Below are 72,089 nucleotides of genomic sequence, written 5' to 3'. Positions count from 1 at the left end.
ATGACAATCCAAAAACAACGGGAACCCCTACTGCTCAGGTTATTGTCTTTAATAAATGTCATTTCCCACTAAAAGAAATCCAAGCCTCTTGGGGAAATGGCTGATCGCAAGTCTAAGACAGGAACTGTACAGGATGAACCTGGGACCTCTTCAGTTCAGTCGCTCAGTCATGTCCAACTCTTTACGACCCCATGGACTGCAGCACACCAGGCCTCCCTGTCCATCACCAACTCTCAGAGTTTACTCAAACTCATGTCCATTGAGTCAGTGATGCCATCCAACCATCTCTTTCTCTGTCGTGCCCTTCTCCTTCAACCTTCAATCTTTCCCAGCATCAGGGTCTTTTCAAATGAGTCAGTTCTTCACATCAGGTGGCCAAAGTATTGGAGTTTGAGCTTCAGCATCAGTCCTTCCAATGAATATTCAGGACTAATTTCCTTTAAGATGGACTGGTTTGATCTCCTTGCAGTCTGAGGGACTCTCAACAGTCTTCTCCAACACCACAGTTCAAAAGCATCAATTGTTCAGCGCTCAGCTTTCTTTATATCCAACTCTTACATCCGTACATGACTACTGGAAAAACCATAGCCTTGACTAGATGGACCTTTGTTGGCAAAGTAATGTCTCTGCTTTTCAATATGCTGTCTAGGTTGGTCATAACTTTTCTTCCAAGGAGCAAGCATCTTTTAATTTCATGGCTGCGGTCGCCATCTGCAGTGATTTTGGAGCCTCAAAAAATAAAGTCTGACACTGTTTCCACTGTTTCCCCATCTATTTGCCATGAAGTGATGGGACCAAATGCCATGATCTTAGTTTTCTGAATGTTGAACCTTAAGCCAACTTTTTCACTCTCCTCTTTCACTTTCATCAAAAGACTCTAGTTCTTCGTTTTCTCCCATAAGGGTGGTGTCATCTGCATATCTGAGGTTATTGATATTTCTTCTGGGAATCTTGATTCCAGCTTGTGCTTCCTCTAGCCTAGCATTTCTCATGATGTACTCTGCATATAAGTTAAGCAAGCAAGGTGACAATATACAGCCTTGACGTACTCCTTTCCCAATTGGGAGCCAATCTGTTGTTCCATGCCCAGTTCTAACTGTTGCTTCCTGACCTGCATACAGATTTTTCAAGAGGGCAGGTCAGGTGGTCTGGTATTCCCATCTCTTTCAGAATTTTCCACAGTTTATTGTGATCCACACAGTCAAAGGCTTTGACATAGAAAGTAGAAATAGTGCAGAAATAAAGCAGAAATAGATGTTTTTCTGGAACTTTCTTGCTTTTTCCATGATCCAGTGGATGTTGGCAATTTGATCTCTGGTTCCTCTGCCTTTTCTAAAACCAGCTTGAACATCTGAAAGTTCACAGTTCACATACTGTTGAAGCCTGCCTTGGAGAATTTTGAGCATTACTTTACTAGCATGTGAGATGAGTGCAATTGTGCAGTAGTTTGAACATTCTGTGCATTGCCTTTCTTTGGAATTGGAATGAAAACTGATCTTTTCAGTCCTGTGGCCACTGCGGAGTTTTCCAAATTTGCTGGCATGTTGAGTGCAACACTTTCACAGCATCATCTTTTAGGAATTGAAATAGCTTAACTGGAATTCCATCACCTCCAGTAGCTTTGTTTGTAGTGATCCTTCCCAAAGCCCACTTGACTTCACACTCCAGGATTTCTGGCTCTATATGAGTGATCATACCATCGTGATTATATGGGACCTCTTACCAGTCTTAACAAAAGAGGTCATATCAGAAGAGTGCTCCCACTCTCCCACTCTTCATATCCAAGAGGCTCCCACTTGGCAAAGGTAGAATCAAAATGCGAAGATGATGCCTACGGACTGAAATGCATTAATATATAATTATTCATGAGCTCATAATGGTCACCTTTGGACCAGAATTGATCAATAAAGAGAATTAAACACTCTGCTTTTTCCTGTACAGACTATATTTCAATCATAAAATAGTCAATGAGGGAAGTTCTTTAGACCAGAGTTAATAAATATGGTACAAATAATAGAATTAGAAAAAAAAATCACCATTTTGCAGTGCCTAATAAAATAATGGATTTAAGCAACAATCATTAATGTCTGCTAAAACCATTAAGTGAAAGTTTAGTGGAGAATTTAATAATACGGTAGGACTGACATCATCTTGAACACACTGATCAAGCTTAACATCATTAAAAGTGGAAGAAGCACATCCTAATCTGATGTATTTGGAATTACACAGCACTACCTGTGATGTATGCTTGACCAGAAGAAACTGAACCTCATACTTAAGCCTGACTAGATCTAACTGCTGGTTTACAGAAAATACGAAGGATAGAAGAACATGTTAAATGACACCATGATAATAAAATCAGCAAAATCCAGAATATAGACAATTTTAGAGGCTAAATGATCCATTTTCTCCAGTAAATAAATGACAATGAAAGGAAGAGTTGGTGGACTGTTTGTGATTAAACGGAATTTAAGATACTTGTTGACTAAGTGTAATATGTGGACTTTGTTTAGATCCTGTTTCAGATGAACCAACTGTAAAAAAAGAAAAAAAAAACACTTTTCTTGGGCAATCAGTAAAAATTAAACATGGACTATACAGGACAATATTAAGGAATTGTTCCTAATAATCTTGGACTTAAAGATAGTATTGTAGTTATGTTGCTAATTTTTTTCCTTAAGCCCTTATCTGAGATGCCTACTAAAATATTTAGGGGTAACATGTCAAGAACTGACTTACTGGAAAAGACCCTGCTGTTGGGAAAGATTGAGGGTAAGAGGAGAAGTGGGGTTCAGAGGATGAGATGGTTCGATGGCATCACCAACTCAATGAACATGAGTTTCAGTAAACTCCGGGAAACAGTGAAGGACAGGGAAGCCTGGCATGCTGGAGGAGCCTGGCAGGCTACAGTTCATGGGGTCACAAGAGTTGGACATGATGTAGCAACTAAACCACCAATATATCAATGCCTACTTCAATTTTGGGGAGGAGTGGACCTGAAGTATTTAAAATTAAATCCCACACATAATGCCACTAGAGAAGGAAATGGCAACCCACTCCAGTATTCTTGCCTAGAGAATCCTGTGGACAGAGGAGCCTGGTGGGCTGCTGTCCATAGGGTCGCATAGAGTTGGACATGACTGAAGCGACTTAGCATGCATGTATGCATTGGAAAAGGAAACGGCAACCAACTCCAGTATTCTTGCCTGGAGAATCCCAGGGACGGAGGAGCCTGGTGGACTGCTATGGGGTCACACAGAGTCAGACACGACTGAAGCGACTTAGCAGCAGCAGCAGCATAATGCCATGTTCTTGTTGTTCAGTCACTCAGTCATGTCTGACTTTACGACTCCATGGAAGGGAAACCCATTGATAGATTAAATAATAAGAAGAAAATTAATATATAATTAAAATTAACATATAATTAATGTAAATATAATTATATATTGTTATACCAGAGGCTTCCCTGGCAGCTCAGTTAGTAAAGAATCTGCCTGCAGTGCATGAGACCCGGGTTCAGTCCCTGTGTCAGGAAGATCCCTTGGAGAAGGAATGTTCTATTTGTGGATCTCTAGGGGTAAAATGTTTCTGTTATAACTTAACCATAATGTCTTTTTTTTTTAATCCAGTTAAATTTTGTAAGTCATAATATTACTTCATAGAAGGAACATTGTTTAGGTATAGTGCTGTTAACAAGCTTACACATCAAAATACATGGACATTATATGCTCTCTTTTAGACCAAACCACCCTGGTAGAACAAGTAAAAAGAGTCAAAGAAATTGAAGCCATTGAAAGTGATTCTTTTGTTCAGCAAACATTCAGATCAAGTAAAGAAATCAAAAAGGTAAGTTTTCATCCAGGCATTATGAATAAGCCTTTACATTCCAACTAAAGAGAAGCTTTATTAATGGATTTTACTTAAATATAAGTTCTTCTAGTAGATGAAGTAGGGCAAGAGAGTATCAGCGTGTTACTGAGAGAAGAATCGGTGAGAATCAGTTTGTTTAAATTGTTAAAAAAAAAAAACCTGTAAAAATGTTTCTGATGGTATTTTTATTTTAAAATTCACCAAGAAGACAAAGTAAAATGTCAACATGACAGTTCTATAGCAGTAATGTGCATTTTGTGAACATACACCATTTTCTTTTCAAATGGATACACCTGCTTTTTGAATTGACATTGCTAGAGAAAAGTTAGAAAAGAACTTCAACAATAAAATTATTGCCCAAATAGTAACGTATATCTATCTACACTCTTTGTCTATATATGGGTATCACTTACTCAACTCTAATAAAAGGAGCTTTCATTGGCATTTTATTTCTGTTGAGTATTTGATTTATTCTTTCAATCATTATCAGGGTTATTTTTTGGAATTTGTGTTCTTTTAGGAAGAAAAGGCTGTCTACTGTGAAGTACATGTATTCTTTAATATCACACATATAATGAAGATGTAGTATAGTTACTACTTATTCAAAAATATTCTGCATCTGTAGATATATTAATGACTGTGTGTATGGCATTCTCCTGATGAATGTATTGGATTGGCCAAAAAGTTCATTCAGATTCTTTTGTAAGATGGTACGGGAAAACCCAAATGAACTTTTTGGCCAACCCAATATCATAATTCGTTCATTTTGTTTCCTCTGATAAGTAGATATTTAAACAGTTGTACATTTGGAGGTATTATATATATGTTTGTGAATATCCATTATTATCACCAGAGGATAAATTTTTCAAGATGGAGTTATTTGTTAAAGGTTAATATTGTTTATTTTTGTACCTATTTCCAAAGTCATTCTCCCAAAATACTGTATCAGTTCAAATTCCACCCCGAAGTACAGGGAGAAGTGTGCCTCTCACAGCCTGGTTAACACCTAACTTTTTAAGTCAGACTTTTTCATGTTTACTGACCTAATAGGTAAAAATTGACCTTTTGTTGTTCTGTTAGCATTTTATTTTATTGTTAGTGAGATGGATGGCTTTTCAGTTACCATATATATTTTAAAATGATTCATTCTGGAGACATGAATTGAGCATGTGCAAGATGCCAGGATGTACTAGACAACCTTGGTTAGTCCATGCCCCTGCCCTGTTATTTCGCTGATTTCGTGTGAACATTTTGTAGTTTGCCACCACAATCTCTGAAGAAAAAGGAGCTGTGAAATGCACATTCATAAATATAGCTGCCCATTTTATTTAATATCTTACTTGTACATGTTATGGGGTCATTCACTTCTCCTAGGAGAATTGTAATTTATTTTGAAGTTGACTTCAGTAGTATTTGTTTTCTAGAGTTCACCTTGACTTCCCAGTTCTCACCGGACACACTTAAGATAAACTAGCATTTTCTTTCTGTGGAACTATTTATTCCTCTATGGTTAACACACTGAGTTTTCTTCTAAATAACTTTTTCCCATTTTGTATTAATTATTAATATAATAAATTTATTTGCAGTTCTGTTCCTCTCTTCCAAGATAATAGCAGTTCTTCCAGTAACTAGTAAAATTGACAGTGATTGAGGAAATTGATCCAAACCCTGTTTAATACAGTGGAAAGAGCATGAACTTTGGACTCAAGATCTGACTTTGAACTTAACTTTTACACTTCCTACCATAATTTATGATCTAGAGCAAACCTCAACCTCTTTCTAAGCCTCTGTTTCCAAATTCATAACATTAAGCTAATAATATCTACTTTTTAGAGTAATTGAGAATTAAATATAATGATTATCAAATATCTAACATGTTTCTTAATCCATTAAATGTTTATTTTTAAATTATAGACTAGCATCTAAATTATTTAATATCTAAGTATGTTCTACACACCAAGTATGTATAGTGTATACAAAACTTGAAAAGTTCTACTGTAGGTATTCAATCCGTCTTAAGTATAAACTTTACTTCATTTATGTTTTTCTGATACGCCTCTTAGTTTCCCTGAGTCTCCTTGCTCACAAATCAGAGACCTTGCTGATAAACACAGAAATTCTTCAGAATTTCTTAAAAGACTTCTGAAATGTATAAATGTAATAATATCTATATATTTTAATTTCAGAATTAGTAATTTTTCTACCTTGTTATATTCCCAAGAAAAGTTTTAAAATATTATTTCCTATGGTTATTAATCTTAAGATAACTGATTAAATCCAAGAGAAAAACTGTTCTTCCCAAATTTATAACAAACCCTTTGTGTAGTTAAATGGGCTTCCTATGAAAGCAATATAAAGGAATTTCACCTATCTCTATCATCAGAGGGACCACCATTATTAATTATTTTAATAATCAGCTTTTATTTGCTTTAGTTTTTAGTGCTGAGTTGGAATTTACTCAGTTTCAATATGGCTTTTCTTATACTTCCAATTCAGATGCCACAGTTAAGGATTAAGAGGACAAGGATGGAACCCCTAGGGGGTCTCTTCATTTTGTAAGCAACCTTAAGAAATCTGTGTGAGGGAAACCCACCTTCTGTCTCAATTATCTTTTAAAAAGAATTTCCCCTTAACAATAATTCATAGAAAGATATAAAATTGGAACAGGCTAGCTCTTGGCTGGATAAGAATGACAGAGAAGCAGAAGCAGCCTCAAAATATTAATCCAGCACTGTGAGTTGAGCCACTTAGAAATATGTTTAGTTTAAATATTTTACCAATAATTTTATTTATTTCCTCTAAAATGCAAACCAGATTACAATAAATCTTGCATTTAGCAATTAGGAAGCAGTGGTCAAAAGCATGAGATGAGGGTCAGACGTGGAGCCACATTCTGATTCTGCCATTTGCTGACTATATCCTTCAACTATGTAATGGTTTCATTACACCTTGACTCTCTTCTCTTAAAATGGGGATAATACCTGTAGCAGAGGTTTTTATGAGGATGAACAAGATATTTACATAAAACAGTTAACCACATGCCTGGCATATATAAGTATTCAAGAAATGAAAGCTGTTGCCACGCCTCGTCTTCCTGCTACTAATCTACCTTCTCTCACTGAAGACCAAGTGTGCGACTTCCTTCAGAGCGATTTTAGACACAAAAATTTCCATTTTAGTTATGCCAGAGATTGTTTTATGTAATTTTTTATGTTCTCTAGACCTAAAATTCTCCTTGCTTGAGGCTTGGTGATCTACTGTATTACCAAGCAAAGAGTTTTAAAATTACTTTACACAGTAACTTACTGGTTTCGTGTATAGACATCAGCTTGAAACCTGTTTGTTTCGACACAGCCATTTGAAATGTTAAAGCACTAAGCAAATGGTATAAAACAATGTTGTATCCCAGCCCCACTTTTTCATATATATTTAAATAACAACTAAAATAATAATTACCATTATAATGGCTACCATTATACTAGACATTTAACTTTTATAATTTAACTAGTATCCTAGTAACATTTATAACTGAGGTTCAGCAAATTTTATAATCCATTGTTAAATCTAATAAATGATTGAAAGCAGCATCAAAACCAAATTTGTCCAACACCAGAACCCACTTTTTTCCTACTGATTAAATGTCTCTCATAATTGTAACTCAATGCATATTCCCTGTTAAGTTATAAAGAAAGCATGCCTTGAAGTGACCCTAACAGGGTAATATGCTAAAAAGCCTCAGAAGATGGCATTTACCTTGGTAAATGTACAGTAAGGCTAATAAAATATTAGCTATCCAACCCTGGGCTTGTATTAGTCGTCACATATCAAAATCATCAGAAGAGCAGTGATGGGCCAGCAAAGCATAAATTCGCACTGGACTGTAATAGAAAACAGTGGGCCAATTTATTAGTTTAGAAAGTGATATCCCTTCCATTTGCTAAAATGTCTGTGTCTGCAATATGAGGTAAAGATTCAGGATGTCCAAGAAGATGAATTATTTATCAGGAGATGACTTAGCAAAGGGAGGTAAATTATCTAGAGGACCATTTCATCCAGGTCATGGGGAGATCTTATGGGCTATCCTTTTCTTGAAAATTAAATTATGACCCAAGTTTCAACATCCTTTTCTCCTGGACAATTCTACACACGTTTGGTATAAAATTTGTATCTCTAAAGAAGGCTTTTGTATAACCTAATGACCCCTTCCATTGGTAGAGTCTTCAGCTGTATAAATTCTACTAATTTAACTAGGGAGATATTACCAGAAAAGTGGCTATCACCAGTGACATGCTAGATGGTGTGTCTCCTGCAACACAGTGATTTAACTAGTTTTAACTCTCTACCATCCTATTTCTCTAATGTGAGTAGATAGACAATCTGATAGTTCCTGATACATCATCAACTTGAGGAACCAAGATGCAACTTGTTTTCAGACTGCTCTCCCAGATAAACTTATTATCAGTTATTCAGTCCTAACCTTGTATTTGGCTGATATCCACCAGTATTCAAAAAGGGTACCTAACTAAGCAGCGTGGTCATTTGTTCTTTTACTTACAAAGTGCAGATTAAAACAAATTGTTCCAAACTGAACCACCAGGTGGCAGTGCTACTTGAAGCCAGATGTTTGATCGTGGGCTGGCCATATTGAGGGTTTTTTTAAAGTCAAATTTTCTCTAAAACAGCTTTCCTCACTTAAAGAAGCAATTAATCATTTTCCTCACGCATTTTTAAATTAGCCATTATTAGATAATAACTTTTATGTTCTGATCCTAACCATTGAGAACTTTGTTTTCTTTTTATACCTTATGTATATATAAGCATACTGTGTAGGTAAAAACAAAATCAGATTACCTGATTTTTATAATAGAATGTTATCTCTGCCACCTGAATATGTGCAGTCCGCATCTTTGGCAACTAGAATAACAACACTTCACAATTTTTCAAGGTTGTTCAATATGGACAGCCAGTCTCCTAGCTGAGCCCTGTCATAGCCCGGCCTGGTTACGCAGAACAGTATGCCCACTTCAGTATTTTTGCTTGGAGAATTCCATGGACAGAGGAGCCTGGCAGGCTGCAGCCTGTGGGATCGCACAGTCAGACATGACTGAAATGATTAGGCATGCACGTACGCATACTCTTTTATTCCCTGTATGGCAACATATAATTTTAAAAAATTGTGTCTTGGACCTCACTGGGCTAGGATACTTCCCCACTTCCCTCTCTGCGGAATATGGGGTTTTACTGTTACATGCCTTCAGTTTTATAAAAAGTCAGTGTCATATCCCTTAGGGCTATGAGTCTTCTGTGACCAGTGTTTTGGAGATGTAGTAATGTTAGAGGTCTGGGGTAAAATATATTGGCTGCAAAATAAAAGAAAAAAACTTCCAAATCAAATTTACCAAATATTTCTTTAAACAGCTCTGTTGTAACTTGTTGCAATTTGTCTTTATATATATATTTTGGTATTTTTTTGTTAGAGATCTGTCACCCCTTCAGCAAAATGTCATCTTCAGTTCGGACATGGAACATGTCTTCTTATTCTCCCTGGTGTACCCAGTGCTGAGCAATTAGTAGTGCTTAGTAAGTACTGGTTAAAGAGACTAATCTCCAACTCTGAGATAAATCATTCTAATAACTAATTCATGCGTATTTCATTTTCTAGATGTTTTCCCCAGTGACATCTGTTTTACACTTCATTCAGAGAAGTGGATGTTCAGAAGTAGGAAAGTCAACAAAACATGGAAATTGAAAAGCTATAGGTTTAGAACAATGGGTGTAGGAAAAAAAAGGCTAGTCAATCATCTAGAGTTTTTTAATTTTAACTTTTAATTCCAACTTCTCATCTAGTTTATCTCATCATTCATTTCATATTATCCCTGCAGCCTTGCTGTTAATTAGGCACTTCCCTGGCCTTTTAGCTCAGGGAAGGAGATGTTGAAATTAACCTGAGCAGCACTACACTCTTGGTTCTTTCCAAGCAGGCACAATGATTTATTAGTCTTTTGTCCCTGGTACCAAGCACAGTACCTGGCCTATAATATTTTATACAGTGGAATAGGATTCAACCACAAACAGGAATGAAATACTGATATACATGTTAAATGAAAGAAGCCAGTCACACACACACAAAAAAACACATATCGTATGATTCCTTTTATATAAAATGTACAGAATAGACAAATCCATAAAGACAGAAAGTAAATAAGTGGTTGCCTAGGGATGTCAGAGTTGGGGAGAAATGGGGAGCAGTGACTGCTAATGGGTATGTGTTTTTTTAGGAGGGTTATACAAATGTTCTAAAGTTGTTTGGAGTGATAGTTTCAGAACTCTGCTGATGTAATGAAAGCGATATGAATTGTGATATGGAATTATATTTCAGTAAGGCAGTTAAAAGACTCTGATGCTGGGAGGGATTGGGGGCAGGAGGAGAAGGGGACAACAGAGGATGAGATGGCTAGATAGCATCACCGACTCGATGGACAGGAGTTTGAGTGAACTCTGGGAGTTGATGATGGACAGGGAGGCCTGGCGTGCTGCAATTCATGGGATCACAAAGAGTCGTGCACAGCTGAACGACTGAACTGAGCTGAACTGAACTGAAGGCACTTATTTAAGAAATAGTAATAAAAATCTTTAGATTTGCTTTTTATACCTAAAGAGACCAGCTCAATGGAGATTTGTTGCCCACGTGTTTCGATTAATAGAATTTACATCTGTGTAATGTATATACTTTTTCAATAGTATAGACTCATAAGTACAAATTTCTTAAGAAAAATATGTTGATTGAAAGAATAACATTTTCACAATTTCTTTGTATTTGCTTGTTTGAGGAATAGTCTGTTATTCAGTATCCTAGGGCCATGTTGCGGTTAGTATCATCTCAAAGGAGGCCAGTTTAGCAATTATTATTCAAAATCTAAAGTGTTTTATGTTTCAGGCAGTGGAAGCTAGTGAAGTGAAGCATGCAGCAACCACATCAGGACCCGCATCAGTGGTGGCTGATCCACCGAGTAATGAAAAGGAAATAGACCCAAGCAACATCCCTACTGCTATCAAGTACCAAGATGACAATTCTCTGGCTCATCCAAATGTAAGACCCTTAAGCTTTAAGAATGTCAGTTTAAGTCTAGTTCACTGAAGTTAACTCAGACTGCTGTTCTTTTGGGCTGGTGACAAGAAGACCATTGAAGAAAATGGGTTCATATGTTCATATTTGCCAAACATAAGACAGCTCACCCCCAGCCCTTAGAGCTGTTACCAGTATTTGAATCTGGTTTGGGCCACCCTATGTTACCTGATTTCTAGAAGATTCTTTATGTGGTTAAGAAAATTAGACAAAAAAGAAGAGTTTTGTTTCATTTTTTCATCTGGCACTAAAAGATCTAATTCTGGCTCTGCTTATTGACTTATTGGCTTATTGACTGTGGGCATGTCTTTAATGTCATATTGTGCTGTCTTCTGTGAATTAGGGTCGTACCACTCTGTCTCTCAGAAAGTTTGTAGGAAATAAACTTTACAAAATGAAATGTAAAATTGCTAATGATTTTTATATTAGTCCTTTCAAACTTTCCAAGGGTTATTCCAAATAGATGATCTTCAGTTAAGAAGTCATCAAGAGTTAAGTAGTATCTAAATGTTGTGCTAAAGGATGTATTCTATAAAGATGATTTGTAAGATCAAATCCAAGTTATTTGGCAAACAGTGATATTTTTCTTCTTCTTTTTTTTTTTTCATTTCAGTTATTTATTGAGAAAGCTGATGCTGAGGAAAAATGGTTCAAGAGATTAATCGCTCTCCGACAAGAAAGGCTAATGGGCAGTCCTGTGGCCTAAAGTAATATTCATGTGGTTGAATTAACAGTAACATTGGAAATTTAGGTTTTTAAATCCTAGTATTAACTTTTTACTCTTAAAAATAATTTAGCTGATTATATAAAAAGGGTAATCTCATTTCATTCTTTTCTCATGTAGGATCTACTAGTTGATTTGAACTTAAACATTGTGAATATTGAAACTAGTATAAAGTTTAAGGATGCATGAAAATGTCATACTGTTAATAAAGCTAATCCTAGAAGTATTAGTATTAAAATAAATGGTATACAGTAGTGTTTCTGAGTACAGTTTGAAAAATACCAAGTTGCTGTTTTAAGACACAATTTTGATTAGTCGTGAATATAAAAGAATCAAACTATATGCTGTATAAGTGTGAGATTTCATCTTCCATGTATTTTAAAACTGTTTGGAATGTTTTATTTCACCTTACTGCAAAATTTTAAGCACAATAACAAGCACTGTAAACAATCTAAGCAGAATGAGCCGTGGTAATCTTAAAGGAATAATACATTTAGTGAAAAAGCTACTTGAAAATTAAATAAATTGATGGTTTGTTTGCTTTGAGATCAGCTTTTAATAGGTGCTTCTTTGGGACATGTTAGCAGTTCTCAGCTCCTTCTTTTGAAAATTACACATTCACACTAGACCTAACCAGTTGACCAAATATTCATGATGGAGAATCATTTCTGACAAAACTGGTAAGAGCTCTCACTTCAGCCTTACTTAACCAACTGCTGTATACTGCAGAAGAATCCAGCTAATTGTAAGTTTGATAAGGCTATCTGTCATTGTAGAATGCCTTTCTCTGGTGGCTGAATGAAAATCAGCTATGCATTCCATACTGAACATGCCAGAGATAAACGCTTTTAGGCCTGTCTTACAAACTAGTTTTCAACAGCTGACATGAATATTTCCCTTTTCTATTCTGCTCAATTTTGTATCTGTGAAGCTAAGAACAGAAGCTAAGCATGAAAAGCTCTTGGGCTCAGATTACCAATATATAGGACATTTTGATGCCATCTTTTTATATTTCTGAAACTGTTAAAATTGTAATCCCTGTTAAAAATGAAAACTCTAAATAACTTAAAATCAATTACAAAAGGGTTGGAAACAGACTAATGACAAAATACTTGCTTTCCATGCAAACATGTTTCCATTCTCTCAATATACACTAGTGGATATTTTTCCTTAGTTATAAGTAAAGTGCCCAGTATGAGCTCAGGTTTGCGTGATTTTTAACATATACAAAATTTTAGTGACTTTAAAAAGGGACCACAGTTACTGAATAATTTTATATTTCATTATTACATAACATAAATAGTAACAGAACTATCACCCTTTGGGGAAGTATTTTTTAGTGGTCTGGGAAAGAATACGGTTTGTCATTTGGGCCACTAATGATTCTCCAGAGAAGGTGGACTAGGCATTTTTTCTCAGAATGCCTGATATTCCTCATATATAAAATAGTGAAAATACTATGATCCACTTTAATTATACTTAACCTCAGAGTTCCTCTTTGGCAAGTAGTCTAAATACAGAGGTTTGAACTGCAGTAGATTTATATTTTCGGAGAAGGCAATGGCACCCCACTCCAGTACTCTTGCCTGGAATATACCATGGACAGAGGAGCCTGGTAGGCTGCAGTCCATGGGGTCACTAGAGTCGGACACGACTGAGCGACTTCACTTTCACTTTTCACTTTCACGCACTGGAGAAGGAAAATGGCAACCCACTCCAGTGTTCTTGCCTGGAGAATCCCAGGGATGGGGAAGCCTGGTGGGCTGCCATCTATGGGGTCGCACAGAGTCGGACATGACTGAAGCAACTTAGCAGCAGCAGCAGATTTATATTTTAAAACTAAATTTTTCATGAGATAGAGAATCGTTATTTTTTTAATTAACTAAACTTTAGTCCCTGCAGGAACTCAATGACTGCCAGGGTCCAGCCCCGGTGGATCCAGGGAATTCGAAGGCCTGTGGCAAATGACTATTCCCCTTCTTCCTGATTTCCAATGTGATTTATTTTAATGTATTATTAACTTTGTTTACCCAAATTCCTGTTGAAGACTACAGTGTTACCACATAAGTGAAATCAAATTTAATGAAAAAGACTTCATAGACCACTATCAAATATATCACCAAATTCAAGGTAGGCGATCCATGCAGGCCTTCTTTAATATCCTAATATAATGAATCTATAAAACAGAACAGTTCCTTTCATACCAGTTGATTACTGGCAACAGTTTCGACTTACATGAGATCTCAACGTACTTCTTGAAACGTTGACTTCATACAAAATGATGAGAACTATATATACAAGTTTTCATTTCTGAACAAGTGTGTTCTCAGGGAAAATGGAAGAAGAACATTTTTTTCTGTGGCCTTCTCTAGTCAGGAGAAGCAAATGCCCAAGGATATGAGAAGAAAGCACTTTGAGTCATTCACCTACTTCTCTTTAGCATCCCAGCAGGTGAAATGAGGATACTGATAGCAGAAATGCCTACTTTGATTTTTCAGTAAAGTAACACAAAAGAAAGCCCTTGATAGAAAAAGTGTACTATTTATGCCAAGGGAGCATTTTGTCATGGCGGCCCATCTTAATGAAATATGGAACAAATGGTTGCATGTGTAATTATTTGAGAAGCTACACTCCAGCTTCAGTGTACTCCTTGTGTCTGTGCTTGAACTGCCGTGGCCAGTAGACCCCAGCTTTGTCCCTGGATTTCCCTGATCTCCCTCTCTGCCAAGACCACAAGAAGCACCAGATGCTCTGCAGTTAGTAACCTACTATCTGCTTACTCAAGGAATCTCAGGTCTTCTTCAGTCAGACTTATCTACTTACTCATTAACATTTTTCTAACTACCTAGTTTTTGCTGGACAGAGTAAGGGTGATTGGGTATACATGGCGAATCCAATGGGGATCCTGCCTTCAGGAGGTTTAGTTATGAAGCCTAGACATATGTATGACATAAAAGATATAATACTTAGTGACAGGGAGAGGACATGGTTGCAAAGAAGAAAGTTGGAAAATTAAGGAAGTTAATGTAAGTTAGAAAATTAAGGAAGACTTCATGGGTGAGATCACAGCTAAATGGAGACTTGAAGTATGAAAAGCCCCTGGAGCCACAGGATCTCTCAGCTATCCATTTCCATCTTCCTGATAGCTGCTCAAGGAGGCTGGAAACTGTTGCACTTCCCACCCTGGGAAGAGTCCCTCATGTAAAAGACCCAAATGGCCGTTCCCTCTCCATCTTATTAAAAATCGTGGCAAAATCTTAGGTTCCTGGTTACCCTCTAGCCTTCTCTGATCATTGCTTCCTTTTGGTGGAGAATCAGAGGAGTAAGCCAATTTGGCCACTGTCTTCTGTCACCACCATGCTTGCGTGACACGTGCAATGGTAGCTGACGGAGACTTTGAGTGCTTCTGAGAATGAATCGTATCTGCCAGTAAGGCTTGCACAGCCATGGGGCCGCTGTGTGTTTCCTGACCCTGTTTGGTTTCCCAGCGTGTACTGTTATAGAAGACATTGTTTTGGAGAGAAATGATACAATCCATTTGCATATGGTTAAACCCCTTGCCAGACTTCCCTTTGGTTTGGATATCAAGTGAAAATCTTTAAGTGAGCAGCTAAGATAGTAACAAAAGCTAGAAATGAAACTAGACACTGGACATTTTTGGTCACTAAACTATGGATGAATTGATCTGGAATTCTTATACCCATGTTACTCCTTCCTTCCCCCCCTGCCTCGCCACCCCAAAATTCTTTGTGAGTGTGACAAAAGAGGTTTTGAACCATCTCTTGGCCATTACTCAATAGATACAGCTCTTGGATTATTTCAAAAATTTTAAATGCCATTCTTTAAATGTAACCCTACTTATTACTCTTTGGAACTTCCTTATGGAATAATGGAAAAGCAACTCATCTTGATAAGAAGACATCTGAGTCTTTACAGAAGAACAGAAATAAAAATGGAGGTAAGAAAGAACTCTGTGAATTGTCTACTCATCTTCACTTTTATCATAGAGATGGACGTTGATCAGCATTCTGTTTGGTGGAGTTTTTTTTCCAAATCAAAGAAAATGCTCTGTCATCTTGTATTTCCAACTTATTTTTGCTATCATTGATCCTATGATCAAGAATCTAGCCCTTGCCTGACACAAAGAAAGCTCTCAATAAATATTTTTTCAATGAAGGAAAAATGAATTTGCCATCTGAAATGAGCAGTCTGTTTAACAATATGCCTATTTATATTACTCAGACTATTTGGAGCCGAAAATAAATCGGTGTCCAGGTATATACCCAAAAGAATCGAAAGCAGAGTCTTGAAGAGGTATTTGTACACCCACAGTCATAGCAGCATTATTCATAATAGCCAAAATATGGAAGCAACCCAAGTTATCCAGGGATGGATGAAGTAAAATTGTAGTATATATGAATGTGTATATATACAATGGAATATTCCTCAACCTTAAAGGGGAAGAATAATATGTTGGCCTTTGAATGGACTAACTCCCGCTTGGGCCGGATGTAACAGTACACCTGGACAGTATTGCCTTATGGGTTTGGGGACAGCCCACACTTGTTTGCCCAGGCCCTGGGAAAGGAACTAAGGAAACTACACCTAAAAGAAGGGGCTATTCTACAGTATTTAGACATGTGAATATGTAGCCCCTCCATGGAGGCCTCAGATCAGAACACCATTGAAATTCCTAATTTCCTTGGGACCCAGGGTTATTGGGTCTCCCAGAAAAAGGCACAAAATCTCAAAGCAACAAGTTAAATACATGGGACACATTATAAATCCTGGAAGTAGACAATCATGTCCAGATAAAAAATGAGCTATATTAGGCCTGGGCACTCCAAAAACAAAAAGATATCTCTGTACCTTGGGCTTCCCAAGTGGCACTAGTGGTAAAGAACCCTCCTGCCAATGCAGGAGACATAGGCGACGTGGGTTCAATCCCTGGTTCAAGGAGATCCCCTGGAGGAGGACACAGCAACCCACTCTTGTCTGGAGAGTTCTTGTCTGGAGAATCCCATGGACAGAGGAGCCTGGCAGGCTACAGTGCATGGGGTTGTGAAGAGTCGGATATGACTGAAGTGACTTGGCACTTAGTGTAAGAGGAAGAAAATTGTGCAATCTGCTACAACATTGATGAACCTTGAACACATTATGCTAAGAGAAATAATCCAGTCACAAAAAGACAAATACTATGTGATTCTACTTATATGAGTAATTAAAGTCATAAAAGCAGAAAGTATAATGGTGGTTACCAGGGCCTAGTGGGGAAGGGAGATGGGGCTATTCTTTAATGGGAATAGTTCCAGTTTTATAACATGAAAAGGGTTACAGGCATAGATGGATGCACAGCAATGTGAATATGTTTAATAACACTGAACTGTACACTTAAAAATGGGTAAGAGAGTAATTGTGTGTACTTTTACAACGCCAAAAAAAAACTATTTAAAAAATTAAATTAAAAAAAACACAAGTTTTGTTGCCAAATGAGTTTGGTTTCTGTGATTTGTATCTCCGCATGTCTCTGAACTGACCAAAGCCTTTGGATACCGTGAGGAAATAGAGAGTACACAGGGCCTTCTCTGTTGCATTAGTGATGAGCAACAGTGGGACCAGAGTTTAAGCCAGGACACTAGTTTCACTTGCCCAGACTTTCTTTCTGGTCCAATTTTTAAATTATAGAAATAATATTTTAAGTGATACAGATGTGGTCATTTAGGGTCCACACATGGATGCTGTGACTGCTCTCCTCACAAACGACAGGTCCATTTCAAGAAGTAGACTCTACCAGCATAGTAAGACAACACTTTCAACTCAACAATGTACCATTTTATTTTTAGGTCTTGAATGGCAAAATGATCCTGCAGCAGTGCTAAGAGAGAATGATGAACTGAATTGACCCTTTCTTCTTCACATCTTGTAACATAGTACTCAGGCTTAAATCCCAATGTAAAAAAAACCTAGTATAGTACATGCTCCCTTCATAATCTTTTAAATAATTAACTGCCAAAATCCCACATCTTGAATAAAATCCATAGCTATAGTTTATCTACCTGTGCCTGTTCTATGAAAATATCATAAGCTTAAAATGGAACTGAAAACAATAATTGAGAAGTAAATAAATATTTTCGACATACCAGTACAATGGATTGAATGACTGTATTAAAGAACAGGTAGATTTTTTAACTGGATTATTTAGCCCCATTGTAGCTTTTTTCTTTCCTCTTTCTGCTGCAGCAAATCTAGATAACTCACTTATTAATAGTTTGAAAAAATACTTTTTTGATAATGCTGTATATTTGAATTGGTTGCAGTTACCACATGCAGTGGAAACGAGAAGTCATCCAAGGTTATAATCTTCAATAAATATACTTTCTCCATGTTCAAGGTAGATTATTAAAAAAAATTTTTTTAACTACCATAAAGCATAATTAGCAGCCCAGTGCCTGTGTTATATAATAGCTATTCCATCTAAAACACTTGAACTTTCAGGAAGTAAACCATTTTCGTATTAACATTTGTTCTCCCACAAGCACACTTGTGTTTCCGAGGTCATGTGGGCCGTTTTCAACAAAGGTGCTCAGAGACTTTTAACTCACCTTCTTTATGGTTAACTTAATAAGAGAAGGTGACAAATGATTGGTAAATAGGTTAGTATTTGACACAGTCTAGAAATTCCCAGAGACTCCGTTTCTGTTGGGGTTCTTAAAGTTCCACTTTCTAAGTATGTTTATCTTGCCATAATAGTGTAATATAATTCCCAAAAGACATTGTTCAGTTAATTTTTAAATCCCTTTGAAAGGCATTTACACAGACTTTCAGAGAATTTTGAAAGGGTTACAAAACTCTTTCAAAGAATTATCTTCTTATTTTTTGAGAAACCTATTTTAGAATTTATCACAATCCATGATAAAGATCTCTTTTTACTAACAAAGATAGCATAGATTTGAAATGTATTTTTACTTTGGGAAATTTAAAATATACTGTTTAAATGTCAATGGGAGATTTGAATATTGGATTCTTTTTTTTTTTTTAAGATTTCTTTAAATGTGGATCATTTTCAAAATCTATTGAATTTGATACAATGTTGCTTTTGTTTTCAGTTTTGGGTGGTGTTTTTTGTTTTCTTTTTTTTTTTTTTTAACCAGGAGCATGTGGGATCTCCTCTCCCCAACCTCTCCCTGGCCAGGTCAAACCCACACCTCCTGCACTGGAAGTCAAAGTCATAACCACTTGACTATCAGGGAAGTTCCTGAATGTTGGATTCTAATTCAGATGTGGAATTTGTAAATTAAATATGAACGGCCACCATTTTACTAAACTAATTCTCTTTCTGCTAAGTACTTCAAAATATTCTCAATATTCATTTATATATTTTTCTATAAATTATATAATTTATGCCAGCTAGCAAATGATCACATACAATTTATTAAATTTGACCATTTGCTAGTAAAAGAATACATAAAATGAGATTTATATCAAGAATTAAGCTTTTTGTTAAGTGATATCTTCCACACTTTTGTGATTTGGATTTTTTTCATTGAAAAATACCAACAAAACACAAAAGGAAAGTCATCCATATGGAACCAGTTTTTCTTGGTCAGCTGCATTGTCTCTCCCTACCTAGTGACCATTATTTTTTTTCTCTCTTTTTAAAAATTTTTAAATTTATTTTTAATTAGAGGATAATTGCTTTGCAATACTGTGTTGGTTTCTGCCATGTATCGACATGAATCAGCCATAGGTATATGTATGTCCCCACCCTCTTGAATGTTGCTCCCACCTCCCACCCCATCCCACCCCTCTAGGTTGTCACAGAACACCTGGTGACCACTAGACTGGGAGAAAAAGTCCTCCCAGCCTAGCCCTGTACTTGAACAAATGCATTTCTATTGAGATATTGACACATGGGCTCTCTTTTTGGACCAGGAAAACAGATTTGTCTGCAGTTAATTTTTTTCCATGATCATATGCTTTAGAGAACTTTCCAGAGCAGTCTACCTGTACCTCATTCTTTTTAACAGTTGCACAGCTTCCTAAAAGTGTAATTGTTGAGCCATAAACCAGTAAATAACAACAGTAAGTAAACTTTCAAATTGGACAATTTCATGCAAATCATCATCTCAATCTGTTCTTCGAATCATTTAAGAATTAAAAAGTCAGTTTATAATGAGGGGACATTGTATATAGCTTGTTCTCTCCATCGCTCATTCAGATTCATTCTTCACTCTCTTCTTTCTTTCTTTTTTTTTTTTTTTCTCTGCAGTGTCCCAGGAAGCTGTCCTTTCAGACTGAATCACCCAGTTTTCCTTGCCCTCTGGCTTCTGATTGGGTTCAAGCAATAGCAGGCTCTAACAGAAAATCACAGGAAGGAAGAGAGAATTGGGTCTCCGTACCCTGCTGTTTCTGCTGTAGCTGGTTTCCTAAGGCCACAACTCCTGCAGGCTAGCCCCTCTCTCAAGGGTACAGCTGTCACCCTGTTACAGGTACAGCTTCCTCCCTGCCCCTTGTGACCTGGAGACTGGTGTCAGTCCCTGATTGACTCCTTTAACCCTATTCACATCTCTGTATATAATGCCTTCATTAAACTCTTTAGAGTATGTCATTTGTTTCCTGCTGGGACCAAAGCTGGTAAAACTATTTGCAAGGGCAGTGGATCAATTAGGATTAATTAAGTACACCGTTTAGTTTTGCCTTCATACACAATGACAACAGTTAACAACAAACAGTAGCTTAAATAGAATAAAAAAAAAAAACACACATTTATTTCTCTCTCAAGGGAGAGACATTGAAAGGCGGGTATGGTGGCTTCATATGGCAAGAACCAGGCTCTTGTTCTAACATCCTCCTCTCTGTCAGTGGCTTCCACAGTGTGGTTCAGTGCAGCTCTAGCCATCATATTCACATCCCACTGCCTACATTCCAGGCAGTGTGAAAGATATACTTACTCCCTTTCTTTTAACAAGACTCAGAAGTGGAAAATAAAAGAAACTTGGAAGCTTATACCTCATCCACTAGAACTTGGTTAGCCGACAACTCCCCTGTCACAAGAGAGGTTAAGAGATCTCCTTTAACAATATAGAAAATCCTAAAGAAATCCAGCTACATAGCATATCTACACACTCAAATTTCTGCTTGTTCAGAAAATAGTTCCATCAAATGCTGCTGACTGGCATACTCTTTTTTTGTAATTGAAGGATAATTGCTTTACAATATTGTGTTGATTTCTGCCATACAACAACATGAATCCACCATAAGTATACATATGTCCCCTCCCTCTTGAACCTTCCTCCCTCCTTCCACCCTACCCCACCCCTCTAGGTTGTCACAGAGCACAGGATTGAGCTCCCTGCATCATACAGCAAATTCCCACTGGCTGTCTGTTTTATATAGGGTAATGTATATATTTCAATGCTGCTCTCTCACTTCATCCCACCCTCCCCTCCCCCTGCTGTGTCCACAAGTCTTCGTCTGAGTCTCTACTGCTGCCCTGCAAAAGACTCATCAGTCCCATTTTTCTAGGTTCCATCTATATGTGTTAATATATGATATGTGTGTTTCTCTTTCTGACTTAACTTCACTCTGGATAACATGCTCTAGGTGGATGAACCTAGGGCATACTCCTTTCTCCAGCTCTCCAAAAGCTACTCAACAAGCCATCTTTTCATGAAGATACATTAAGCTGTGACAGTGGCAGCTTTATGTGCAAACACACGAAGTGAGTAGCATCTCAACTCTGAGATTCCTAATCACCATTGCTCCTCAGCTCTCTATTCCAGACCAACACTAGTCATTGAAGAGTGGTTCTCTGAGCCCGAATGTATCCGATTTAGAGAGGTCTGGCATGAACGTTTCAGCCTATGTCAAAATGGTATGATTATCTTGAAGTGAAGCCTCAGGGAAAAAGAGGCACCAAATCATCAATTTAACCCTTGGTCATAATCACCTCCTTTCCCATTTAGGTAGTTTCCATGTCTATTCAACTTTTTCTCCTTTAAAGGACAAAAAAGAAATTTTCATTCATCTTAGGTTGTAAACACATGGAAAATGCTCAATTCAATTCTAATTCTGCAGTTATCAGCCAACCTTTTCTTAATGATTTCTATCTACCCCAGCAGGGTCTTCCTGTCAACAAATATTTTAATTTACTAAAAGTTGAATTAACCAGGTGTGTGATCTCAGGTGAGTGAAACAATAAATTTGGATTTTTTTCAGCTGTAGCTCCTGAAAAGCCAAGCAAAACCATCTAAGGTAAACGAGAAGCATAGTCTGGCTCTCTCGGTCTTAGAAGAAAAAGTTGAGAAGGGGACTGCCAGTGCTTCAGCTCTTCCCAGGTCAATGTATTAAGGCCATATATCAGCTAGAAATTAGGATCAGAAATCCCAACTAGGAATAGAGGTGCATTTACCTGGAGCATGCCCTTGCTTATATGTCTGGGAACCGAGTTAGCCAGCAGGAAGGGGCAGAGTGATAGATGAGAACCTTAACTCCAACACATCAGTGACAGGTAACAATATGTAATAGAATACTTTTTACCTACTGTGATGGCTTTAAAGCATGTCTTCAAATTCCTTGACACCTCTCATTGAGGGGTGGGGGTCTATAACCTCTTTCTTGAATCTGGGTCAATCTTAGTGACTTGCTTTTAACCAACAGAATGTATCAGAAGTGACACAGCATAACTTGCAAGACTAATTCACAAAAAGCTTATGCCTAATTCACTTGGGATACTCACCCCAGAGCCCTGAGCTGCCATACAAGATGACCAATGACTCAGGGGTGGCCATGTCCCAAGAAAACCCAGGCCATAGGGAGGGTCTACATTGTTGGTGTTCTGGTGTTCAGTTCCAGCTGAAGTTCCAGCCAACAACCAGCATGTGAATGTAGACTCCTCCAGCCACAGTCCCCTCCAGCTGAGGCTCTACAGACAAGCCATCTTCATTTCCCAGTCTATACTCCTTACCCACAGCATCTATGAGCATAATAAAATGTCACCCCATACCACAAGGTTTTAGGGTGGTTTGTTACACAGCTAGAGTAACCAGAACACCAACCCTATAGAGTCACTGAAAACTTGGTTAAACCATACACTGGACAAACACTAATGTTTATGTGGAGGTCTGCTGAAAGCTGGGTGATTGCTGCAATAGCAGAGAAGCTGTGTGTATGAACATGAGCTATAGAGTTAAACCTCCTGTCTCCTAAGCATTTATTCCATATCTAATAAGCAAATAATAATTCCTATTTTGCAGAGTCTGTATGTGGTTTAGAGTTGATGTGTTTACAACACTCGGCACAGTGCCTAGCAAAGAACTAGAATCAATTAAATAGTTAAAAAATAGCAGTGCCCTATTTTCTGATTTTATATTCCTTATCATTTCACTTAGATTGAATCTTTATGCTCTTGTGAGTGATCTGGTTTTATAATGTTGACTCATCATATACAGCTCAGTTGGACAGAAAAATCTGTAACAGTATTTGGGTTAAATGGTAAATATAATTAGAAAATGAGAGTGCTACATAAAACCAAATACTGGGTTATTTGTTCTAGCTAAATACTAGCACCTTTAGCTAGAAATAGCATGACCTACAAGCTGACTGCCATAACACTGAATAAGTGATAATCATCAAAATGACTGAGAATTAAGGAAGAAAATTAATTCCCAAAGGTAATCACTATAGATCTCATTAGCTCAAGAATAACCTACCTTAGGACTTTAATTAAAAATAATATTTATCTCAGATAAATGAGTGCTGGCAGGTTTCTGCAGGATCCATAATCTTGGTTATGCTAAATCTTCTTATATTAAGGCAGACATCATTAATCTCATTTGCAATGCCCTCCAGTCTGACAGCTCTTATAGCACTGGGGCTATTTCTTACAATATCCTTTTTATCTTCACAAAAGAGTTATAACTCATGCAGATACCTAGTGTAAAAAGGTCTAGGCAATTAGAGACATCACTCCGAGATCTACACTGGCATTTTATCATGTCAGAAGGCTTCTCATAATGAGTTTGTTCTTAAATGGAGGCCAATATCTCAACACTACCATCAAATTAATGGTGGTTATGTTATTATTTTATTTATTTATCCCTATCATTCTTTGTTCCAGAGAAGCATCAAGTATTTTATAATTCAAAGGATATGACCAGATAAAGAGAAATTGTAACAAGTCAGTGAAGAAACTAGGGCCAAGAAGAAAATGAAAGTAGAGACAGCAGGAAGTTAGAAGGAATGAGGTTAATATCGTAAACGCATGCTGTAAAGTTCTGCAGAATTACACACCTGCAAACTTGTCAGCTGATGTTGGCATATATTCCCAATCTCTGGCTCCTCCTGTGGCTCAGCGGTAAAAAATCCACCTACAATGTAAGAGCTGCAGAAGACAGGTTTAATCCCTGGGTTGGGAAGATCCCCTGGAGGAGGAAGTGGCAACCACTCCAGAATTCTTGTCTAGAGAATCCCATGGACAAGAGCCTGGTGGGCTACAGTCCATGGGGTCACAAACAGTTGGACACAACTAAAGTGACTTGGCATTCCCAGTCTTATATAGTGATTAATCCTGAGAATTTTTCTCTACCTATTCTGATTATTTTTGTACAAGGTACTAATAATGCATGCACTGGGTTGAAGAGCATCTCCCCAAAATTCATGTCCACCTGGAACCTGTGAGTATGACCTTATTTGGAATTAGGGTCCTTGCAGTTGTAATCAAGTCACACTGGATTAGGATGGGCCCCAAATCCAGTGCCTGGAATCCTTATAAGAAAAGGGGAATTTGGATTCAGAAACACACGGGGAGCAGGCCATGTGATGACTGAGGCAGAGAATAGAGAGATGGGGACAAGCCAAGGAGCAGCAAGAATTCTTCCCCAGAGCCTTCCAAGCCAGCATGGCCCTACTGACAGCTTGCCCGCTATCCTCCAGAACTGTGAGAGACTAAACGTCTGTTGTTTCAGCCACCTAGCTTGCAGTATTAGCTCTACGAAAGTAATACAACCCTTAAACACCTTTTTTCCCAAGAACCTAGAGTACATGCCCAGTATGAATATAAGGATTTGAAGGGGAGAAAATGAAGAAAACAAATTAAATTCCAAATATGTTGTCTGTTAAGCTTTTTGTTTAAAACCTATGGCTCTCCCATACATGCTGAACAGTGACAAAACAAGTAACAAATAAGCGAACAATGTTAAGAGGGAAAAAACTCTTGGAGGCATCCAGTCACATTTAGTTTAACAGCTTGTTTTTCTATGGGTAAATAGGCTTTTGATATTTTATTGCATATATTATGAGAGTCTGATTTTTCCAAAGCTCTACAGGGAGGACAGTCTTGAGCAAGACTGCTGTCCCACTGGCACAGAGGAGACTGGCTCTTCCCTTAACTCCCATTGAGGGAGGGATTTACTGAGAGCTGGAGTCAAAACCTACAAGTACTTCAGTTTGAAAAACTGGAATGTGAACTTTTTAGAGAACAGGCAAGATGATTTCAGATCTACTTTAAGACAGAACTAGAAAGGTAATGTAATACCTGAAACTGATAATCAACTTGTGCCAAGCTTATGCAAACCAGATGAAAACATTATGTTTATAATCTAAATACCTTGCAGAAATGAAGCTAGTGCTTCATAGTATCAATATTGTAAGATTTGTGGTGACTGGCGTCGACTTACAAAGGCCTTTGTCTGGGAGTCGGGGTGCTTCTCAGTTCTCACAGGACAGGCCTCGCTGTCAGTGTGGTTTTGAGCTACATTCAGAAGCCAGTGTACGCAGATGCTACCAGGCTCAAGTATCCTTTCCTGCCATGACAGCTCACTTTCACAGTAACTAGATCACAGGCTTGGGCCAGATTCAGCCCACAGGCTTGTTTTGTTTGCCTTCTAAGGTATCTTGTTTTTAATTAATTGCTCACTTTAAAAAATGGGAAGATTTCATATGAAATCCCATACTACCAGTGGACGTGAATTTCTGCAGGGCAATCTGGTCTGCTAGAGACAAATCCATTCAGTGCCCCACCATGCAGGACCCTCTAGGAGCCCATGGCCATACAGCACAGGTGCCCAGCAAGACTCGCCGGGTCCCACTTCCCGCTGTGTGACCTTGAGTACGTGATTTCTCTTCACTGACCCTTTCCTTCCTCTTATGTAAAATGGGTGTAATAATAGCACCTATCTCATTAGACTGTTTGAAAGACTAAGAGAGTTAAAACAGGTCAAGCACTTAAAGTGCCTGGTGCACAGTGGAAGCTCAGTACATGTTTGTTGTTATTCTCTCCACTGTCTTACCTGTTCCACTTTTCCCACTTTTCTTACTTACCTGGCCCTTATTGGTCTTGTGTTTCTGATGTGGGCTCTAGGTAAAGCCCCACCCTCAGTTGGATGTAGAGACAGCTAGTCTCCTATGTGCTAGACAGTGGGAGTTACAGCCAGTGCACTGAGTAAGAGCCCAGATTCTAAAGCCAGACAACCTGATGTCCAGTCCCACCTCTACTGCTTGTTAGCAATAGCTCTTGCACAAATTATAATATTTAACTCTCTAAAGCCTGTGTTTACTTAATTCTATAAAATAGTGACAGAACTGCTGTAAATTAATGTGCCTAGCACATAGTAGGTTTTAGCTTTTATTATTAAGAACACTCAGCAGACCACAGCATTCTGCCCACCAGCAAACCCAGGCCTGGCCCACCTCAGTTTCTTTCATCAGGGTCCAGGGGCTTCCAGGTCTGAGGGAGATACGAATTAGGAAGAAACCAGGTATAGCTTGGAGCTGCTGCTGCTGCTGCTGCTAACTCGCTTCAGTCGTGTCCGAATCTGTGCGACCCCATAGACGGCAGCCCACCAGGCTCCCCCGTCCCTGGAATTCTCCAGGCAAGAACACTGGAGTGGGTTGCCATTTCCTTCTCCAATGCATGTAAGTGAAAGTGAAGTCACTCAGTTGTGTCCGACTCTTAGTGACCCCATAGACTGTAGCCTACCAGACTCCTCCATCCGTGGGATTTTCCAGGCAAGAGTACTGGAGTGGGATGCCATTGCCTTCTCCAAGCTACTTATTATTAACTCCTTGTCACCCTTTTATCATGTTATCCCAAAATATTTATCCCAGGTAGCATTAAAACTTGCATGGCTCTGAGATTAAAAACACTTCCTCTAAGATGAAGCAAAATTTTTCCTACCATTTCAAATAGTAAAAGCATCTAAGCATATGACAAAGATGAAGGCATTCAAGTTTTTAAAGTTTTCCAAAATAATCCCCTCAAGCCCTGACAGTCTTCTCATATGATTGCTTTCACAGTGGGACATCCACCCACAGCTTGAATTCTCTCCAAATCTTATCAAAGGTTTAAAAATAACTTTTGAAATAATGCTTTAGACAGTCACATTAAAAAGTTCCTGAGAACAGATGACCTCAACAGTATTTCTTAAAGAATGCTACCTACTATTCAACTTGTTTTAGGCATCATGATTCTAAAATTTTTCATTTTTTTTAAAAAAAGCAGCAAAGTGCTTCTTCTATTCTAGACACAAAAGAAATAGACAGTTGCAAACATCAAAGAGTTGACTCAATAGAAAAATCCTCCTTATGAAATTATTGTCTGTAGAAAGTTTTCCAAATTTCAATGAAAATAAAGATTTTAAGAACTGAATGTTAAATTGATTTTTTAAATTAATCAAGTCCTGGGAATTCCCTGGAAGTCCAACAGTTAGGACTCGGCACTTTCACTGCTAGGGCCCAGGGTTCAATCCCTGGTTGAGTAACTAAGATCCCATTAGCTGTTCAGCCTAACCAGAAAATTTAAAAAATTAATCAAGTCATGTATAAGAAGGCCATGGCAGTGTTAGTCTTAAACATCAAAAAAAAAAAAAAAAAAAAGTTTTTCAGCAGTAGATGGGTAAATTACTTATGGTAAATTCCTACAATAAAATACTACAGAGCAATGAAAAAGAATAAACCACTGCTATATGCAACAATACAAGTGAATTTTTCAAACATGTTAAGCAAAAGAAGAAAATCTCAAGATGCTAGTTACCTTTGAGAGAGATGATCTGGGAGGGAACATGAAATTTCTAAAATGTTTTGTATCTTCAGCTGGGTGGTGTTTACATAGGGTTATTCAGGAGATCCAACCAGTCCATTCTAAAGGAGATCAGCCCAGGGATTTCTTTGGAAGGAATGATGCTAAAGCTGAAACTCCAGTACTTTGGCCACCTCATGCAAAGAGTTGACTCATTGGAAAAGACTCTAATGCTGGGAGGGACTGGGGGCAGGAGGAGAAGGGGATGACAGAGCATGAGATGGCTGGATGGCATTACTGACTCGATGGACGTGAGTCTGAGTGAACTCCGGGAGATGGTGATGGACAGGGAGGCCTGGCGTGCTGTGATTCATGGGGTCGCAAAGAGTTGGACATGACTGAGCGACAGAACTGAACTGATTCATATGTAAATCTTATTGAACTGTACATTTAAGCTTATTGGAGTTTACCATATTTATACCTCAACTAAAAAGTAAATTAAAAATAACTGTTAGTCTTTGTGGATTTTTGAAACTACATGTGGCTCCATTATAGACTCTCTGGAAGTTTGTCACAGAAAAAAAAGTTATTGTAATATATTTGTACTTTACATTGTCACTCAGATTCTTTGGAGTAATAACTTTTGTTTTATTCATTAAATAACATTTTTGTTACTGTTTGTTTTTCAGGAAAATTCAAAAATCTTTTGATATACTTAAACCAAACAACCTATATCAATGTTCAGACAGCCGTAGGAGCTTCACGTGTATGCCATTTCTCACCACCAAGTTCTTTTTTCATTATGTGAACTGCCTAGGGGTGTAGTGAGTAGAAAATGACCTTGAAGTGGTCTGATCTGGATCAGAATCCCTATTCTACCAGTCACCAGCTAGAGGACCTAGCAAATCACTCCATCTCCCTGAATCCATCTCTTCTGCAAAATGGAGATGGTGCCTCCCTTGCACCATTAGTGAGAGTACAGGTTGGGATAAATTTTGTAAAACTTTTGGTAGAAAATTTATAGATGGAAACTGTCACTAAATGGAAGTGAGCCCTTATCTATGTTTATATTTTAAAAATATAGATGTGCTTAAAAATGTAGACATGCTATATTTTTAAAATGGCACATGCTTCAAAATATCCAAGCCTCAAACATTTACATCTAAGAAATGTGGGAAAGGCCAAAACTTGCCCATATTTAGCAATAGTATAATCTTTGGTTCAGCCCTCAGTCTGAATGAACTCTGGGAGTTTGTGATGGACAGGGAGGCCTGGCGTTCTGCAATTCATGGGGTCGCAAAGAGTCGGACACGACTGAGTGACTGAACTGAACTGACCCTACAGTGAGCCCTCACTCCCTCCCCAGTGTTTTCTAGCACCTCCATCCTCTCTGTCCTTCTAGAGCAGAACTCTCCCTGACTGCCACCTGAATGTTAGGACCCCACCCAGGGACTAATGGGCTTCCCAGGTTATGCTATTGGTAAAGAACCTGCTTGCCATTGCAGAAGCAAGAGACATGGGTCAGGAAGGCCCCCTGGAGAAGGAAATGGCAACCCACTCCAGTATTCTTGCCTGGGGAATCCCATGGATGGAGGAGCCTGGCAGGCTACAGTCCATGGGGTCGCAAAGAGTTGGACATGACTGAAGGGACTTAGCATAGCATAGCAGGGACTAAAGCCTCTATTTCTGCTCTCAGGAGCCAACTACAGCAACTTTGGCAAAGGCATATCTCTTGTAACCAATACCCCAAAGGTGATATTTTCTCAATATTTTTCCAAGTAAAATACGACTCAGTTACAATTTGTGCATAATAAATAGCCAGCCATGAATATATGTCTCCACAGAGAAAACGAGATATAAAAGTAAACACAACTTGGAAAGTGTGCTGCTTGTTCTTGGTTTGGTGTGAACAAAACTCCTGGCTGTCACCTCAGTAGCAAGCACCGAAAAGGAGGATTTGACATGGAAAGTTTTTCTCCATGAAGTCAATTTGCTCTGTTACTTCACTGGAAGAAAAACTTGCTCTAGAGAGCATGTTTCTCAAAGGGAGAAGAATCCTATTGGCATTTAGGACAAGACAGTTCTTCCCTGTGCCAGACTGTGAAATGCTTAGTGTCCTGGTTCCATCCAGTGAGGGTATAAAGCTGCCTTCAGGGATGCAGCATGGTTGGCAACCAACTCCACTTTGGCATTGTCTTCCTGGGAGTGGGAAGGGTCACCCCTGGTAGATGGGAGCACAGAACATAGACTAAGGTCAGCTACAGAAAAATAAAATTACATTTCTTACTCATGAGTTTGTGAATGAGCTGGGTACATTAACTTCTTATGAGTAGAATTCAGGCTTGGGACTGGGGTGTCCATTACTAAGTGGGTGACTCCTGAGCGTGGCACTAGTCATATTGTACACATTGTAGACTTATAAATGATTGTCTCCTTAATGGAAGTATCTTGAGAGAGAGAGAGAGATGCCTGTTCCTAATTTGAACAATGGTGCCATATGGATCAGAGGTGGCCCCACCAGGGATTTTGAAGACCTTGGACCTATGCTTTTATTTTATAGGTCATGTAGCACTATGTATGATTTCCCCATTTCTCATAAAGGTATAATGCAAACCTGTATGAGGGCTGGTAAGACAGCTGGTTGAAAAGAGGATGTACTCTAAAAGGAAAATGAATCACACCTTTTAATAAAATTGGATTTGTGATACAAAATTTGAAAAAAAAAAAAAAAAGATCATGGGGTTAGGACAGATGTTCCCAGTTCAGTTCAGTCATTCAGTTGTGTCCAACTCTTTGCAATCCCATGGGCTGCAGCACGCCAGGCTTCCCTGTCCATCACCAACTCCGGGAGCTTGCTCAAACTCATGTCCGAGTCTGTGATGCCATCCAACCATCTCATCCTCTGTCATCCCCTTCTCCTCCTGCCTTCAATCTTACCCCAAATGATCTCAGTTCATGATCCCTTCCTGCCTCAGTAATATTTACAGTTTCCCCTAGATTTGAAAAACTACTCAGTAGTTGGTTCTGTTTATTACCAACAACTTAAGTATGTATGTCCTGAAAACTCAGTAGCCTTTTAAAAAATGAATAAATTGAAAAAAAAATAATTTTTTATGATTCTAAATAATCATACTGACCAATGTGTACCTGTTTAGCAAGCTCAACATTTCAAACATTGGGAACAGACTGAGATTTGCCAACAACATATCCTGTTTCATATTGATTTTCAGAAGGTACATCCTTATCATCATGCTGCTGCTGCTGCTGATAAGTCGCTTCAGTCGTGTCCGACTCTGTGCGACCCCATAGACGGCAGCCCACCAGGCTCCCCCGTCCCTGGGATTCTCCAGGCAAGAATACTGGAGTGGGTTGCCATTTCCTTCATGAAAGTGAAAAGTGAAAGTGAAGTTGCGCAGTCATGTCTGACTCTTGGTGACCCCATGGACTACAGCCCACCAGGCTCCTCCATCCATGGGATTTTCCAGGCAAGAGTACTGGAGTGGGGTGCCATCGCCTGGGAACATCTAAAAACCTAGCTTTCCAAAGCTATGGCATCCCCTAAAGGAATGTAGCACAATATTGAAAAAAAGTATGTGAAATATCTCAAGATAGTAGTTTCACAGTGTCCAACAGACATCGTTTCAAATTCTCTCACGTTATAATGTCCCAGAATCTCTGCACAGTTTAAAGCAAATGAAACCCTAGACGCATTGAAAGTAACTATAGTAAGGGGTTTATTATGGCCTAACACCCATCGTTCTGGAGAACTAGAATTAAGTCTGAAAGTACAGCACTCAAGAGCCTGTTCACTTCTTGGGCACTTGAGATAAAGTCTTCAAAAACATCTTGAAAATTCTGAGGTGCTGTAATAATAGTAACTGCAGAATTAGCTGGTGAAAGAACCATCTACTGGAGAGTAAGCTCCAAGAAGGCCGGGAGTTTTGTATACTCAATGCCTAGAATAGTGCCCAGGATATAGTTGGTTTTTTATAAGTAGTTGATGTATGAACTCCTTATTGCCATATTCAGACTTAAATTGAAGAAAGTATGGAAAACCACTAGACCATTCAGGTATGACCTAAATCAAATCCCTTACAATTATACAGTGGAAGTGAGAAATAGATTTAAGGGACTACATCTGATAGAATGCCTGATGAACTATGGACAGAGGTTCGTTACATTGTACAGGAGACAGGAATCAAGACCATCCCCAAGAAAAAGAAATGAAAAAAAGAAAAGCAAAATTGCTGTCTGAGGAGGCCTTACAAACAGCTGTGAAAAGAAGAGAAGCGAAAAGCAAAGAAGAAAAGGAAATATACAGCCATTTAAATGCAGAGTTCCAAAGAATAGCAAGGAGAGATAAGAAAGCCTTCCTCAATGAGCATTGCAAAGAAATAGAGGAAAACAACAGAATGGGAAAGACTAGCGATCTCTTCCAGAGAAGGCAATGGCACCCCACTCCAGTATTCTTGCCTGGAAAATCCCATGGATAGAGGAGCCTGGTAGGCTGCAGTCCATGGGGTCACTAGGAGTCGGACATGACTGAGCGACTACACTTTCACTTTTCACTTTCATGCATTGGAGAAGGAAATGGCAACCCACTCCAGTGTTCTTGCCTGGAGAATCCCAGGGACGGAGGAGCCTGGTGGGCTGCCGTCTCTGGGGTCGCACAGAGTCGGACACGACTGAAGCAACTTAGCAGCAGCAGCAGCAGCAGCAGAAATCTCTTCAGGAAAATTAGAGACACCAAGGGAATATTTCATGCACAGATGAGCTCAATAAAGGACGGAAATGGTATGGACCTAACAGAAGCAAAAGATATTAAGAAGCAGTGGCAAGAATGCACAGAAGAACTGTAAAAAAAGATATTCATGACTCAGATAATCACAATGATGTGATTACTCACCTAGAACCAGACATCCTGGAGTGTGAAGTCAAGTGGGCCTTAGGAAGCATCACTACAAACAAAGCTAGTGGAGGTGATGGAATTCCAGTTGAGCTATTTCAAATCCTAATGGATGATGCTGTGAAAGTGCTGCACTCAATATGCCAGCAAATTTGGAAAACTCAGCAGTGGCACAAGACTGGAAAATGTAAGTTTTCACTCCAATCCCAAAGACAGGCAATAGCAAAGAATGCTCAAACTACCACACAATTGCACAGATCTCACATGCTAGTAAAGTAATGCTCAAAATTCTCCAAGCCAGGCTTCAACAGTACGTGAACCGTGAACTACCAGATGTTCAATCTGGTTTTAGAAAAGGCAGAGGAACCAGAGATCAAATTGCCAATATCCGCTGGATCATCGAAAAAGCAAGAGAGTTCCAGAAAAACATCGATTTCTGCTTTATTGACTATGCCAAAGCCTTTGACTGTGTGGATCACAATAAACTGTGGAAAATTCTGAAAGAGATGGGAATACCAGACCACCTGACCTGCCTCTTGAGAAATTTGTATGCAGGTCAGGAAGCAACAGTTAGTACTGGACATGGAACAACAGACTGGTTCCAAATTGGGAAAGGAGTACATCAAGGCTATATATTGTCACCCTGCTTATTTAACTTCTATGTAGAATACATCACGAGAAACGCTGGACTGGATGAAGCACAAGCTGGAATCAAGATTGCCAGGAGGAATATCAATAACCTCAAATATGCAGATGACACCACGCTTACGGCAGAAAATGAAGAAGAACTAAAGAGCCTCTTGATGAAAGTGAAAGTGGAGAGTGAAAAAGTTGGCTTAAAGCTCAACATTCAGAAAACGAAGATCATGGCATCTGGTCCCATCACTTCATGGCAAATAGATGGGGAAACACTGGAAACAGTGACTTTATTTTTTGAGGTTCCAAAATCACTACAGATGGTGACTGCAGCCATAAAATTAAAAGACACTTGCTCCTTGGAAGGAAAGTTATGACCAACCTAGACAGCATATTCAAAAGCAGAGACATTACTTTGCCAACAAAGGTCCGTCTAGTCAAAGCTATGGTTTTTCCAGGGGTCATGTATGGATGTAAGAGTTGTACTACAAAGAAAGCTGAGCGCTGAAGAATTGATGCTTCTGAACTGTGGTGTTGGAGAGGATTCTGAAGATTCCCTTGGACTGCAAGGAGATCCAACCAGTCCATCCTAAAGGAAATCAGTCCTGAATATTCATTGGAAGGACTCATGCTGAAGCTGAAACTCCAATACTTTGGCCACCTGTTGCAAAGAACTGACTCATTTGAAGATGCTGGGAATGATTGAAGGTGGGAGGAGAAGGGGACGACAGGATGAGATGGCTGGATGGCATCACGGACTCAATGGACATGAGTCTGAGTAAACTCCATGAATTGGTGATGGATTGGGAGGCCTGGTGTGCTGCAGTCCATGGGGTCTCAAAGAGTCGGATATGACTGAGCAACTGAACTGAACTGAACTGATGAATTAAGGGATAAAAAGAAAAGAGGACACAGTGAATTCAAACTCTTTGTTATTGTTGTCGTTCAGTCAGTAAGTCGTTCCAACTCTTTTCGACTCCATGGACTGCAGCATGCCAGACCTCCCTGTCCATCACCAACTCCCGAAGTTTACTCAAACTCATGTCCATTGTGTCGGTGATGCCATCCAACCATCTCATCCTCTGTAATCCCCTTCTCCTCCCACCTTTAATCTTTCCCAGCATCAGGGTCTTTTCCAGTGAGTCAGTTCTTTGCATCAGGTGGCCAAAGTATTAGAGTTTCAGCTTCAACATCAGTCCTTCCAATGAATATTCAGGGCTGATTTCCTTTTGGATGGACTGGCTGGATCTCCTTGCAGTCCAAGGGACTCTCAAGAGTCTTTTCCAACACCACATTTCAAAAGCATCAATTCTTCTGCGCTCAGCTTTCTTTATAGGCCAACTGTCACATCCATACATGGCTACTGGAAAAACCATAGCTTTGACTAGATGGACCTTTGTCAGCAAAGTAATGTCTCTGCTTTTTAATATGCTGTCTAGGTTTGTCATAGCTTTTCTTCCAGGGAGCAAGTGTCTTTTAATTTCATGGCTGCAGTCACTGTCTCCAGTGGTTTTGGAGCCCAAGAAAATAAAATCTGTCACTGCTTCCACTTTTTATCCTTCCAATTGCCATAAAGTGATGGGGCCAGATGCCATGATCTTAGTTTTTTTTAATGTTGAGTTTCAAGCCAGCCTTTTCACTCTCCTCTTTCACCCTCATCAAAAGGCTATTTAGTTCCTCTTCGCTTTCTGCCCATAGAGTGGTAGCATCTCCATATCCAAGGTTGTTGATATTTCTCCCAGCAATCTTGATTCCAGCTTGTTTCTCATCCAGCTCATAATTTGTCATGATTTACTCTGCACAGAAGTTAAATAAGCAGGGTGACAATATATAGCCTTGTCGTACTGTTTTCCCAATTTTGAACCAGTTCTTTGTTCCATTTCTGGTTCTCACTGTTGCTTCTTGACCTGCACACAGGTTTCTCAGGAGGCAGGTAAGTTGGTCTGGTGTTCCAATATCTTAAAGAATTTGCCACAGTTTGTTGCGATCCACACAATCAGATGCTTTAGTGTTGTACAGGAGGCAGTGACCAAAACCATCCTCAAGAAAAAGAAATGCAAGAAAGCAAAGTGGTTGTTTGAGGAAACTACAAATAGCTGAGAAAAGAAGAGAAGTGCATGGCAAAGGAGAAAGCGAAAGATATATCCAACTGAATACAGAGTTCCAGAAAATAGAAGGGAGAGATAAGAAGGCCTTCTTAAGGGAACAATGTAAAGAAATAGAGGAAAACAATAGAATGTGAAGACTAGAGATCTCTTCAAGAAAACTGGAGATATCAAGGGAACATTTCAAGCAAGAATGGGCACAAAAAAAGACAGAAATGGTAAGGACCTAACAGAAGCAGAAGACATTAAGAAGAGGTGGCAAGAATACACAAGAACTATACAAAATAGGTCTTAATGGCTCAGATAGCCAGGATGGTGTTGTCACTCACCTAGAGCCAGACATCCTGGAGTATGAGGTCAAGTGGGCCTTAGGAAGCATCACTACGAACAAAGTTAGTGAAGGTAATGGAATCCCAGCTTAGGTATTTCAAATCCTAAAAGATGATGCTATTATAGTGCTGTACTCAATATGTCAGCAAATTTGGAATACTCAGCTGTGGCCACAGGACTGGAAAAGGTCAGTTTTCATTCCAATCCCAAAGAAGTGCAATGCCAAAGAATGTTCAAACTTCCATACAATTGCACTCATTTTAAACTCTCAATGTTTTTAATAGAGTTATAGGGTTGGCTTGGGTCTCATGTCCTTCACTGTGTTCTTTGAACTTGGTCAGTGACCTTCCAAATGTAAGCTGTAGTGAGGTTAGAGGTTATATACATAAAAATGCCTAGTACATGCATGCATGCCAAATCTCTTCAGTCTTATCTAACTTTTTGCTACCCTGTGGACTCTTGCCTGCCAGGCTCCTCTGTCCATGGGATTCTCCAGGCAAGAATACTGGAATGGGTTGCCATGTCTTCTTCCAGGGGATCTTCCCAACCCAGGGATCAAACCCATGTCTCCTCTGTTTCCTGCATTGGCAGGTGGTTCTTTACCACTAGTGCCATGTCTACTACATAGAGGTGCTCAATAAATAATTAATTTTTATAGGGAGATATATTAGGGTGATGGCAAGAATATACACTTTGGAATAGGACTAATTTAGATTTGAGTTGACTAAGTGAAGTGAAGTGAAATTGCTCAGTCGTGTCCGACTCTTTGCGACCCCATGGACTGCAGCCTATCAGGCTCCTCTGTCCATGGGATTTTCCAGGCAATAGTACTGGAGTGGATTGTCATTTCCTTCTCCAGAGGATCTTCCCGACCCAGGGATCAAACCCAGGTCTCCTGCATTGTAGACAGATGTTACTGTCTGAGCCACCAGGGAAGTCCTGAGTTGACTAGGCAATCACCAAATCTCTCTGGGTTTTCCATATGTAATATGGAGATAAACATCTTAGTATACAAAGTTGTTATAAGGATTAAGAAAATGTATGTGAAGCACTGAATGCAATGCCTGGAACATAAGTACAAACAGGAGCTATTATGCTAGTAGGTTATTTTCACTTTACTTGGCCCATCTTACTCCTCTGACCTATGAATGGATTGTGCATTATATACACCAGGCACATGCTACCTCGGGGCCTTTGCATTGGCCTGGAATGCTCTTCTCATAGATGTCCACTTCCTTCTAGTGAGTCTGCTCAACCTCACCATCTCAATGAGATCTACACAGATCTCCTTGTTTAAAACTGCATTCCTCCAGTCCCCTTACCCTGCTCAGTTTTTGCTCGTAACACCTAGCACCTTTTAACGTACATACTACTTTCTGTGATGTCATTTTTCATTTGCCCATTCACAAGATATAAACTCCAAGACAACAGGAATTTTTGTCTGTTTTGTTCACCAACACCTCAGTGTATAGATAAGTGTCTGACTAGGGTAGGCACTCGATATTTGTAAAGTTATGTTGATTTTAATATATCCCCACTGAATTTTACACTTTTTAGTATGAGCCCATTATTTAGTTTGTTTACATGATTTTGAGAAATAATAACCTGCTTTCATCTGCATCTCTCAGTGTGGCCCATCACCCACATTCCATGAAAACAGCACCTCCTAGCAAAAACTCCAGGCACTCTGCCCAGTTCAATTTCTGGCTGTGTGAAGTTTGGAAACTTTCTTAGCTTCCCTGTATCTTGGTTGCATTACCTATAAATGAAGGTAAAACAATCACTACTCCATAAAAATTGTGAGGATTTAATGAGTTAATGTATATGAAGGGCCTACCATAGTACCTGGCACACAATCAGTACACATGATCTATTGTGATTCTATTTATAAGACAGTGCAGGGCCCTCTCCCCACAGTCCTGCTTTGCAATTCTATTTTTCCCTGCTCCAGCTTCTACCTGTTACCCATCTGATCTGAAACTGATGAGGTCTCTTTAGCATCCACTCTCCCTTTTCCTCTACTAACATTTTTTAAGTGTTTGCCGTTAGGCCCAAACTGCTTTTAGAAGCTCCGGATAACACCCTGAACTAACCTATGCTTGGACTAAAGCTTAAATGTTTCAACAGTGCAATGCTAAGAAAAATTTCCCCATGGGAACAAAAGGGGAAAACTTCCCACAAACTGCTTTGTTTGACCTTAATTCAAAACTATTTTAATGCTATCATTGATCACCAATAACTTTCCCCATTTCATTTAAGTTTTTTATTTTAATGTAGCCTCCTTAACATCTTGGGTTGTATTATTTTAAACAGAAAATAATTTCAGTTCTTCTAAAATAATTGTTTTGCCTTGAAACTAATTAAGAATATCCCTAATATGTATATGCTCTCTGAACTTTATTCTGAGGCTGGAGAAAAAAAAATATCCTCTTTCTCGGAAGGGCTATGAGGTCTTAACCTGGGCTGTAAAGGCTGCCCAACCTCATGTCATCAGTCTCAGGATGGGGTGGGGGGTGGGAATCAAAGAACTTGGCTAAAGGTGGGGAGGTAAAAGGTCCAAAGGATTAAATTTCCGGCTCCCAAAATAACTCTGAGTATTCCTGCCACCTCCAAGTCAGGCCCTGCACACTTCTTCATGCTGGCAGAGTGCCACTCTGCTGGCCCAATCCCAGGAGGCCCTGTGCAGCTATGGATAACACTCTATCTCCATGTGACAGCCCTCTTAGGGTAGCCCACTTAGTTAAGGATGGACATGCAACATGCATTTTCTCTGTTCTTAGACACCTAATCATTCTTCTCTTTCTCTAATGTTCACTCTCCTCCATATTTTTATAGGCTCCTGCAATGCTTCACGGAGAAGGCAATGACACCCCACTCCAGTACTCTTGCCTGGAAAATCCCATGGATGGAGGAGCCTGGTAGGCTGCAGTCCATGGGGTCGCTAGAGTCAGACACAACTGAGCGACTTCACTTTCACTTTTCACTTTCATGCATTGGAGAAGGAAATGGCAACCCATTCCAGTGTTCTTGCCTGGAGAATCCCAGGGACGGGGGAGCCTGGTGGGCTGCCGTCTCTGGGGTCACACAGAGTCGGACACGACTGAAGTGACTTAGCAGTAGCAGCAGCAGCAACGCTTAAGGACTGTTTCCAAGCTCAGTACTGGAAATGTGAGAACCATAATGTGAGAACCACTGTCATGATACCCTCCCCTCCCACCGCCCCCCCCCCCAACATATCCACATCTCACCTGTACTATTTCCTGAAATTAGCACATGGTTTCACTTAAATGTTGAAACTTTTAAACTTTCATTTAAAGTTACTGTTTAAATTTAAGACCACTTTCCTTGCCATAAACAGAAGGCTCATATATAAATATAATTAAAACAAAAATATACAGTAATGGAATTTTAGTTGACTATGGCTGCTTGCTGCAGGCCTTGGGCTTGAGTCCTGCTCTTAGGTTAAGGAATGCTGGAGAAGTGTTGAAGAGACACACCAGCACCAAAGTGAGACTTGCTCCTTGAAACGGACTTGAAAGAGGATGGAAGAGAGCAACATTCTCATCTTATTTTTTAAATACCATGTATACGTAAAACGTAAGCATTTCCCACTTGGGAAACACTACTTTCAGGTTAGGCTCACAAAAGACAAATTTGTTGAAATCGAATAGGCCTCATCCCATTTCCCTCAAGTACTGAGTCACACTATTTACTAAATGTACTCAAAAACTTTTTGCACATCTTTTCTTATTGTTCACAGCGTTAGGTCAACCACCTGCTGTGGACTCTGCTGTGGATCGTGAGGCCGGTAAATGGGTCTTTGGATGCAGTGTAGCCCAAATCTTGACCCATCTCCGTTTTCCCCAAAAGAGCCTTTTCGAGGCCGAGGGTGATTTACCCAAGGTCACACAGAGGGTAGACTAATTTCTGTGTTCCTGCAGCCCAGAGAACAAGCTCTCTTGTCCCACGGGAGGCTTGATGTTGGGTTCCCCGGCTGGCGCTTGGCCAAGCCTCTAGCCTCCACCGTGTTGCTTGCGGTTGCCATGGCAGCGGCACACTGTTTCCCCGCCTCGTCTTGGTGACGTTTTGGGATCTGTGCCCAATAGGAAAGCAGCTCCGCGTCAAGCACCGCCTTTCGCGACGGCCACGGCCTTTGCGGCTGGGAGACAAGCGTTGACAGTGCTGGTCAGGCTGGCTCGGGTCGCGGCCGCGGCGAGTTACATCGTTTGCCAATCTGTCCGCGGACGCCGCTGCCGGAGACAGGGCCAGGATGTTCGGGATGCTGAGCAGCAGCTTTGAGGATGATCCCTTCTTCTCGTGAGTGTCGGGGGCGGGAGTCCGCGGTCGCCCGGGAACTCGGAGATCTTGAGAGGAGCTACTTTAAGGGGAAAGTCAGTTAAAACGCGAAAGAAGGAGAGAGAGAATTCGGATGACTCCAGGAGACCGTTTGAGGAAGACTCGCGGGGCGTGAAAGGGAAGGGAGAAGAGGATATAGGGGCGTGTGAGGGAAAGGAGAGGAGGATTTGGAAAGGAAGAGAAATTTGGGGGCGTAAGGTGGGGAGAGGTCTGTGCAGACTTCCCCGCCCAACCGACCCGCGTGCGAGCTGCTTTTAACTCGGCCCGATTTCGGGTACCTGGCGCCCCCTAACCTCTTTGCCTCTGGCGCTCAGAGTCCCGCCTTCGCAGCTGCAGAGGCTTTGCAGGGGATGGTAACTGCCTCTCGGTGGAACTTCTGAAGAGAATTATACTTAGAGGGCCCTTTCCACACCTGCTTCTACTCCAAAAGAGAGGCAGGGAATATTTAATAAGATGGCAAGTTTTCGAAAAGGGAAACGTTTTCTAAAATAGTATTTTCCATAATATGTGTTTATAAGAGCATTGGAGAGTTTTGCCGTCTCTCCCTGGAAGTGGTTGGAAGTTGCCAGGTGCACGGTTTGTTTCCTTTCTTGATTTGTTACAAAGGTAGCCTTGTTTGGAAAGGGACTCCTCTTCCTATGAAAAGTGCAAGTAGGCAGGGAAACAGAGGCTGCATTTAACACCTCAGGTAAACAAGTGCCAAGCCCAGTGCAAGGTTTCAAGTGAGATACTGTGATGTCTAAAGAGGAAGCCATCCAGAAAATAGTTATTATGATCTAGTTTTCTAGGGTTTCCTGGGTTTTGTATTTTCTATAGTTCTTCCTTTGGTGGTTATATAAAAGTGTAACACAATCTAGTTGGATCCCTAAAACAGGAAGGTTTGTGTTATTTTTTTACCCAAGTGTTTTGCCAGTTTGAATTTTGACTTGCAGTCCTAATTTATTTTGATCACTTAAATTCTCTGTGCAACTTGATCTGTTTAAAAGGTTGAAATGTTGCCAGTTTACTACATAGATTTGTTTTTAAAAGAAAATATTATATTGGCTTAAATGTAATAGTACTATGTTAAAACCAAATAACATAATGGTAATAACTGAGAGAAAATTAACAGTAGAAAAGATGAAATTATTAGTGTGAAAAAACAATTATTAATATTTTATTCTAAAGGTTATTCGTTATAATTAAGGGGTGTACAGTGCAGTGTTAGTCACTCCGTCGTGTCCAACTCTTTGCAACTTCACAGACTGTAGCCTGCCAGACTCCTCTGTCTATGGAATTCTCCAGGCAAGAATACTGGAGTGGGTAGCCATTCCCTTCTCCAGAGTATCTTCCCCACCCAGGGATCAAACCCAGGTCTCCTGCATTGCAGGCATGTTCTTTACCATCTAAGCCACCAGGGAAGCCAAGGAGTGTGTGGGCTCAGGTACATTTATCATATTGTTTTAGTTAATGTGGTTAGGAGCAGTTGTGACGTTTATGAACAATGTCATTTTAACAGATTTCAAAGTTTGTATTATAATTTGCTCTTTTAAAAGCCTGTGAGAGTAGGGACTAAATATATCCATAGTTTAGTTGAGCTGTTGAAGTGGTTCTTACGTAACTGTGACCTCAGTACAATGGGCGGCAGTTAAGAAGATTATGACAACTTTTGAGTTGTATTGTCTTGATTATATCAAAAGAGCAATGGCCGTAATTAAACTAATGTATGATTAGTACTTTCTTTAAAACATCTCACAAAAGTGTAATTTAAACTCTTGGGTGCCTTTTTCTGAGCAAAGGCAATGAACCCAAGAGGCAGGGTCAGAAATAGTAACAGAACACAAATAGTAGGCATACATCAAAGAACACTCTTGCCCTGCACTGAGGATGGGTAGGAGCATCAGTTACATGGCGGTAGGTTTTCAGTCGTCATTCTCTGTAGCCGTCTTCAAATCCAGGCAGCCATACCGTAGAGATTGGGGATAAAATTAACTTTATAAAACTGACTTATTTCTTTGCTCCACAATTGGTAATATAGAGAGTAAAAATAATTAGAGGAGATAAGAAAGAGAACGTGAGTTTGTATTTATTTCAAGTAAAAAATTAAATTTTATTTATTTTCAAGTAAATTTCAAATATTTATTTCATTTGACCCACCCCTTTTACCCGAACCCCAAACAAAATGAATATCCATTACTTAATATGTCAAGCGTAAGGAATTGATAAAGGTGATTGCTGCTGCTGCTAAGTCGCTTCAGTCCTGTCCGACTCTGTGCGACCCCATAGACGGCAGCCCGCCAGGCTCAGCCATCCCTGGGATTCTCCAGGCAAGAACACCGGAGTGGGTTGCCATATCCTTCTCCAATGCATGAAAGTGAAAGGTGAAAGTGAAGTCGCTCAGTCGTGTCTGACTCTTAGCGACCCCATGGACTGCAGCCTACCAGGCTCCTCTATCCATGGGGTTTTCCAGGCCAGAATACTGGAGTGGGGTGCCATTGCCCATTCTCCGGATAAAGGTGACAGAGTCATTATTAAATCATCCACTGACCTTAAGGAACACAGAGGGGGTTCCATGCCCTGTATCTTTTATATAAATATTATCCCTATTGCTCACATTATGTGTCTGGTCATTGGGTTGCCTGGTGGCTATTTTAACTTCTGACATGTAGAAAATGTTCAAGAGATACTATTTAATGACAATCTAGTGTCTTTTACTCTCTGTCTTGTAGTTAATATGGTATAGTTGATTGTTGGATTGCTGAAACTGATTGCATTTGGTCCCCAATTTACAGTGGTTCCACTTAACATTTTTCAACTTGACGATGGTATAAAAAAAATACACATTGAATAGAAACCATACTTTCAGTTTTGAATGTTAATCTTTTCCCTGGCTAGTGACATGGGATATGATACTTTCACAAGGTGTGCAGTAGCAGGGGTAGCAAGCCTCAGCTCCATCAGCCACGAGATCATGAGAGTGAACAACCCATATGCTTACAGGCATTCGGTTTTTCACTTTTAGTATAGTATTCAATAAATTACATGAGGAATTCAATACTTTATTACAAAATAGGCTTTGTGTTAGATAGTTTTGCCCAACTGCAGGCTAAAATAAGTGTTCTGAGCATATTTAAGGTTTAAGGTACACTAGACTAAGCTATTGGAGAAGGCAATGGCACCCCACTCCAGTACTCTTGCCTGGAAAATCCCATGGACGGAGGAGCCTGGTGGGCTGCAGTCCATGGCGTTGCTAGGAGTCGGGCATGACTGAGCGACTTCACTTTCACTTTTTACTTTCATGCATTGGAGAAGGCAATGGCAACCCACTCCAGTGTTCTTGCCTGGAGAATCCCAGGGACGGGGAACCTGGTGGGCTGCCATCTATGAGGTCGCACAGAATTGGACACGACTGATGTGACTTAGCAGCAGCAGCAGCAGCAGCAGACTAAGCTATAATGTTTCGTAGCTCAAGTATGTTAAATGCATTTTCTTCAGGGTTATTTTCCACTTCTGATGGGTTTATGAGGATGTAACCCCATTACGGCTTCCCACGTGGTGCTAGTGGTAAGAAGCTACCTGTCAACAGAGGAGACGTGAGAGAGGAGGGTTGGATCCCTGGGTCAGAAAGATCTCCTGGAGAAGGACATGGCAACCCACTCTAGTATTCTTGCCTGGAGAATCCCATGGACAGAGGAGCCTGGACGGCTACAGTCCATGGGGTCACAAAGAGTCAGACACGACTGAAGTGACTTCGTACACATACAACCCCATCATAAGCGGAGGATGATCTGTATTTGCATTCAGTAGGTGCCATTGTTGATGCTGGCACTTCCTAATTTAAACACTATCCATGGGATTTCTAGGCAAGAATCCTGGATTGGGTTGTCATTTTCTTCTCCAGAGGACCTTCCTGACCCAGGAATCCAACCCACATTTCCTGCATTGTGGCGGACTCTTTTACCACTGAGCCACCGGGAAACCCAATTTAAACACTGCCATTTTCTAAATAATTCATTAGTTCAGAATCAGGGATATCAATCATAAGCACACTCTCCAAATTTACTAATTAATCAAAAGTTGGCAGACAAAAAGAATATACTTCTTGGGTATAAAATTAGAATTTTTAAATAAATTGAGGCTAATAAAATATGGTATCAAATTGTCAAATACTTGAGAGCTTTGAGTAAAAAACAAAATCTAGTTTTGAATCCAAATATATTCATTTTTAATGTTTACCTTTCTATAACAGCACTTTAAACATTTCATGAGAAAAAGAGAAATTTTAAAAGTGATTAAGTTTAGTGTTTTATCGTATGCTTGGGACTTTTGGGGGTTTCCTTATATGTTTCAGAGCTGAAGTTTTTTCACAGTATATATTCTCATCAGTTCAATTCAGTTCAGTCGCTCTGTTGTGTCCAACTCTTTGCAACCCCATAAATCACAGCAGGCCAGGCCTCCCTGTCCATCACCGACTCTCGGAGTTCACCCAGACTCACATCCATCGAGTCAGTGATGCCATCCAGCCATCTCATCCTCTGTCGTCCTCTTCTCCTCCTGCCCCCAATCCCTCCCAGCATCAGAGTCTTTTCCAATGAGTCAACTCTTCGCATGAGGTGGCCAAAGTACTGGAGTTTCGGCTTTAGCATCATTCCTTCCAAAGAAATCCCAGGGCTGATCTCCTTCAGAATGGACTGGTTGGATCTCCTTGCACCTTTTCAAATAAATAATACTTGTAATTTGGTTAAAAACACAAAGGTTCAAAGCTAGCACTTCCTGGCATGCAGAGTTGGTTTTTTTTTTTTTTTAATCATCTTATCTTTACCTTTTTTAAAATGTAGATACACATATTTATATGTGGATTTTACAAGGAAACATGGAGCACAATTTATTTTCTAGCTCTCCACTGTGGTTTTCTCTGTGGACTTTGTTTAAAGTGTTGAGATAGTTTTCTCTCAAGAATACTACTTTCTTCTCCCATTTGCATTTGCTTGAGAATAGAAACATGTATGTACTGACAGGAAAATTAATTTGAGAATAAAATGGTCTTGACCCCTCTTCTATGCCCTAAGAAACATTGATTATTAAATGTCAGAGTTTACATATATCTAATCCAGTCTAGAAATTTCTACTGCTTTGTACAGAAACATGATCTTTGAACCTTCTGAGCTACAGAAATGAAATTCTGATCATGGACATCTGCAAAGAATAGCTATGTTACCACTTATCAGCTATTAGACATGAAAGGCTCAGAAACAGGTTGGAAAGCAGCCTTATTTTTCATTATAAATTGTTAGCATTTCTTTAAGCCACCCAGACTCTTCTTGTGGGCACTGTATTGCGATGGCCAGTCTTTAAAGACACCCTGCATATTTTCACAGACTGTTACTCTATCTCCTTGGTCTCATTAGGGGCTAAAAAATATATATCTATAATCTCTATTTTTAATTTTTTTAATTTATTTATTTTGCACTTGGGAAGTAGTCTGAGGACACCACTTTTAGCTACTTACTGAGTTGAAAGTGAATGTATTACACATGCAAGACTGATATTTTCTTAATTGAGAATATTGCCACGGCAGGAAATAAAACAAAGTCACCTTATTAGATAAGCTAAACTGTTCATCTGGGGCATTTCTTGGTTCCTTAGGTGCAAACCATTGAATTAGGAGCCAAGGAACACAACACAATTATAACATGGTTGCTGGATCGAGGAGTGCCATTTGGTACCGACTGATTACATCATAATGCTTAGTTCTATCAATGAATTTTGTAAACATTCACACAAAAGCAAGGGAGTGCTTACAGGACGGGAGGGAGCCACAGTCACTCCTGCAACTCTTACAGTATCAAAGCCTTCTGCCACACCACCATTTTAAACTGTGCTTCTGAACAGTAGGCAAATGAAATTGCCTCCATGCCTGCATGCCAAGTGGCTTCAGTCTTGTCCAACTCTTTGTGACCCTAAGGACTGTAGCCCTCCAGGCTCCTCTGTCCATGGGGTTCTCCAGGCAAGAATACTGGAGTAGGTTGCCATGCCCTCCTCCAGGGGATCTTCCCGACCAAGGGATCAAACCCGAGTCTCCTGCATTGGCAGGAGGGTTCTTTACCACTAACACCACCTGGGACACCTGGGAAAATGTCATTTATTCTTCAAGCATTTCTTAGGTTTCTACTATATGCCCAGTGCTATAGACTTGATTATAAATTTTTAGAAATCATGGCCCATGCCCTAAAAGATTCTCTTAAGAGTGTTGTGAAAGAAAGTGAACGTGAAGTCGCTCAGTCATGTCCGATTCTTTGGGACCTATGGACTGTAGCCCACCAGGCTCCTCTGTTCTTGGGATTTTCCAGGCAAGAATACTGAAGTGGGTTTCCATTTCCTTCTCCAAGGGATCTTCCCGAACCAGGGATCAAACTTTGGTCTCCCACATTGCAGACAGACTCTTTACCATCTGAGCCACCAGAGAATTCCTTGTGTGTTGTATGCATTATTTATAGTGTCTAAACATAAATCACTTGATGCATTTTCTTTATGGACCTGCCCACCTTATTGAAACTAGGGAGTGTTTCTTTATGATCTGAGAGCCATAACAATCTGCTTATGCCACTACTAGGTATAGAAGAAAGAAGGAGTTTCCCTTGATGAGTGGGACTGCCATGTCAATTATCTGAGACTTTTATATAATAAAGAATAGTGTGATGCTTTTTTACTTAGAAGCACAAATATCTGTATTTTGTACAAGGCAATAAAACTATAACTGGTTAAATATATATAATTATATTTGAGTTTTATATATATATACATATATATAACATATATTTGAGAGCATCTTAAAAACAGGAACTTATTCTGAAGTGAAATATTACCAGTCCTTAAAAAAAAAAAAAAAAAACTTATGTTGAGATTATCCCAGGAGACCCAGAATCAATCCAGGAGTTAAAAATTTTTTGGGGGGGCAACATTTTTCCTGCTTCTGATAGGTAAATAATGTGGAGTAAAAAACATGTTTGGTGCCAAACTTCATTCTGTTTGATTGTGGTTTGTGTCAGCAATCCGGAAAGAAGTCATATAGTCATCATAGTACTATAAGTAAATTTTTCCTCACTTAAATGAAAATGTATTCCCATGGAAAATCTGAATGCTGAAAATTTGGTTTAAGGGAATCACGCAACCCAAGATTTTGGTTCAGTCAGTTCAGTCACTCAGTCGTGTCCAACTCTTTGCAACCCCATGGACTGCAGCACACCAGGCCTCCCTGTCCATCGCCAACTCCCAGAGTTTACTCAAACTCATGTCCATTGAGTCGGTGATGCCTTCCAGCCATCTCATCCTCTGTCGTCCCCTTCTCCTCCCACCTTCAATCATTCCTAGCATCAGGGTCTTTTCAGATGAGTCGGTTCTTCACAACAGGTGGCCAGAGTATTGGAGTTTCAGCTTCAGCATGAGTCCTTCCAGTGAATACCCAGGACTGATCTCCTTCAGAATGGACTGGTTGGATTTCCTTGCAGTCCAAGGGACGTCAAAAGTCTTCTCCAACACCACAGTTCAAAGCATCAGTTCTTCAGTGCTCAGCTTTCTTTATAGTCCAACTTTCACATCCATACATGACCACAGGAAAAACCATAGCCTTGACTAGACGGACCTTTGTTGGCAAAGTAATGTCTCTGCTTTTTAATATGCTATCTAGGTTGGTCATAACTTTTCTTCCAAGGAGCAAACATCGTTTAAGTGTCTTTTAGATTTTGGTTACTATTATTATTTTGCTTCTATTTTCCATATATGGATTTTTTTCTCCAAAATTAGACCAAATTTTGTGGTTATAAATAAACTATTTTCCTTAATATATACCATAAGCATTTTCCTAGTCTTTAGATATTCTTTGAAGCTTGAATTTAGTGTCTGCAAAATATTGCATCCTGTGAATATGCAAGGGCTTCCCTGTGGCTCAGCTGATAAAGAATCTGCCTGCAATGTGGGAGACCAAGTTTGATTCCTGGGTTGGGAAGATCCCCTAGAGAAGGGAATGACTACCCATCCCAGTATTCTGGCCTGGAGAATTCCATGGACTGTATAGTCCATGGGATTGCAAAGAATTGGACACGACTGAGCAACTTTCACACTTCACTAACTTAACAGGTATGCAAAGAATATTTTTCATGTAAATATTTAATCATATTTCAAATTATTAATTTACTTTATATACATGGTATGACCTGTTTCTAGTAATAGCTTTGCAAAGTGTCATCATATTTCCAGTATATTTTCCTAGAAGAATGAAACATTCATTTTCAAGAGAACAATATGAATAAGTAGAAAAATATAAAAACTCTGCTTACCTGAGAAAGAAAACTATGCTGTTAATTTGTAAAGTTTTAAAACAACTCCTTGCTACCATTAGAGATTTACCCTTTGTTAAAAAAATTTAAGCTTGAACAGGAGAAATCTTAAAAGTCTTATTTCTAAGCAATTGCTGTTTTGGGTGGACATAAGTTGAACTCACTTCAGGATCCAGCCAGAGTTCTTCCTGAACAGTTCAGACAGGAGCAAAAGCCAGACTGTGAGCCCATTTTTTAAAGCAGCCTTTTGTTTGTGTCAATAAAAAGAAGAAGATGTTTTTTGACATTTGTTCTATGTACAAATACACCTACTCCTATTTGAATAAAGAGAAACCTGGACAACATTTTTAATGAGCCACACTTAGTGCTGAATTTTTAGCCCAATTAGAAAAATAAATCTTATTAAATATTATGTTTCTATAGAAAAGTAATAGCTGTTTAATTCTCATCTATTTACTGACCAAAACTAGTATTCCCTGAAGTATCTTTCCTTGTTGAAGTTGAATCTCATCCATGTATCTAAAGGGAACGCTGAGTGTTTTTTGTGTCTGCATTTTAATAAGAATGAATAGCTTAATCCCCATACTTGTACCCATATCCTAGACTCTAAGTGTCCAGTGAGTATAAAGATCTCAGCAAAAGGAGACTCTTTTGAATCATCCATTTTGAAACATCAAACAGTATACAATTGTTTAATTCTACATAGTTCTATTTCTTTTTTGTTTACTTTAAAGATTTTTATCATGACACACTTTGAATGTATATTATAAAAGTATAAGAGTATAGTACAGGGTGTACCCCTTAATCAGAATTTCAAAATATACACCTGCTTTACCCATCTCTATTGCTGCTGCTGTCTTTAAAGTGTTTTAAAACAAATTCCAGAGTTCTTGTATTTCACTCATGTGTATTTCCAAATACATCTCTGAAAAATACTTTCATCACCACAAAGCCATATTTACATCTGACAAGATTAACAATAATTCTAGTTTCTTGCTATCACCTGGCGTTGAGTATCATCTGGATATGAAACACTTCAAAATAATCTGGTTTTGAGATAAAAACTAGGAATTATTTCTTAGACAACTCACTTATGGGTTTCAGAACTACTTGAAACTCTGTACCTTTAAGTAAAAACTGGGAAGATAACATACACCAATGTCTGATTCCTTAATTGTAAACTAACTTTTGGACTTCAGGTCTTTATTTGGGAAAGCACAAAGCAACTCTCTTTCTGCCTGCTAGTTTCACTGGGTGCCACTGATCTATTTAATCTTTAAATTGTCACAACTTCCTTATAGTGCTGCTACTGCTGCTGCTAAGTGGCTTGAGTCCTGTCCAACTCTGTGGGATCCCATAGACGGCAGCCCACCAGGCTCCCCCATCCCTGGGATTCTCCAGGCAAGAACACTGGAGTGGGGTGCCATTTCCTTCTCCAATGCATGAAAGTGAAAAGTGAAGTCGCTCAGTCGTGTCTGACTCTTTGTGACCCCATGGACTGCAGCCTACCAGGCTCCTCCATCCATGGGATTTTCCAGGCAAGAGTACTGGAGTGGGGTGCCATTACCTTCTCCGCCTCATAGTGCTAGTTGCCTATAATTCTGCTGAAATAGTGATTATCAAACTTTTTAATAGGTGGTAAATCTAAGGACAGTAATCCGTTACATTTCCCATGCCCATCACTCCTATCAGTAAGACAGATCCAAAACTTTATCCTACAAGAATTCATGGGAGAATGATCTTATTTATGGCATTTTTCTGCATTGTATGTGTAATGTTTTTACTTGATCATTCCTAAATAGATTAGAGTCTGCTTTTAGCTAGAAAGAATGAAATATGAATAATCTCTAAATAAACCTAAATGCTCTAGTGTCTTCATTTTATTATATTTCTTAACTGAATTTAGGGCAAGTGTATTTCTGTAATTAAATACTGAACGTTTAGCTAAAGAAACTCTTCATTTTCAGAGATTGGGTTACTAATTTGGTCAAGAGTAGTTTAATTTTTGGACTCCTGCTGAAATTTTTGTGTTCTGCTGCACTAAGAGCGTACTCGGCCTGCACACACTGGAGAGCACTTTCCTTTTATGACTTTCTGTAAAATTTGTCAGCAGGAGGGAGGCTGAAAAGTAGGGAAATGTCCCCAAGTGGATGAGTATATAAAGGACAAGAGAAGGACAGCAAGAGAACAAATGAAGAAGAGTACTGACTTGTTACAGTTTTTTAGTATATGGATCTGTCATCCAGACCAGCACTAGTCCTGCTGCAGAAGTGGCTGAAAGTTATTGTGTTGGTCAGATATGCAAAGGAGCTGCTATTTATCATTTGTAAATATATTTCTTTTTCTGCTTAACCAACTTCCTTTAGAACAATTGATACTTCACAGGAATAAACAGATCTGAAGAACAAAACAGTCAGGAAACACTCTCATAAACATCCTTCCTATTAGATTTATTTGTTGAGAATACTCATTTTATTTAGTTTTTCTATAAACAAAGATTTTATTTGAACATTCCATCAATATCTAAGAGAAGTCTTTAAAGTTTTTAATCTGCTAAAACTCACCAACATACAGAAAGTGGAGCTAAAGACGAACTTCTAAAAGAAGTTTCTGAAGACATAAAGGAAAAGCAAACGTACAAAGTGCACCTTCCTGAGTTTTGTTGTGATCACGGTGAGTGGTATGAAGCCACTGAAATGTCCAAAAATAAATTGTTGTGGGGGGTATAAATTATGATCACACTAGAGAAATGCTAGGCAACAGGATAACACCCTCCTCCTCCTCCTGCAAAAATCCTAGTGACATAAGCATTTGTGGGAGAATGAGCAGAAGAACATAGGCATAGCTATAAGGAAGGTCAGTTCTTTTTATTTTTTACTGTAATATCTTGTAATATACTCATATGTACCTGGAAAGTTGTGCTCTTTCTGAATAAAATACTAGATTATAATTGCTGGAAATCCTTTAGACGAGTTAAAAACACTCACCTATACACCGTTATAGTAAAATCGATATAATTATTTGAAACTTTCTACATAACAAATTTCTACATTCAATTTTTAGAAATTATGTTCAAGTTGAATTAAAATAAGACTTCAGAACTACACAATATTTTTGGAGTAAAGTTCTGTTTTAGCATATAATTAAAACTGATACTTTACTAAAAACAGTTAGGAAATGTATTTATTGAAACAAAGCTTAGTAACATCTTACCATGAATACCAAAATCTGACAAGCTTTAGGGTTTTCACAAAGATAAATTAGTACTCACTTGTGTCCAACTCTTTGCAACGCCATGGACTGGAGCCCACCAGGCTCCTCTGTCCATGGGATTTTCCAGCAAGAATACTGGAAAATACATTTCCTTCTCCACACAGAAATATATTGGTGTACTTTATTTTACATTTTAGTGAGAGTTGCCAAGAAATAAGCTTTATTACCATTATGGGAAAAAAACACATTTATACAGTCTGAACTGAACATTTACATTGGATTTAGTTGTAGAAGTTTTCCCCCATTTCATTTTTCCATATTTACACATGCACTATAAGACTTTTAAAAGTGAGAAAACTCTCATTTTAAGATGTAATAACATCCAATATCTAGCAATTATGACCTTACTTTATAAAGTATCAAAGTGCTTTGCATTTTCAAAAATGTGTTTTTTTAACTCCTTTTGTCTCTTTAACAAGCATATTAGCCCCAAATCATTCTTTGTAGTATTAAGCTGCCTACGTATTATTTAAATTCCAACATTTACACTTACATGATTGCATGTATTTTCAATAGTGATTCTTTTATCGCACACCGAGAAAGTATGCGACAGATGATGAGAAGTTTTTCTGAACCTTTTGGAAGAGACATGCTCAGCATCTCTGATAGGAGAGGAAGAGCTCGTAACCGTATGGGACATGAGGATGAAGAAAATTCCTTGACTGTAAGTTCTGTATTTTAAAGATAGTGAAGAAAAGTATTACAGAAGAATTTATCTCTGATGATAGGATAGGATTAATGTTATAGAAATAACCGTTATACACAGGGAAGGACCTGTTGAAAAAGGAGAATCCTTTGACAATGAAGTGTTAACTGTATAGAACTGCACTGTGATACCAAAACTTTTAGCACCATAGGGTTATATATTATAAGCCAAACTTAAGACATTCTTTTCCATGTGAACCATGTAAGGAAGAAAAACCATGATAAGGTTTTTCTCACCTTATCATTTACTCGCATGTCTTAAATTAGGACAGGCATGGAAATAACCTTGCATAAAGCACTTTTTCTTCTCGCTTTAAAATAGCATCCAAAACTGTAGTATAATGCTTTTTATCTACTGGACCAGGAAAACCCAATCTACTCCTTGGCTACCTTGGACCCTCAAAACTTAGATTAACTTTTAAAAGTTAATTTAAAAGTTAATCAGAAGCCTTGTAGAACTACAGTATATGTTCAGAAGTCTTGTCTGAGAGCAAAACTAAAAGGTTACAAACAAACAACAAAAATCTCAGGACATTTTTATACCTTCAGTTTAGTTCAGTTCAGTCTCTCAGTCATGTCCGACTCTTTGCGACCCCATGAATCGCAGCACGCCAGGCCTCCCTGTCCATCACCAACTCCCAGAGTTCACTCAGACTCACGTCCATCGAGTCAGTGATGCCATCCAGCCATATACCTTAGCTGTTTTCTGCTTATTTGTGTTGCTTTTTCAGCCTCAAGAATGGCAGTTCTAGAACAACAAATCCACAGGAGTTTCTAAAACATAAATCTCTACAGTTCAAATGTAGAGCTTTGGACCTCAGTAAACATTTTTTAATGTATTTCTTTTTAATTGAAGGATAATTGCCTTACAATACTGTGTTGGTTTCTGCCATACATCAGCATGAATCAGCCACAGGTTTACATATGTTGTCCCCTCCCTCGTGGCACTGTCTCCCTCTTCCCACCCCATTCCTCCCCCTCTCGGTTGTTGCAGAGCCCCAGATTGAGTTCCCTGAGTCATACAACAAATCCCCACTGGCTATCTGTTTCACATATGGTAATGTATATGTTCGCATGCTACTCTCAATAAACATTTTTAATTGGTCAGTTGGGAAACTTCCAGTACCTTCCAAAGAAATACTTTCATATTTTTTATTTGCAATAATGTTGTTAGAGCAAAATGTTTCAAATACTCCTAAAAGTTTGATGGATAAAATTACATTTGCCATTTAAATGAAAGTAATCTTCACATTCTTTTTCACATACACATTATTCCTATATATATATATTAATTTCATTCCAATTATTTTTAAATTTGTTAATGTGGTCATTATGTTATTTTTTTACTTTTAGGGCTATAAATTTCCATAAAAGTCTAAAATTAAGCCCAAAGGAAAAAACTGTCAAAGAGAGCAGAAATATCAACTATGACATTCTTAAATTTTATCTTTCACATGAGCATTGAAGTATTTTATATATCTGTTATAAACATAGCAAAGAAAGAGTAGGGCTGTACATACTGCTTTATATTATTTGCATGCATAAATGAGCTGCTGGTAGCCTTTGTGCAAAAAGTAGGAGGTGACGATTTTATTCCCTTGTAAGCACAGAAAGGAGATCTGTTTATAATGCAGCTGTGAAGTTCTTAGTGAGGATGCCTAAGCTGTAACTCTGCTGGTTATCCATTAGAAGAAGAAATGTTTTTTTCCTGAGTACCTGTGCTTAAAACATCTGAATGTTTAATGAGCTGGAATAAGAAATATATAACCAATAGGTAAATTTATTTGAAACTGTAGTTTATCTGATTCATAACTTAGAACGATTTGTATTTTAGCTTGCCTCATATTTGTCTTGCCAGTGCGGCTTGAAATCAAGTTTTGGGGAACCAAAAAGACCACATAGCTGAACTAATATGGTTGCATAAATGTGAGGATTAAATAAGGAAAGTCAAGTAAGAAAACAATTCTGAATACAAAAGAAGGCCCAGAGCAATCAATATTTGAATGAAAAACTAAAATAGTTGCTACCAAGTCCAGTTTCTAGTGGCATAAATTAACTTTTGTCTAAGATGATGAGATCATTGGCCTTATTATTAATCAAATCCCTAACAATTATACAGTGCAAGTGGCAAATAGATACAAGGGATTAGCTCTAATAGAGTGCCTGAAGAACTATGGACAGAGGTTCGTGACATTGTACAGGAGGCAGTGATCAAGACCATCCCCAAGAAAAAGAAACGCAAAAAGGCAAAACAATTGTCTGAGAGGAAGGCCTTACAAATAGCCGAGAAAAGAAGAGAAGCGAAAAGCAAAGGAGAAAAGGAAAGGTATACCCATTGGGATGCAGAGTTCCAAAGAATAGCAAGGAGAAATAAGAAAGCCTTCCTCAGTGATCAATGCAAAGAAAGAGGAAAACAATAGAATGGGAGACTAGAGATGTCTTCAAGAAAATCAGAGATACCAAGGGAACGTTTCATGCAAAGATGGGCTCAATAAAGGACAGAAATGGTATGGACCTAACAGAAGCAGAAGATATTAAGAAGAGGTGGCAAGAATACACAGAAGAACTATACAAAAAAGATCTTCATGACCCAGATAATCACAATGGTGTGATCATTCACCTAGAGCCAGACATCCTGGAATGTGAAATCAAGTGGGCCTTAGGAAGCATCCCTACGAACAAAGCTAGTGGAGGTGATGGAATTCCAATTGAGCTATTTCAAATCCTGAAAGATGATGCTGTGAAAGTGCTGCACTCAGTATTCCAGCAAATTTGGAAAATTCAGCAGTGGCCACAGGACTAGAAAAGGTCAGTTTTCATTCCAATCCCAAAGAAAGGCAATGCCAAAGAATGTTCAAACTACAGCGCAGTTGTACTCATCTCACCCGCTAGGAAATAATGCTCAAAATTCTCAAAGCCAGGCTTCAACAGCATGTGAACAGTATGAGAACTTCCAGATGTTCAAGCTGGATTTAGAAAAGGCATAGGAACCAGAGATCAAATTGCCAACACCCGTTGGATCATTGAAAAAGCAAGTGAGTTCCAGAAAAACATCTATTTCTGCTTTATCGACTATACCAAAACCTTTGACTGTGTGGATCACAACAAACTAGAAAATATAAAGGGATGGGAATACCAGACCACCTTACCTGCCTCCTGCGAAACCTGTATGCAGGTCAAGAAGCAACAGTTAAAACCAGACGTGGAACAATAGACTGGTTCCATATAGGGAAAGGAGTAAATCAAGGTTGTATATTGTCACCCTGCTTATTTAACTTATATGCAGAGTATATCATGCGAAATGCCGGGCTGGATGAAGCATAAGCTGGAATCAAGAAATATCAATAACCTCCGATACTCAGATGACACTGCCCTTATGGCAGAAAGTGAAGAACTAAAGAGCCTCTTGATGAAAGTGAAAGAGGAGAGTGAAAAAGTTGGCTAAAACTCAACATTCAGAAAACTAAGATCATGGCATCCGGTCCTATCACTTCATGGCAAATAGATGGGGAAAACAATGGAAACAGTGAGAGACTTTGTTTTTCTGGGCTCCAGAATCACTACAGTCATGAAATTAAAAGACGCTTGCTCCTTGGAAGAAAAGCTATGACCAACCTAGACAGCATATTAAAAAGCAGAGACATTACTTTGCCAGCAAAAGCCTGTCTAGTCAAATCTGTGGTTTTTACAGTAGTCATATATGGATGTGAGAATTGGACTATCAGGAAAGCTGAGCATCAAAGAATTGATACTTTTGAACTGTGGTGTTGGAGAAGACTTTTGAGGTCCCTTGGACTGCAAGGAGATCAAACCAGTCAATCCTAAAGGAAATCAACCCTGAATATTCATTGGAAGGACTGATGCTGAAACTGAAACTCCAATACTTTGGCTACTTGATGTGAAGGAGAGACTCACTGGAAAAGACCCTGATCCTGGGAAAGACTGAAGGCGGGAGGAGAAGGGGATGACAGAGGATGAGATGGTTGGATGGCATCACCAACTCAATGGACATGAGTTTGAGCAAGCTCCAAAAGTTGGTGATGGACAGGGAAGCCTGGCATGCTGCAGTCCATGGGATTGCAGAGTCAGACACGACTGAGCGAATGAACTGAACTGAAGATGATGAACCATAGGTGTCAGCTAAAATCTGTGTGTAGCATTATCCAATAGAATGCTCTGGACGATCTAAATGTTCTGAATCCACCCTGTCCAGTATGATTAGCCACATATGACTACTGGATGCTTGGGGCTGGTGCACTGAGATGACCCAGAGGGATGGTACGGGGAGGGAGGAGGGAGGGGGGTTCAGGAGGGGGAACACGTGTATACCTGAGGCAGATTCATGCTGATGTATGGCAAAACTAGTACAATATTGTAAAGTAATTAACCTCCAATTAAAATAAATAAATTTATATATAAGAAAAAAACCTTTGAAATGTGCCTAGTGCTACTGAGGAACTGAATTTTCAATTCGAATTATTTAAAATTAATTTTAAATAGCCACATGTAGGTTTTGACTACCTTAATGAAGGGTAGGATAATATTCAAAAAGAGTGCAAAGCTTTTAGCATTTTTAAAAAAACCAACACTGAGTAAAGGACACTAATCACCTACAGGTGAACCTATCATCTTATTTTTTTTTAATTTAATAATAATCTCTTTCAACAGTTTCCCAAGAGAAATTGCAGTACTCATCTACCTATTAAATAGAAAGTAAATGGTGATTTTACTATATCAGATTTAGACCAAACCATTTCATAAAACTTTGAATTTCATGGTGTTTTATATAGTAAATACTGCTAGGTAGTATTTACTTACCTCTCCCATCTAAAATCAAGTGGTATATATAATATTATATTCAATTACATTATATTGTATCAACTGTCTTAGAAAACTAACACCAGTGAGTTTTTTTTCCTTGTTTAAGCTATGAAAACTCTTTGCTAACCAAGAGTGCTGAGCATTGCCCTAGGGCAGTTGAAGGGCAGTAGTAATTTTTAAATATAGGAATTTCATATGGTTCAGTAGGTTTTCCAAGAAACATTCAGCTTCTTTTTAACCAAAACTCTTCTTTTCCTCTGAATGAGTTATACTGGTGAGATATGGCTCTCCTTTGTGTGATACATTTGACATGTTTATGTCTCAGTATGAAAGATTTATGTAAAAGCAAAAAAAACTAAATACATTAATTAAAAGAAAACAAACAAACAACAGTAACAACAAAAGACCTCTATCCCAACTTGACTTTTCTAAGTCAGTGTCCTATAATTGCATATGAAAGTAGGAATGAAAATTAGAAATTGACTATAGAAGATGGACAAATCAGCTGCCTAGTTTGAAAGCAGCACAGCTAAGTAGAGTAGGCTTTTTGAGCATGCTAGCTGTTCTAATTGAACTTTTTAATAATAATTTACACAAAGATTTTTTTTTCTCTTTTTGTGAAGTTATAAATTTTAAAATGAATATTTTGATTAAGTAGTGAGTAATATGCTGATGCTTTTAAGCATAGTGGATGAAAATTTATATTTCAAATATATACTTGATAACCCTTTTCTTTATTTTTTGCCCATTGGCATTTGTCATCTTTCTCAGCCCTATTATGAGGGAAAATAGAGATTCCTACAAAAGTAGGAAAGGCATCAGTTACGCCATTTCTTTGTACTATTAGCTTTTTCTTCAGTTCATGATTTCTTTATTGGGATGTTTTTAAGCCAGTATCTGTAAGTTTATTTCATTAGTTTGTAATTAGTTTGTAATTCAAGATATAACACATGACCATCTGACAGATTGTGAGATGGTGCCAGAGTCAATGTAAAATCTGTTTTTCCTTTCAGTTAAAAGAAACAATGAGGAATTTTACTGGTGTACAAATACACTTTGGAGATTACTGTTTTAATTTATTATAAAATTTAAACACAGTTTTCTCTAGTTTTTTGACATAACTTACACAGGGAAAAAATTATCACTGAATGATGGTATAATTTTGTATATACCTTTTACCGAGAAACTCAAAATTTATTTTCAACAACTTCCAAGTAATGAAAGTTTTTAATTTATATATGTATCTAAAAATTTATTTTTATTATTCCATCTATTACGCTTAACATTCTTTTTCCTATCAAAGACTAAATATCTTTAAACCTATATGCATGATCCTTTTGAATTCTGTATTTCTTATTCCATATTAGTTCTTAGGAGGTATCCATTAAATTTTTTGACCAATATCTCTTCTAAGCTTTTGAAATGTTATTAATATAGATACTTTTGATTTTTAATTGGTTTCAGGCAAGATTAAATGATTTTTTAAAAATATGGAATCCTTGAACAAAAGAAAGATGATATAATCTTAATCATTATACCTTATGTGTTAATTTTGGTGTGAATTTGCATTTTCTTTGAAAAATGTTTGTCTTAGTCCATAGCAATTACTTTCTCTTTAATAAATACTAGAGTAGTCTTATTTAAAAGAGATATGTGGTCTCCTTGTTTGTCGTCTTGTCTCATGTCAGACTCTATAATGAATAATAAGCAGATAACTTTAAATATATATATTGAGCTCTTTTTGATTAAACGGTTTTGTAATTTGGTTAGCTCTGAACTATGTGATTATGTAGTGTATTACTTTCTTTTTCAGAGATTGTTGTATAATAAATATACCAAAATTAATTGGATTTTTTTCTAGGCAATGAGTTCTCTTGTGCCTTTTGGCAGTTTTGGTGGTATGGTTCGTATCATAAGACACAAGCCATTTTAGCAATATTTTCTGACAATATTTTATTTCTCATTAGCTCAAGCATACTGAATCGGCATGCCATCTCACTTTCATAACAGCTTTTAGCATTTGTTACTGAAAACTTGTTTCGTGTGTTAAATTTGTCTTAGAATGTTTAGGCCTGTGTTTTGTGGAGTACCTCACGTCAACATAAAAAAAATCAGTTTTCCAAAAGAAAAAGTACATTTTGGTTGATGATGATTTACTTTATTTACAAAAGGGATCCCCGTAGTTGTGTTTAAAAGTTGGAGACTTCCACTTGCTTATGCTGACTTTTCAAAAAGTAAAAAAGCACCAAATTGAGGATAGACAAGCACATCTGGAAAAGCTCAGACTGACTGCTTTCTCTATCACTCTGTTGTCAGTTCAGTCATGCTTTCCTTTCCCATGTCCAAGCACTCTGCAGCCAGCTTTTTTCTCCCACCCGTTTTTCTCTGAGCCTTTGGTCCTCTTTTGCTGTGCTGCTAATTTCTAACACACTTAAAGGCAATCTGGGGAGTAGCAGAGAATAGCATCTCACCTTGGAGCACTTTCTATGCATCCATCTATACGCTCATGAAAAAGTTTTTTGAATTCTCTTGTGCTAGACTTTAGCCATTTCTTACCTTAAAATTTGCTTTATAAACTTTGTTCTTCCTAGTCAGAGTTTTTAGTGGGACAAGCAATGAAGGAAAAAAAAAACAGCTGTAGCACAGAGTTATCAGTCAAGTAATCAGGAAATTCAGCATGCTTTGGGCACACAGATAGAAAAAACCCTTTAGCCCAGACCTTTGGGTTGGTGGAGTGGAGGTCAGTTGGAGAAGACTCTTGAGCCTTAAGGATTAATAGGAATTAGCCAGGAAAAGCTGGGAAGGGAGAAGAGAGATCAACACAGAGGAAATAGCATGTGTAAAGACTGGGAGGTTAGGGAGCCCAAAGATATTTGGGGTTATTTGGCCCTAGCGTGTGAGTTGGAGAATAGGTATAGGTAAGGATGATGAGGTACCAGGGGGGACTTCTTTTGGCCCTGATAAGGACTGTGGACTTTAACAAAAGAGCAGGAGAAGCAATTTATGAGTTTTGGTCAAAATAGTATGAGAATCAGATTCTTATTTTTTGAAAAAGCATTGTCCCTGCAGGGAAGACAGGTATTAGAAGGGGCCAGAGTGGAGGCAGAGAGGCTAGGAGGCTGACAAAGTGTTCTGAGAAGTATGAGTGATAGATAGCTTCTACTCAAGTAATAGCTGTGGTGATAAAGAGAAATAATCTCTTTTGAGAGAGTTAAATAAGTAAATGGATAGCACTTGGCGATTCATTGGGTTGTTGGATCAGTAGAGAAGGGGAAGAAAAGTTTTATGCTTATTTTTCTGGCCTGAGGAATTAGATGAAAATGCCACTGAGCTAAGGAACAGAGCATTGAGGCAGTGCCAGTATGAGGGCAGGAGTGCTCAGAAAGATCATTTCAGGTCTGGGTGTTTTGCAGTTGAGGCATCTGTGGGCTGTTCAGGTTGATTTATCCAGTAAGCAGTTGGATATATGAGCTTGAACTGAGCTACAGATAATTAGTTCATTCATTCAGCAAATATTTATTGAGCCCTCCTATGCACCAGGAGTTGTTGCTAAAGTACTGGGAATAGGGTGATGAGTAAGACAGAGACGATAGCCCTGCCTTCACAGAGGTTATTTTCACAGAGTGGGAGGACAGACAATAAAGAACAAAATAATTCAGATAGTCAAAGTGCTTCTAAGTGCTCTGAAGGAGACGAAATGGGCAAATGATACAGGGACAGGTTCAGGTGGAGCAAAGATTAGACAGGTAACCTTTCGAAGGAGGTGATACTTGAATGATGAGAAGAAACTAACGATACTGAGTCAGGAGAGAACATTCTAGGCAGAGAGAAGAGCAGCTGTACAAAGTTCCTGAAGGCCTCGAAAGCCCACTGGAATCTCAGCTCTAATTTGTACCTCCCCTTTTTGTCAAGGCGTTGGGCCACCCGCATAACAAGTACAGAAACATCTTTTAGTGGCTGACAGTGAATTGAGAAGAGACAAAATATACCCAAAACATGTGATCTTTTTTACCTCACTTTTCTTAGGCTAGCTCTTTAGCCTCTCTTGAATTATCTCTTAAACAGCATTGATTTTCAGTGTAACGCTGAAACAAACAATTCACAATATTTCTGGAATTGTGTTGAATCTCTGAAATGCGGATTAATTCTGTTGCTGTCCTTTGCAACCTAAGTGTGAAAGTTGCTCAGTTGTGTCCGACTCTTTGTGACCCCGTGGACTATACAGTCCATGGAATTCTCCAGGCCAGAATACTGGAGTGGGTAGCCATTCCCTTCTCCAGGGGATCTTCCCAACCCAGGGATCAAACCGGGGTCTCCTGCATTGCAGGTAGATTCTTTTCCAGCTGAGCCACCAGCGAAGCCCAAGAATATGGGAGTGGGTAGCCTATCCCTTCTCCAGAGGATCTTCCCAACCCAGGAATCAAACTGGGGTCTCCTGCATTGCAGGTGGATTCTTTGTCAGCTGAGTTATCAGGGAAAGATGTATCATATTTCCTAAATGTGTCTTTGTTGTTCTGTACTATGGTTAGAAGGGAAGTGATGTGACAGTCGCTCAGTTGTGTCCAGTTCTTTGCGGTACCATGGACTACAGAGCCCACCAGGCTCTTCTGTCCATGGGATTCTCCAGGAGAATACTGGAGTAGGTTGCATTCCATTCTCCAGGGGATCTTTCTGACCCAGGGATCGAACCTGGATCTCCGGCATTGCAGGCAGATTTCTTTGTTACTGAGCCACAGGGGAAGCCCACAATGGTTAGTGCAGATTCTAAAGAGGAATTTGATTTTTCTATTTCCTATTGTATGTGAACGTGTTAGTCACTCAGTTGTGTCCAACTCTTTGCAATCCTATGGACTGTAGCCTTGTTCGATAGAATTCTCCAGGAAAGACTACTAAAGTGGGTTGCCATTAGCAATAAAAACCCAATAGAAGGCAGAAACGTAAACAGACCTTTGATAATTCTTTACTGAGTCCCAGAAGAGGGTACAAAGCAAAAGAATCTCCAGAAGGGCTGAAATAGCAGCACTGCTTAACAATGCCTTACATGTAGGAGTCAAAAGACTCCTCCTGCTTGAGCGAGGGAGTCCCTGGAACCAGAAACTCCTAACAGTAGGCAATGCTTTGGCTGACACACTAGAATATGTGCTTTGCTTTTTGATTCCTGGTGATCGTTCCAGTGATAAAACCTAAAATCAATAGGAGATTTTTCTGAGCAGTGTTTCTCTGCCTCGATGCTGCTACTTTCATGTTGGGCCAGATGACTTGTTGTGGGGAGCTGTCCTACATTCTTGTGCTTCGTAGGATATTTAACAGAATCCCTTGCCCCTGTCACTGCGTGCCAGTCATACACCCTCCTCAGTTGTGACAAACAAAAATGAGTGTAATGATTTAAAAATGTCCCTCTGGGGTAAAAATCACTCTTGGCTAAGAAACCACTGTTCCAGAGGAATTCTTAACTGTTCTTGGAGAGGAGCACACCTCATGCTTCAAGGGGATGCCCTACTGAGCAATCAGTGATAGGCCACAATTCCAAGACCTGTTAGTGGAATGATTCAACCTCCGTCACTTGGCACCAACTCTGATGGAAAGGCTTCCCTGGTGGCTCAATAAAGAGTCTGCCTGCAATGTGGAAGACCTGGGTTTGATCCCTGGGTTGGGAGGATCCCCTGGAGAAGGAAATGGCAACCCACCCCAGTACTTTTGCCTGGGAAATCCCATGGATGGAGGAGCCTGGTGGACTATAGTCCACAGGGTTCCAGAGTTGAACACGACTGAGCAACTAACACTAACGCTGATAGAAAGAGGGCTGGCTACTCTAGAGTCAGCTTCTCTGAGCCATGTGGTCCTGCTGGAGATGACACTGTTATCTTACACTCAGGTTTTATTTATTTGCCTGGTGGGATATACAGAGATAAGAAGGAAAAATTTGAAGACTAGTCTATGCTAAAGCTGTACCAGCCCAGAATATACCACTCAGTATTTAAATAGCAACCAAATTATGTTTTCAGCAAGTTGAATGATATGTATGTGTATATTTACCTGTTCTTGCATGTATATTCATGTGGATATATACACATGTATGTATGCATGTGTTTATAGTGTTACAGCTTCCTAACCATTTATATGCTGGCTGTCTAGGATTGTGTGTATGCTTCAAAGTGTTCTTTAACAAATCGCTTTCATTGTATAGTCCTTAAATTATTTTTGCCTGGTTGATCACTGCATGAGATCCCACAGCAAAAGTCAAGATAAAAAAAGAAATTCAGCTGTTTGGGGAAGGTGGATTTGCTTCTTTCGTGTTGTATTTATAGTTAATAACATACTTCCTAATGTCCTGTAGCATACAGATGTCAGCCCCTTTCAGGCAATGGACCGAATGATGTTAAATATGCGAAACAGTATGCAGGAATTACAAAGAAACTTTGTAAGTACTAAAAGATGGATGAGAATGTTGTTTTCCACTATTGGTACCCTATATTATAGTGGCTTTCAACCATTTTCTAACCATAGTCTCCAGAAACTAATAAATATATCTTAAATCATGACACTACTTGTGTACTGTATATATTATACACCTGAAATGAAAGTTTCATGAGAAAAGGATCATGCTGTTTACAGTGTCTATTGATATTTTCTATTTTATTTCATATTTTAAAAATCCTGGTCACAACCTATCAAAATGATCTCATAACCTACAAGTTTGATAAATAGCATTACTTAAATTTTCAAAATAAAAAATTCAACCTCAAAAATATTTATTCTGCTGAAGGTCACTGTTGTAATGAACATTTTATATGAGTTTAGATTTTTTATTATGTATAACTTGTCTACTTAAAAAAATTATAGCATCTAAGTTATTAAGTTTTAGTGTTTAAAAATAACTCAAAATAGAAATTTTAAGAATGATATTTAGAAACTGGATTAGAGTCATATAGTCTGAATACTTATAAACTAGTACTAATATTCTTACTTTTCTACTCATAACATTAATCATAATCAAAATAATAACTTGATTCAGTATGAAGACCAACCATATTATTTTGGTCATCCAGTTTGAAATCTAAGCACATCTTATAATGTCCAAATCTTGGACATTAGAAGTGTAGCATTGGTATCCACAGAAGGTATAAACTTCTTGGCATATGGTTAATTGGCTCAACATTGGCAAAATTGCTCACAAAAGTTAACCACTGACTATAAAAGTATCATGTGCTTCAAAGCATAACATCTATAAACTTAAGCCTTGAAGTCTTTGACCTCAAAGATTTGAGGAATTCGAAGTGAATCACTTGTTATTCATTATTCCTTACAAGAGGAGTGTGAATTGGTACCTAAAATGGAAGGAGGTTAGGGCCTTCATGGGGGTACCATTTGGATACATCATACTAACCATATACAGTATCTTTACTAGAACTTACAGCTAGTGTTGTTGCTTATTTGAATCTTCTGACATTAGTCTTCATATTTGACTGAACTCACTGGATATACAATTTATATTTATCTCCAGGGTCACCTTTCAATGGATCCAAATGGACATTCATTTAGTTCCTCCTCCGTGATGACTTATTCCAAAGTAGGAGATGAACCGCCAAAGGTTTTCCAGGCCTCAACACAAACCCGTAGGGCTCCAGGAGGAGTAAGTACTTTCTTGGAACTTTATAAAGTTATGGAATGATAGATCACCCATATCAAATTTTAGCTATTAAAACTTGACCTGGTACTGGTGCAGAAAAGAGAAGAGGGAAGGAAACACAAAGCAGAGTGAAAAGCAGTGAAGTTGACGGTAGTTTTTATCTTAAGGCATTCTTTGTCTCCCCCACTGCTAGTGGGGGAGATATGCAGGATCCATTCTGGACCTCTGCAATCAAGGGAACAGTGCAATAAAATGTGTCACACGAATTTCTGGTTTTTCAGTGCATATGAAAGTAATGTTTATTCTATTCTGTTGTTATTAAGTTTGCAACAGCATTATGTCTAAAAAAGCAATGTACTCACCATAATATAAAGGCTACCCACTCCAGTATTCTGGCCTGGAGAATTCTATGGACTATATATATAGTCCATGGGGTCGCCAAGAGTCGGACACGACGGGGCACCTTTCACTTTGGCTCACTTGTCTCCCCACCTACCTCCATTTGTGCGCCCGGGTGCTTTTTTATCTTTAATGTCTACTGATGTTTATTACCTTTACATGTTGACAAGGGAAGTAGACACTAAAGTCTTTGTTTCATGAAATAAATGTCTACAGTTAGTTTATATTTGAAGTAAATGAATTTTTTAACTCAAAATATTTCAAGAGTACAGACAGAACATAGAGAATAATATAAATACCCCATATTTCTGTAATCCAGTTTAGTGAAGTCATAATGCTTTTCTCTAAGTTGTCTTTTGTTCTCTTTTTAAGCAGAAATGCAGTTAAAATTTCCAATATGCTCCTCCCTCCTTGGTCCCTTTTCCCTTTCTCCCTCCCCAAAGAGAACCATTTTCTTATACAGGCATACCTCATTTTACTGGTCTTCGCTTTATTGCACTTCACAGATAAGTTGCATTTTTTGTAAACTGAAGGTTTGTGGCAATCCTGTGCTGTCAGGTCCTAGTTAGCAATTTTTAGCAATAAAGTGTTTTTATATTATGGTGTGTACATTGCTTTTTTAGACATAATGCTACTGCAAGCTTAATAACAACAGAATAGAATAAACATTACTTTTATATGCACAGGAAAACCAGAAATTCGTGTGACACATTTTATTGCACTATTTCCTTCATTGCAGAGGTCCAGAATGGATCCTGCACTATCTCTGAGGTATGTCTGTACCTGGAACTTACCACTTTTATGCATGCTTTTATGATTTCATTAGTTATGTATGCTCCATATACAATATAGTGAATCATTTTACAGGTTTCTAAACTTTGTATAAATGGTTTCCAAGCACACGTGACTTTGCTCTGCAACTAGACTTTGCTCAGTAATTGCTTCTGAGATTTGTTCAAGTTGATATGTGTAGCTCTGGTTTCTTTATTTTAACTTCTATATAATGTTCAAAATATGAATATACCACAGTTTTACAATCTCCTTTTCTAATAATAGATTATGTAGGTGTTTATAATTTCTCACTTATTCATCTTCATAGCTGTCTCCTTGTGAAGAAAGGGCTAGGAATACTATTGTTGGACTGGAGGAAGTGTGTGTCCTCATCCTCACCTAGAAATTACCAACTTTGTATCATGTAGGGTTTGAAACAGTTGACTCCTACAGATTTTGGTACCAGTTGCCACTTTTCCATTTATTCTATTTGTTAGTACTTATCCTAAAGAAAATTAGGGGTTGCCTGTCTAATGGGTGACTTAAATGAAAACAATATTTTAAGTCATTTCATGACTGCTGAATAATTAGTTGCCCTTACATGTATTCTTTTTTTAAATAATTATACTGGTTCTGCTTGTCCTAGACATTTTAATTTTAAGCAGGTCAGGAAATATCAGAGAATTATTACCATAATTTTACTACAAGTTGGTAGTGGAACTAAGTACCCATTATTTTTAGAGCAATATATTTATTTTCTTACCTGTATAGGTAAGTAGGTTGAGGAGTTTATATGCTATATTTATATAAATAATAACTAATTTTTATATTCTTCATTTTCACAGATAAAGGAAACCAGGAAAGCATTAAGAGATTCCGACAGTGGACTAGAAAAAATGGCTGTTGGTCATCACCTCCATGACCGAGCTCATGTCATTAAAAAGTCAAAGAACAACAAGACTGGAGATGAAGAGGTCAATCAAGAGTTCATCAATATGAATGAATGTAAGTTATCAGAAAAAATGGCATTCTTCCTCTTGAAGTTAAAATAGCAGCTGTACCAGTAGCACTTGGTGAGAATTTTTTTAATAGAAACATTTCATGTGATCTTTCAGGCAGTTTATGAATTGTATATGTAGGCAAGACATCATCAACATAGTAATAAAATTGTGGTTTCATTGTTTCATAGTAGATCTGTTTTTTCATAGTGATTTTTTAATGTTGAGTATCATTTATTTTTTGTTTTATACTTGGAAAATGGAATCTTTCGTTTTTTAGTAAAGCTGTCATTAGTAAAAACGAGTCTTTATATATTTGTGGTTATCAAAGAAGTATATTTGAAAAGCATAAAAAAGTACAAAGAGAGAAAATAAAATCATCCATAATTCCAACCCCAAATACTAGTATTAATGTTTTAGTATATATATTCCTAATAGTTTTATGTGTATATAAACATATAAACACACATGCTTTTCTTTTTCAAAATTAGTATTTTACCATCTATATAGTTTATATTGTGCTTATTTTAATTCCCAACTATAATTGTGAACAGCCATCTATGATGTTACTTTTTCAAAAACATTCTAAATGGTTACCTAAAAGTGATAATATATATGGATCAAGCTCATCTCTTCCACTTCCTATATTTCCTACTCATTCTTTAATGCATTCAATTCTTTCTAGTGTCCTAACTCTTCTCATTATAGTTTTTAAGTTATATTCATTTCCTGTTTTTAGAAAGTATTTTAAGTAAAACTGTTTTATAATAGTAAAGAGTTTTAATTATTGTTTCATTTTAGAGAAAGAAATTCTCTTCAGGTTGGAATTAGAGAAAATTATTCTTATGCAATGAGATGAAAGCCACAACATCTTAACCTTTCTTTAATTTTAACCTTTGCAATTTGGTAATATTTATATATATACAGAATACTTCACAATAATTAACATATTGAAGAAAATTTTGGCAAAGTAACATTGTTGTATAGGCAATCTGAAAGAACAAGTATTGTCATTTACTTATCATTATTATAGAATTTAGATTACCTACTTCATAGCAACATAAATTGGCAGATGAGTAACCTATCTTAGGAAACTGAAACAGAAACTTGTGGGGCCAAACTATGTAGTGAAATTGTGAGATTAATAGGAAGTGCTAGTCCCAGGAGGAGTGTCCTCCAAGTAGAGGAAAAGTGGGATGACTGTGAGATGACCCAGGAAAAAAGAAAGACTGTAAGTCAGTGTCACTGGGTCATGGGGTCCAGGGATAGAACAACATGATATCCAGGCAGGTTTGTGAAAAAACAACTCAGCAATAACCAAATTACCAGCAAGAATAGGAGAGGAACAAACAGAAAAGGAAGCATCACTCTGAGTCAAAGACCTCTATATTTGAAGCAGTTTCCTATCTCTAAGGTTAGGCCGTTGGAAACACCAGGGAACATGTAGGGAGCAAAGCAGTTACTGACAGTTGACACCTTACTACTTACCCTTTCATTTTGATATTTAATGTAGGTGATGCTCATGCTTTTGATGATGAGTGGCAAAATGAGATTCTGAAGTACCAGCCAAGGGGACAATGGCGCAATCTAGATAACTCTAGGATGCGAAGTGTTGCTCATGAGAATTCAGGATCCCGAGAACTTAAAAGAAGGTAAAAGTTATTTCTAATTAAATTGTGTTTTTTAAAAACAAATTAGAAGGAAAGTTATGTAATTTTACCTCTCTTATCAGGAAGTTTTGATTTATGACCAGGTGGCTTGTATCAATGTTTTGTGAAAGATGTAATAATTTTAAATTACATCCGAGTATTCCAACAGAAATTTAAATTTGTACCTGAAACCCAATAATATTTTAGGATTGTATGACTAGTAACTCACTAGCAAATTATGCTTTAGACAATAGGACTAAAATCCTCCTAAGGAAAAGTGATATACTATAATGCAGTTATTCTTATGCAACAGATTCTCATCTGGAGAGAGGAGGAGTTGTACATTTTGTACTCGGTAAAGAAACCGGTGTTGTACTAGGTAAAGAAACTGGTGTTGTACTAGGTAAAGATACTGGCGTTTAGGGATATGGTAAGGGGAGAGGGACTGTAGCTGAAAGGCTGAACAAAACTTCCCTAACAGATCAAAATTGAGCATTTAATGGCAAACATATTTTTAGATACTTATGTATTAAATAGTATGTTACAATATCTGTATTAGATATTCTGGAAGAATTTTTCAAAAACTTTAGCCTCATTTGGAATTATCTTTTGGAATAGATGTGAAAAACAAATATCCTTAACCAACTTTAAAGATGAGACTTGGACACGTTTAGTGTATATTCTAGAGTTACCATTTAATTTGGTTCTCTGGGGGAAAATTGAAAACACTACCTAATTCCTGTTGCCATTAGACTTAAGAGAGAGAGAGAGAGAGAGGCCTCACCAGGCCTCAAAACAGAAATCTGTTCTAGGCTATAAGAGAGTGGAGGATCGCTGCAGAAGGTGGAATGCTGCCCAGAACCAGCAAGCAACAAGTGGGTACCAAGTAAACCAGAAGCCTTGTGCAGAATTTTGTGTGCTAACATCTTTTATTTTAAAATACTTGTCTAGGAATTTAGAGCCCTAATGTTTTCCATAGAAAACTTGCTCCCCTATTAATTGTAAACCATAATTGTCTCCCTTTGAAAAGTTCATTGATAAAAACCTAACAGTGCTATAATCAAACCTAAGTTTGCCTGTGAGATTCAGGTCCCAGCTAGAGAAAAGCATGCTCCTTATAGTTGGTTTATAAATCTATAACCCGATCAGTGGCATTTTCTGTAAACCAGCACTGTCCAGCTGAACTTTCTGAAACGATTTTTTGCAGTGATGAAAACGTTATACATCTGTACTGTCTAGTATGGTAGCCACTAGCCCCACGTGGCTGTTGAATCACACTTGAAATGTCAGTGATGCAACCAAGGAACTGAATTTTGAAATTCTATGTTATTTTAATTAATTTAAATGTAAATAATGTGGCTAGTGGCTATGATGTTGGACAGCATGGTTCAAAGGTAAACAGTTAAATCTGTCTCAGGGAAGCAGCTGCTGCTCTCTTAAATGTTAAGTGAAATTGTCTGCCATATGTTTTTCAAAGCTATTACAGAACTCTTAAGATAAAACTCACCTTAAATTACAGTGGCCTTTATCAAGTTTGTGTTGATGTTTTAATGACCATTTAAAAATGATGTTAATGTTCATATGTATATTTCTTAGGGAGAAACATCATCAAAGTCCAGCCATTGAACATGGAAGAAGATCAAATGTTTTTGTGGACAAACTCAACATCAAAGGATCACCTGTGAAAATCAACAAAAAATAAATAGCATTGCATTTGATTTCTTTAGTTTTGATTATTTTAACAGAGAAAGTAATGGTGCTGGGTAATACACATAAGACCAATCTTTTGTTATTAAATCAGTACTGTTCTTAGCAACTTTCTTCTGAATGTTCTTGAAAGTGCTCGCTTTATATTGTCCCTACTTTAGGAATAAAACTTGAATCTTCAACAGTGCAAGCTGTTCTCTAACACTCTTTAAAACATAACATATGCTGATTTTGCTTTCATAATTATTTTTATATTGGTTATGTTTTCCCCTGTATATTCAAGATTGAACGTACAACTGTTCTATCATATAAAATTAGTTAAAATAAGTAAACTGCTCAAAAATAGTCCCAGTTTTTTAGCAACACTGTAATAGAGTGATGTTAATAAAGGTTAAAATTATTTAGCTCAAATTTTATAATGTGTTTATGTAGCCAGCCAGCTTAAAGAATTTTTAAAAATAAAGCAAAAACTATACTAGTACTCTTTATAAAAAGTTAGTTGTTATTTTGATGAAGGACATAAAGAATAAGCAAATAGTTCATTTTTGAAGAGATTTTAAATTGCTAATATACCTGAATTTTCTTCTTATCATTTCTTTATACAGTGTATTCTTTTTTTGTTCTGTATTACATTGTTAACACTCATCAGACTTTCCATTGACGTTTCTCTTTAACATCTTAAGGTAGCATATTTCTGTTCTCCTTTCTCACAGACAGCTTAATTTATCTCCATGGTTAAGATTCTAAAGTTGGATTGTCCTTGGAGAAACTCTGCTCAGCCTCTTTGTGACATTTAGAAAAATGCATTTGGTATTCTGCAAACCTTAATGATTGATTGTCTCAAAATTTCTTAGACAGGTGATGTGTGTGTTTGAGCAAGGTACTTAATAATTCAACTGTTCCCTTTTTAATTATACTATTTAAAAATTCAGCTCTTGAATTTTTTGTTCTAGAATTATAGCATTGATCTGTTTATATAAATTTAAGCATAAAGCTGATGAAAATATAAAATCTTAACTCTTTAAGTTTTTGTTGTTTCAAAGGGAGAAAAAAAGAACAAAGTCAACTAACACTCTATAATCCTAATATCTTCCTTTTTAAACTTTGGAATTAGAATTGTGTAATTATGCTTATACTCTTCTAATTTTCTGTATCATATCCTGTTAATATTAGTAGTTGTGTTTCATGCCTTTAGTCACTAAAATAAAATGCGAATGTGTCATCTCAGTTTTAGAATGGAAAATAATTGAGCATGTATCAGTTAAAGATGTTAAAATTTTCCTCTTATGAATAATGATTATACTAATAACATACTATTACACATTGGGAACTTATCATAAGGCATTGGTTTTAAATAATACGTTTGTGTAAATTCACTGGATAGATCAAAATCCAGTAGACACTGTAGTTATTCTCCTAAATTATTACACTGATTGTTAACTCAAATCATTGTATTCAAATATGAAACACACTTGAATAAATATTGTAGTTACAAGAGTATAACTTCCATGCATCATATAACAGAATTCATAGATGCCTTTTTCACCCCAATTTGTTCACTGGGGCAGTCATGTTAAAATTGATTTAAATATGTAATTCATCTTCTGCCACAGTGCTTCCTGCTACTGCTAAGTTGCTTCAGTCGTGTCCGACTCTCAGGCTCCCCCGTCCCTGGGATTCTCCAGGCAAGAATACTGGAGTGGGTTGCCAGTTCCTTCTCCAATGGATGAAAGTGAAAAGTAAAAGTGAAGTC

At 38.2% G+C, this 72,089-nt stretch overlaps 2 protein-coding genes across 5 annotated transcripts; both read left to right on the top strand.

The window, feature by feature from the left end:
- The first annotated feature begins 3,699 nt into the window (after window positions 1-3,699).
- Window positions 3,700-12,266, top strand: LOC113893073 (serine/Arginine-related protein 53-like). Its single transcript, XM_027542723.1, has 3 exons — window positions 3,700-3,846; window positions 10,808-10,960; window positions 11,610-12,266. The coding sequence occupies exons 1-3, from the start codon at window positions 3,715-3,717 to the stop codon at window positions 11,700-11,702; spliced, it is 378 nt and encodes a 125-aa protein (XP_027398524.1). The 5' UTR covers window positions 3,700-3,714; the 3' UTR covers window positions 11,703-12,266.
- A 27,584-nt stretch (window positions 12,267-39,850) lies between these two features.
- MLF1 (myeloid leukemia factor 1) lies at window positions 39,851-71,563 on the top strand. Of its 4 annotated transcripts, XR_003511210.1 has the most exons (9): window positions 39,851-40,029; window positions 52,173-52,320; window positions 59,044-59,085; window positions 63,520-63,603; window positions 64,687-64,815; window positions 66,828-66,987; window positions 68,494-68,632; window positions 69,442-69,504; window positions 70,226-71,563. XR_003511210.1 is itself a non-coding variant. In XM_027542657.1 (8 exons), the coding sequence occupies exons 1-8, from the start codon at window positions 39,983-39,985 to the stop codon at window positions 70,329-70,331; spliced, it is 855 nt and encodes a 284-aa protein (XP_027398458.1). In that variant the 5' UTR covers window positions 39,852-39,982; the 3' UTR covers window positions 70,332-71,563. The 4 variants fall into 4 exon arrangements, 2 of the variants coding, with proteins under 2 accessions (XP_027398458.1, XP_027398468.1); XR_003511212.1 differs by lacking the exon at window positions 59,044-59,085 and having other exon boundaries at window positions 70,226-70,346; XM_027542657.1 differs by lacking the exon at window positions 69,442-69,504 and having other exon boundaries at window positions 39,852-40,029.
- Window positions 71,564-72,089: the final 526 nt, after the last annotated feature.

The sequence above is a fragment of the Bos indicus x Bos taurus genome, chromosome 1, assembly GCF_003369695.1.
Source record: "Bos indicus x Bos taurus breed Angus x Brahman F1 hybrid chromosome 1, Bos_hybrid_MaternalHap_v2.0, whole genome shotgun sequence".
In the NCBI taxonomy this organism is placed as follows: domain Eukaryota; kingdom Metazoa; phylum Chordata; class Mammalia; order Artiodactyla; family Bovidae; genus Bos; species Bos indicus x Bos taurus.
Note: the sequence above shows the minus strand (reverse complement) of the source record. Positions and strands in the feature narration are given on the sequence as shown.

Coding starts and splice junctions, on each gene's coding strand:
- MLF1 (XM_027542657.1), top strand. CDS start 39,983: ATGTTCGGGATGCTGAGCAGCAGCTTTGAGGATGATCCCTTCTTCTC. Junction 59,086..63,519: donor TTGGCAGTTTTGGTGGTATG/GTTCGTATCATA, acceptor AATGTCCTGTAG/CATACAGATGTCAGCCCCTT. Junction 64,816..66,827: donor CCCGTAGGGCTCCAGGAGGA/GTAAGTACTTTC, acceptor TCATTTTCACAG/ATAAAGGAAACCAGGAAAGC.
- LOC113893073 (XM_027542723.1), top strand. CDS start 3,715: ATGGACATTATATGCTCTCTTTTAGACCAAACCACCCTGGTAGAACAA. Junction 3,847..10,807: donor CAAGTAAAGAAATCAAAAAG/GTAAGTTTTCAT, acceptor TTTATGTTTCAG/GCAGTGGAAGCTAGTGAAGT. Junction 10,961..11,609: donor ATTCTCTGGCTCATCCAAAT/GTAAGACCCTTA, acceptor TTTTCATTTCAG/TTATTTATTGAGAAAGCTGA.